Genomic DNA, 72,089 nt, shown 5'->3' on the forward strand with positions numbered 1-72,089 from the left:
TAAAGTCCAACTTTTCATTTAAATGGCAGACCAAGGGGATCTCTTACCTAGGGGTCATTATACCCTCCAACCTAGCTGATTTGTTTTCCCTGAATTATATTCCCCTGCTTAACTGTATACGGAAGGACCTTGAGGAGTGGGGGGGGGGGGGGGGTCTCCTTTGCCCTGGTTCGGAAGGATTAATATCCTAAAGATGGACACTCTGCCCAAGTTCCTGTATTTATTTCAAACGATCCCCATCCACGCTCCCAAATCATTTTTTATCTCCCTACGCTCGCTAGCTATCAGATTCATGTGGAACAGGGGCCTCCCCAGAGTTAAATTTAAACTGCTTACACTCCCGAAGACTATGGGAGGAACGGGCCTCCCTGACTTTAAGACCTACCATACAGCTGCTCATATGTCCCGCATCATAGAATGGTTCCCCCGTCCTCCTTGCAAGGCCTCGGTGTCCGTCGAACAGGACCTTTCTCCTGTAGATCTCCGAGCTCTTCTATGGGGATACAAACAAGACTACTCTCGTATGACCTCCTTATCCCCACTGACCTTGGCCTCCTTGAAGCTATGGTATATGACAGGGCTAAACACCACCCTTTCCTCTGATCCGGGACTCCTGACGTCCCTCTTCGACCAGCCTGCCTTACCACAAAGTATGGGGGCAGCCTCCCTAGGACCCTTTAAGCGTACGGAATGGCCGCAAGCTCGCACATTTGTGCATCCTTCTCAGGGGACCTCGGTCCCCGCGGCAGACTCCCGAGATTGGCTCACGGCCCTACATGTGTCCACGTTTACCAAACGCCTACACTCCTACTCTCAAATACATCGCAAGCTTACCAACTTTCGAGCAACTGTGCTCGCTCCCAGAAACTCCCAAACACCTACTATCCTCCTTATATAACCTACTGCAGACTTTAGCACATGATCAACTCCCACATTACACTAGGCTGTGGTCTGCGGATTTGGGCGAAGACATCTCTGTGCCGGAATGGCAAACCTCTTTTCATTTCACACATAAGTCTACCATCTCCTGCTACTCTCAAGAAAAGAACTACAAGCTATTGTCCAGATGGTACAGAGACCCTGCTACTTTACACAAAATCTTCCCGTCTACACCAGCCACCTGCTGGCGCTGTGAAGCTTCAGTCGAAACTTATATACATGTCTGGTGGGACTGTGAGAGGATCCGCCCCTTCTGGACGCAGGTTTTTGAATGTTATAATCTCTTAGCTGATGTTCCGGTTCATATCTCTCCGAAAATCACATTACTCTCCATACTGCCCGGGTCTATTAAATCGCAGAGACAGAGATTGCTCCGCTTTTTTATGTCCTCTGCTAGACAACTGATACCTGCTTATTGGAAGACGACGAATACTCCCCCATTGTCACGGTGGGTATCGATTATGAATGACACCATGAGAATGGAGGAGATGTTGGCACTGGACAACGACACTTACACCAAATTTATATCTCAATGGTCGATCTGGCTCCGCTTCTCCTCCTCTGACGCCTTAAAGAACCAAATCTTGAACGCATAAGGACATTATGGGCTCTCTCTTCCCTACCCCCCTTCCCCATACCCCTTGCCCCTCCCCCCCTTACCTCCCCTCTCCTCTCCTCTTGCTATCTAGCTTTCCCCTCTACCACTTTGTTCCTCTTTAATTTGCTCCTCTCCTCCCTTTTCTCCTCTCTCTCTCTTTCTATCTTCTTTATGTTATTGATTAAATATTGTCTCATGTAGTAACCCATGAGTATTTTTCACTACTGTGGCCTCATGGATCGGAGAGCAGGCCATCTTCCCTACTCTCCAAGCTTCCCATCAGGGACCGGTTGTGGCCGATAGTCATTAGCCGGCCTCCCGTAAATGTACTCCTGTTACTGTTCCTGCTTGCATTTGCCTCATGATGGTTACTGTTTTATTGTTTTTACTTGAAATGTTTCAATAAAAATATTTTTCAACACTAAAATTTACAAGCCAAGCTCAATGCACTCTCCAATTGGGCGACTATGTGGCAGATGAGGTTTAAATGTTGATAAATGTAAAGTTATGCACTTGGGGGCTAATAATATGAATGCATCATACATACTAGGGGGAGTACAACGGGGGTGATCCATAGTGTAGAAGGATCTGGGGGTTTTGGTAGATCATAAGCTCAATAATAGCATGCAATGGTAAGCTGCGGTTTCTAAAGCAAGCAAAATCCTTTCTTGTATTAAAAGAGGTATGGACTCCAGAGAGAGATATAATTTTTCCCCTGTTCAAATAATTAGTAAGACCTCATCTGAAATATGCAGTTCAGTTTTGGGCACCAGTTCTTAAAAAGGATATCAGGGAACTGGAGAAAGTGCAGAGAAGAGCAACCAAACTGATAAGAGGCATGGAGGAGCTCAGCTATGAGGAAAGATTAGAGGAACTGAATTTATTCACTTTTGATAAGAGGACATTAAGGGGGGATATGATCAACATGTACAAATATATAAGGGGTCCATATAGTGAACTTGGTGTTGAGTTATTCACTTTACAGTCAACAAAGAGGACAAGGGGGCACTCTTTACATCTAGAGGAAAAGAGATTTCATCTCCAAATATGGGAAGGTTTCTTCACAGTAAGAGCTGTGAAAATGTGGAATAGACTCCCTCCAGGCGTGGTTCTGGCAAGCTCAGTAGATTGCTTTAAGAAAGGCTTGGATTATTTCCTAAATGTACATAATATAACTGGGTACTGACATTTATAGGTAAAGTTGATCCGTGGAAAATCCGATTGCCTCTCAGGGGATCAGGAAGGAATTTTTTCCCCTGCTTTAGCAAATTGGATCATGCTCTGCTGGGGTTTTTCGCCTTCCTCTGGATCAACTGTGGGTATAGAATTTGGTATATGGGATTGTATTATTTTTTTTTTTTTTTGTGGTTGAACTGGATGGACTTGTGTCTTTTTTTAACCTGACTAACTATGTAACTATGGAGCGGTCAGCAAACTGGAAACACTGGCACTGGTTGTGGTCAGCAAACTGGAAACACTGGCTGTGGACAACAAACTGGAAACATTGGCACTGACTGTGGTCAGCAAACTGGAAACACTGGCACTGGAGGGTCAGCAAACTGGAAACACTGGCACTGGCTGTGGACAACAAACTGGAAACACTGGTACTGGCTGTGGACAACAAACTGGAAACATTGGCACTGGCTGTGGTCAGCAAACTGGAAACACTGGAACTGGCTGTGGTCAGCAAACTGGAAACACTGGTACTGGCTGTGGATAACAAACTGGAAACACTGGTACTGGCTGTGGACAACAAACTGGAAACATTGGCACTGGATGTGGTCAGCAAACTGGAAACACTGGCACTGGCTGTGGACATCAAACTGGAAACCCTGGCACTGACAGTAAAAGATATATAAAAATATTGTAACCATCCCAATTTATAACTGGCCATTGCAGCAAGGTGCACATGGCAGGTCTTTGCACTAGTGGCGGCTGGTGAGTTCTTCTTTAGGGGGGAGGCAAACAAACAACACCCCCACCCTGGCGGCGTGGCACAGAACACCCATATGCGCTCTGGCCAGGCACTTACCCGCTCGTGTGGCGGGGCTGTGGTGTCCTCTCCTGGAGTGCGGGCAGCGGCCGTGGCAGGCTCCGGTGTCTCCTCCTCCAGAGATGGCAACCACCTTAATTTAACACTAGCCATTGCAGTAAGGAAGGGCAATGCACATCACAAAAGGAAAATTTCCCAGCACGCTTATCAGCTACCCTGACAGTAAAACTGGCACTGGCTGTGATCAGGCATATTTAATAGCATTGTGATTTCAATACTGTAATTAGCAACACTAGAACACTGTCTGTGATCAGCCCCTAACTCTCCCCTCCATCTTAGAACAGCTCTGTGTATATGAAAGGTAAGAGATAGCTAGCTGCCGATCATAAGCAGTGATTGCTATGATTGGTCACAGGGATCACAAAGTACAGAGCAACTCTTGTTGATTCTGTACCCTTTGCCCGTGATCTATGCTGTCCAATGACAGGGCGATCAAAGGCACTGTGCATGCACAGGAAGAAGGCTATTTGAAAACATCCAGTTAGTTTCTCATCCGGCCATTTAAAGCGGGAGTCCGCCGGGACTCCGCGTTTTTTTTTTTTTTTAAAAGCTAGCAGCTACAAATACTGCAGCTGCTGACTTTTAAAATAGTGACACTTACCTGTCCAGCGCGCCCGCGATGTCGGCACCCGAAGCCGATCTCTAGATCATCTCTCGGGTCCTGCCGCCGCCATCTTGGGTATGGGAATCAGGAAATGGAGCCTTTCGGCTTCATTTCCCGGTTCCCTACTGCGCATGCGCGAGTTGCGCTGCGCAATAAGGACGGTCCCCGCTGCCTCTGGGATCTGTGTGTTTCCCAGCAGGCAGCAGGGCACTTGCGGAAAGGGGTAGGCACTTTCGGAAAGGGGCGTAATCTACGCCCCTTTCCACAGAGAGCTATCCCAGAAGTGGGTGCAGATACCTGTACTGTACAGGTATCTGCACCCCCCTCCCCCCTGAAAGGTGCCAATTGTGGCGCCGGAGGGGGGGAGGGTTCCGATGAGCGGAAGGTCCACTTTAGGGTGGACCTCCGCTTTAACAGATGGTTGTGGAGTGGTTAAACTGAAGCCAAGCCTGCAAAAGAAGCAGGCATGTATACTTAAAGTATACAGGAGCCTGCAGTGACTATATCTGGTCTCCCACAGTACACAAAACGTGGAAATGCAATTATTTTTGTAAATATGAACTGCTAAATACCTTTTCTTAGCAGTATATAACAGTCTTGTGACATCTATCAGTGTCTGGTTAAAGTTTTTAGGGGGAGTTTTCATTCTCCTCTGACTGTCCTATGAGGCCGCATGACCCCTGACCTTCTGTCTGGATAGTGCTGATTGGCCCTGTCCCAAGAAAAAAAAACTCTCTAGCAATACACAACAAACTGAGCATGTGCAGAGTGCCTCCAAGGCTCTGTACTATTAGCAGATGGATTGGGGACTGTGTAAGAAGGGGAGAAAATACAGGACCAAACAGTCTTTTTACACAATGCGCAGGATTGAGACCTTAGGTTCCACGGCGAGTATAAAAAACATGCTTTACTGCATATACAGACTGATTACTGTTGTGGGTTTAGTAACACTTTACATTTCTGGCCCATTGTTTAAAGTAGTGGTCTCGAAAACTGCGGCCTGGAGGCCGGATGTGGCCCTTTACTTGCTTTTATCCGACCCCGTGATTGCTTTTACCAGTAAGCCTTGGTTCACACTGACTTCAGAATGAAACAGTGCGAGTTCAGCTGAACTCACACCATTTCATTCCCACATGTCAGTCCTGATTTAAGGGGCGATTTCAGAGACATCGGTGCGGCGGCTCAAATGCAGCATCACACCAATTAGGATGGTGCGATTTGGCATGCGATTTGACAAATCGCACCAATGCAAACCAGGGCTCAAGGACACAATTCCTCCCAATGACCCCTACAGTGGGGCACAGTTCCTCCCAATGACACCAACAATACAGGCATCTCAAGTCTCCCGCACCTCGCAGACTCCCGCATTTCTGCGGCGGCCTCCGGCACACCGGCAAGCGCCTCCCGATCTCCCAGGAATGATCTGTGCAGTGGGGAACAGCTGTGAAGACCGACTCTGTCCCCACAGATGTCTCTGCAAACAGCTTCTGCTCCTAGCATCCCCATCAACACTAAACAATCTGTCCTTGTAATTAGGGCTCCAGCTGGCGGCCATTTTGTGGTGCACCAAATTGCATTTATTTTAAAGGGAGAATTCTCAAACATAGTTACATAGTTACATAGTTAGTCAGGTTGAAAAAAGACACAAGTCCATACAGTTCAACCAAAAAAAAATAAAAATTAAAAAAAATAAAATAAATATATATATATATATATATATATATATATATAATAAATATCATACCAGCCCATATACCCAATTCTATACCCACAGTTGATCCAGAGGAAGGAAAAAAAAAACAGCAGAGCATGATCCAATTTGCTAAAGGCTAGAGAACAAACGTTCCTCTTGTGTTGAGTCTCCTAAGAAAAATACCTCCTTACAGCATAGGACAACAAAAAAAAATTATATATATATATATATATATATATATATACGGTATATATATATATATATATACACACACACACACACACACACATACAGTTTATTTGTTGTTTTTTACTTTATTTCAGAGCAGATTTTATATATATATATATATATATATCTAAAATCTGCTTTTAATAAAAAAAAATTAACAAGTGTATATGCTGACATCTCACCAAAGCCCCCCCCCCCCCCCCCCCCAAAAAAAAAAAATATATATATTTTAGAAATATTAAAATGTGTAAAAAAATAAAATAAAAAACTACTGACACCACTCTCCCCTGCCGTACAAACACTGTCCACTGCACCAACCCCCTCCCCCCAAAAAGTGTGAAAAAAATAGGAAACAAATAAAATTGTAAAAAAATAATTTATTAAAAATAGAAAATATACTGACACCTTCCACTGCCACATACCACCCACCTCCCTTCCCCAGAAGCACTGTGGAAAGAAGCACCTCCCTGAAATTTGTTTTTGCAGGTTGGGATGTCTGACAATGAGTCCCAATGACACTAAGGCTGCTTTCACACTGAAGCGGTATTCAGGCGTTACAGCGCTAAAAATAGCGCCTGTGTAGCGCCTGAAAAAAAAACGGCCCCTTTCCCTCCAGTGTGAAAGCCGGAGGGCTTTCACACTGGAGCGATGCGCTGGCAGGACGGTGAAAAAAGTCCTGCTAGCCGCATCTTTGGAGCGGTGAAGGAGCGGTGTATTCACCGCTCCTACCCATTGAAATCAATGGGACACCGCGGCAATACCGCCGGCAAAGCGCCGCTGCAGCGGCGCTTTGCGGGCGGGTTTAACCCTTTTTCGGCCGCTAGCGGGGGTTAAAACCACCCCGCTAGCGCCTGCAGACCGCCGCTAAAACGACAGTAAAGCGCCGCTAAAAATAGCGGCGCTTTACCGCCGCCGCCGCTCCCGCCCCAGTGTGAAAGCAGCCTAATGAACGGGCACAATTCCTCTCAATGTAGTGGGGGATTGTTTACTCCCTCTGATGCTGGGACAATTTGTACTCCTGATGGTCACAGTTTGGCCCTCCTAAAGACTGAAGAGTAAACTGGCCATTTGTTTAGAAAGTAAGGATGAGCTCAGGCGTGTTTGCATGCTCCACATGCAGAGCCCGCCAGCGCTGCGCTAATCACAGGCAGTGAGACATTGCCCCGATGCACGGCTGCAGAGATTGGGCAATGTCTCACTGCCTGTGATTAGCGCAGCTCTGCGCCGACTTCCTGGCGGGCTCTGCATGTGGAGCATGCGAACACGCCTGAGTTCATCCCTATTAGAAAGTTTAGAGACCCCTGGCTTAAAGGGTCAGTTTGTAGATAAAAAGAAAATTGTGCAGTTTTGACTAAAGTTGAATAATACCCTTGCTACAGGTGTAAGACATTCACATACCTCTCTAAGGCTGACTGGAATACTCCCAGGATGTTGCTAAGCGAGGCCTAGTCATCACTGCTCACCTCCACCATCACAGGACTGAGCTCTTTCTCTGATTCAAACCCCCTCACATACTTTTTCTGTCTCCCCTGATGCAGTAGCTCTGATCTCAGCATTTGAGAGCTCACTCCTATGATGGTGGAAGTGAGCAGTAATGACTAGGCCATACATTGCAATGTCCTGGGAGTATTCCAGTCAGGCTTCAGGATGTAAATAAATGGCATTATTCAACTTTAGTCAGAGACGTTTTGATCTACAGATGCTTCCTATCACTGCATAGGCAGTGTTTTGGGAAAGGTGAACTAGCCCTTTAGGCTTGGTTTACACTGCCACGACTTCAAAGTTTGTTTTGATCTACAGATGCTTCCTATCACTGCATAAGCAGTGTTTTGGGAAAGGTGAACTAGCCCTTTAGGCTTGGTTTACACTGCCACGACTTCAAAGACTTTGAGGGGTAGTTCACATTGGAGGCTGGTTTGAAAGTTTGAAGTTCAGCTGAATTCGCACGATTTCAAACCTACATTTAATTGCGAGATCGGGTGAAATTTTCAAGACATCTGTGTGGGTTCATGCAAAAATGTCTGTTGAAATCGCCCCCGAAGTCATCAAAAGTAGTGCAGGAACTACTTGTGCCGCAGTCGACGTTGCACTGATTCGGATGGTGTAGTTTCCGGCAATAGGCTGTGGTTTAACACCTTAAATCGCCCTAATGTGAACGGGGGATGAAGCATGGGCATGCCAGCTAGGGTTACCACCTGTCCAGGATTCACCCGGACAGTTCGAGTTTTGAATCATGTTTCTTGGTTTCAGTCCACCTGAAACCCGGACACATTATTCAGACCAGGCTGTGGCTCCCCCACAATTATACACAAATCTGTTGCCGCTGTGGGCAGCTGTTTGGGGGCAGGTTTGGCATCACTGAAGGGTGGGGTGATGATGTCAGCAAGAGTGTAGCTGCTGACTTTTAATATTAGAACACTTACCCGGGGGACCAAATTTCCGAGTGTGACTTTTAGTGCGCTACATTACTACCCTCCTGGGGCACCCAAATGTGTCCCAGGTCTTTTATAATCCTAAAGTTCTTTATTAGAAGTCAATGCAAGTCGTGCCGAAGTCGCACCAAAAGTCACACTCGGAAGTTTGGCCTCCCTCCCCCCGCCCCCAGGTGATTCAGAAAGCGCAGCATGCTTCACGCATGTACAGTAGGGAACCGGCTGTGAAGCCACAAGGCTTCCCTGCTGGTTGCCCTCACAGGCAATGGCAGCGGCAGCACCCGAGAGCCGATGGGAACACTTACCTGGGGTGCCGACAGGTAAGTGTCCTAATATTAAAAGTCAGCGGCTACAGTATGTGCAGCTGCTGACTTTAAATTTTTTCCCTGGGTGGGTAGAACTCCGCTTTAAGTCAGACACAGCCAGCCAGGCAGCAAGCATTTTCTCCAGGAAGATAGCAATGGCTGCCACCATACTTCCACCATGACAGGGTCACAATGGGGTTCATTTACTAAAATCTGGTGCAGCTGTGCATGGTAACCAATTAGCTTCTAACTTCAGCTTGTTTAGTATGGCTCCTTTCACACAGGGTGGATCTGTTTGACGGACTCTGCTTGCTCAGCTGATCCCACTGAGCAGGCACATAACAGGTCCATCTCTGCTCGCTGTGCAGAGATGGACCTGTCAGAGTCCTGCTGTCCTCTATGGGAAGATCAGAGGAAAATGGACCGCCTGTATGTTTTCATCCGATCCGCCAGATGGATGGAAAATAGGGTTTCCAGCCGTCTGGATTTGGTGGACAAGATCGGATTGGATAGCAGCGGGTTTCAGCGGACGTGTCACCACTAACATCCGTCGCTCCATAGGGGAAACTAGAGGGTCCAATCGGGTCCACCTGAAAAACTGACAGGCAGACCTGATCAGAAAGCCTGTGTGAAAGAGCCCTTAGACTTTGACAATAAGGGCCGGTTCACACTATTGCGATTCGAGAACCCTGTGAATCAACTGCGGGTTCCTGCATCGCACCCAGCGCACACTGCCATATGCGAACTGCTGGGTGGTGTCATTATATGTTAACGACACCCCCATTTCATATCGCATTGTGAACTGACAGATCGGACATGAATCACACATGCGATCCGATTCTGGTCCGACCTGAAAAAGGGGTCCTCGGCGTGTTTGCACCGAATGCTGTGCGATATCAGCCATACTATCTGTATGGCTGACATCGCACCCGCACAGACATCGCATGTAATGTGAACAGCAGTGCGGTGCGCATTACATGCGATGTCTGGCATTGCAATAGTGTGAACCGGGGCTTAAACCCGGAAGCTGATTGGTTACTATGCACAGCTGCAACAGATTCAGTGTGTACCAGTCTTAGTAAGGCTACATTTCCACAAGTGCGACTTGTTATACGACTTTGGACACATAAAGTCACATTACAAGTCACAGCCCATTGATTTAGATGGTACCCGTTCCAAATCTAGATGACTTTGAAAATCAGCGACTTTGAAAAGGTGCCTGCACTACTTTGATGCGACTTTCACCCAGAGAGTGTAAAGTTGAATCAATGCTGCACTCAAAGTCGCACTCTAAACCGCGTGACTTTGGGGTCGCAATAATGGAAGCGTAGCCTAAATCTCCCCCCATTATTTATATTTCCCAGACTTTTCATCTATTTCTAAAGTCCTGATGAAGGGGGCACCTTTCAACTCCTGAAACGTGTTAGATATTTATATGGAATCAGTTTGAACATTTGTTTGAATTAAAGTTACATTGGATATCCAACACTCTGGTGTGGTGCTCCAGTCCTTAACCACAAGCCGACCAGCACATGACAATTCACAATGGCACGGCTGGGCAAATGGGCGTACAGATACGTCCCCTTTGAATCGCGGCATTGTGGGCAGGAAGGGGGTAAATCCTTCCGGGGCTGAAGTGGTTAAAGAGGAACTGCAGTCTGCTCACATAATTTGATAAAACATCTTTGCCATTCTGAAGCTTCCCTCCAACCACTTTGTGTATTATTTTCTATATACTGTAAATCTGTATTTGCCAAATATGCTGCAGAAATCCCCCTCTACTGAGTCTGGCCGCATCCATTTTAACTGGGCAGCTGAAGCTGCTGCCTGCTCACTTCCTGGATTTACACAGAAACACTTCCAGCTCTGCAACTCTCATTGGTCCTCTTGTGACTCATCCCCCCTCCCTTGCTGGCAAACTCTCAGCAGAGTGAGAGAGAAAGCTGTGCATGTTGTCATAAGCCTAGGCTTTTTTCCAGACAAGAAACAGGAAGTGGGCTGTCTAAGGTATTTACTGGCAGAAAAAAAAATGTTTTACTATCCAAAGTTAAAATAACAAATAATTAATGACAAAAAAAAGAATAGATGGAAAGATGAAAAAATGACTGACGATCCGCTTTAAAGAGATATTGAATTGTCAGTTTCCAAACACTTTCAGCAGCTGATATAATCATGTAGTGAGTATGCAGCATCTTTACTTTTTAATCTTTGTTTATGTTTTTTAGTTGGTGGCATAACCGCTGCCCAAGGTTGCTTATTTCAGGGTGGCACCTTTCTCTTGCAGCACTCTATGGAGTCACCCTTGCATGCAGGGACTAGAGTTGTGTCCCTTCACACTGTGTGCATCAATAGAAGCACACAGCCCCATAGCCTAGGATAGCGCGGTACTCCCCTGATCCTCCCTCCTCTTCCTCTCCCTTCCCCTCTCCAAACTAAGACTGAATGTAGACTGCACTGTCCACTGTTAATGTGGTTGTAAACCTCAGACATGAAATATGAACAAAGCAAATCCCTATATAGGGGGTATGTATCTCAATGCAGATTCATTCCTCTGCTATCAGCTCGAGTCCCTTATGACAGATTTTCCTCACACCAAAAGACAAAAGGTGACAGGGGAGGGAACTCCAGCATGCAGACTGTGATTGACAGGCTTAGCTTTGTTCCTGTGTGCTGTGTGAAAGGAGGGGGGGGGGGGGGATGACATGCTTGTTATACTCACTGTGGAACCTAAGGGGGTTAATCCTCTGCATTGTATAAAAAGGCTGTTTAATTCTGTCTTCTCTGATCCTCCCCTTCTTCCACTGTCCCCAATCCATGTCCTGACAGTACAGACCCTAAGGCTGGATTCACACCTATGGATTTTTAAGTGCTTTTTGCATTTTGCATATTTGCACTACAGAACAAGTTCCATAGGAAACAATGTTAAATGGGCTGTAGTACAAATCTGCAAAATGCAAAAAGCACAAAAAATGCATAGGTGTGAATCCAGCCTTAGGCCTGATTCACACCTATCCATTTTTAGTGCTTTTTGCATTTTTCAGATTTGCACTACCATCCATTTAACATGGTTTCCTATGGAAGACGTTCTGTAGTGCAAATCTGAAAAATGCAAAAAGCACTAAAAATGCATAGGTGTTAATCCAGCCTTAGGGGCACTCTGCACATGCTCAGTTAGGTGTGTGTTGCTAGCGTGTTTTTTTTTTCTTGTCCAGATAGAGGGTCAGAGGTCATACAGCCTCATAGGACAGTCAGAGGAGAATGAAAACTCCTCCTACAAGATTTAACCAGACACCAGACACTTACTGGGGTAAGAATTTGAAGAAATAGTTTACTGGCGAATGTTTCTTTTATTGTACTCGATGTGTTAAACTAAAAAACCCAGAGGGTTTAATACGTCTTTCTCCTTCATCCTAATGAGGGTCTGTTCAGATTCTTTCCTTGCTTACATTGTAGAATTGTACATGAGATATCCTCTACCTTCTGCATTTGTGTGTTAAAGTGTAAGCTCACCTTTTCAGGGAAAATTAACCCTTTCATGACTAAGCCTATTTTTGACATTTGGTGTTTACAAGTTAAAATCCATATTTTTTGCTAGAAAATTACGTAGAACCCCCAAACATTATATATATATATATATATATATATATATATTATATATATATATATATATATATATATATATATATATATTTAGCAGAGACTCTAGGGAATAAAATGGCGATTGTTGCAATATTTTATGTCACGCGGTATTTGCGCAGCGGTGTTTTAAACGCAACTTTTTGGGAAAAGGGACACTTTCATGAATTTTAAAAAAATGAAACAATAAAATTAGCCCAATTTTTTTACATAATGTCAAAGATAATGTTACGCCGAGTAAATAGATACCAAACATGTCACACTTTATAATTGCACGCTCTCGTGGAATGACGACAAACTACGGTACCTAAAAATCTCAATAGGCGACGCTTTAAAAAAAATTCCGGTTACCAGGTTAGAGTTACAGAGGAGGTCTAGTGATATAATTATTGCTCTCGCTCTGACGATCGCGGCGATACCTCACATGTGTGATTTGAACACCGTTTACATATGCGGGCGCGACTTCCGTATGCGTTTTCTTTGCTGCGCGAGCTCGCGGCGACGGGGGGCGCTTTAAAAAAATATTTTTTATTATTTATTTTATTAATTTTAAAATTAATAAATTGTTTTTTTAGAAAAAAAAAATGTGATCACTTTTATTGCTGTCAAAAGGAATGTAAACATCCCTTGTGACAGTAATAGGTGGTGAAAACGGCGATTTTGAATAGTGTATATTTATTTAAATCAGCCGCCATTGGCAGCCGAGTAAACGGGAAGTGACGTCATGACGTCGCCTCCGTGTTTACAATTAGGAGACTGGAATGAAGCCTCTTACAGCTTCATTCCAGTCCCTCCTTCCGCTCCTCCGGCATAACAACTAAGTGGCTTTTAGCCGCATCGGTTGTTATGGCTGGAAAGCCAATCGCTCGCTCAGAAAAACGGTACCGGGATGATGCCTGCAGGTGCGGGCATCATCCCGGTATAACCCCCGGAACCCGAGTACACACATCTGCGTACGCTTGGCGGGAAGGGGTTAAAGTGAACAAACCCTTTACACCTCCCTGCTGTACTTACCTCCCGGGGCGATGAGCTGTCAGTGCTCATTAGATATTTGCACTGAAATAATTTTAGTTTCATTCATTTTTTTTTTAATTCTAAAAATCGTCATTTTGAAAATTCGGAAATTCACAAATTTTAAAATTCAGAAATTCAAAAATCCGGAAATAAGGAATTTTGAAAACTCGAAATTCGGAAGTTCTAAAATTCGGTATTCTAAAATTCAAAAAACTGAAAGTTCGGAAATTTGAAAATAAGAAAGGAAAATCCGAAAATTCGAAAGAGCGAAAATCAGAAAATTCTAAAATTCTAAATCATAACTAATATAATAGTAACTTACCTATAATTTAATAGTTAGTAATAGTTATTGGAATTTCCTTTCAAATTTGACTATTAGTGAACGTAACGAACACAAATTTATCTGAAGTTACAAATAATCCGAAATAATGAATGCTGCATCTAAACAAATGAAAGGGAACAAAATAATAATAAATAATAATTACTTATTTTATTATTATAATATTATTATTATTTATTGTTATTAATTTGTTACATTCCATTAGTTGGGACATTCGTTATTACGGATAATTTGTAACTTCAGATAATTAGTTATGTTCATTAACAGCCAAATTTGATAGAAAAGTCCAATACCTGTAATTTAGTAGTTAGTAAAAGTTAAGTTATTATTTCAGATTTTGGAATTTTCGGGTTTCCAAATTATTTAAAATTTCAGTATTTTCAAATTTCCGAATTTTTGAATTTACAAAATTTAGAATTTTCAAATTTATGAAATTTAGGATTTTCAAATTTTAGGAAATTTAGAATTTTCAAATTTATGAAATTTAGAATTTTCAAATTTATGAAATTTTGAATTTTCAAATTTATGAAATTTTGAATTTTTTAATTTACAAATACTCAGAAATTCAGATATTTTCAAATTAACGAATTTGACCAAATTTTCTAAAAAACGAATTCGGAACTAAACTAATTGCACATGTCTAGTGCTCATGCAGTCAGTTAAGTGGTCCAGGGATTCAAACTCACCACTCCTCTCTCTGGGGGGCTTCATTGATGAATCGGGGCAATTCTCTGTGCTGCTGCTGACCAATCAGAATTGCTCTGATCCATCATGGAAGCCGTGCAGAGATAAAGGGGGAGAAGAGCGGGGATTTCAAATCCCTGGACCTGTGGCTGTGTCAGCATTGACAGTTCATCACCCACAGAGGTAAGCCAATCGGGCACTGGGGGGATGGGGATGGGGAGGATGTAGGGTGTTGGTTCACTTTTTCTAAAAACTGAACTAACACTTTACATCTGTTACTATGAAGAGACTTGAATCTACTGTATATTATCTTCTTCCTACTTTTTTTTCCTTGTCAACTTCCCTTTCAATTATAAATTGTTAGAAAAGTCCCTAATTGTGGACAATCATCCATTTATTAACTTACCCAAAAATCATAATGCTAATAGTGAGCTGTCCAGAAAAAAAATCAATGGTTAAACTTCAGACAATACTGAAAAATAAAGGAAACCCGTCCGTGACTTCACAAGTGTAGCACCCTCTAGCTAGTGTGCTAGATGTAAATAGGTTTGTTAGTGAAGGTAAACTGGTTTGGCTGAGGGCCAGGCCTAGGTTAAATCTGGGTCAGGGCTGAGTGACTTAGGGAGACTGAATGACTCAGCAAGCAGTTTTATTAGGGGCCTCCTCCTGTTTTCTAGAAAACTTGGCGAAAGTCACTTAAATCCCCTTTCTTCCCCATTCTGATGCTCGATTTGAACTTTAGCAAGTCATCTTCACCACGTCTAGATGCCTAAATGCATTGAGTTGCTGCCATGTGATTGGCTGATCAGAAATTTGTGTTACCAAGCAATTGAACAGGTGTACCTAATAAAGTAATAATTCTGGTGAGTGTATATATGACCCTGGCACATTGATCTTGCTGATGGCACAGGGAAAGAGAAGTGCATAAACACCTCTCTTATGGCAAAGCCGGTAAGAGGGAGATCTTTCCCATCTTCCTGCTGGCGTACAAATCGATACTAATTGCTAATGTGCATGGGGTGATTATGGTGTGCCTAAGCACCTCCGGCACACCCTGCACACATGCCTATGATACTAGCACATTATGATATTGCCTTGCCGGTGGAAACAGTTTTTTTTTTTGTTACTGCTTTAACCACTTGCTTACTGGGCACCTAAACCCCCCTCCTGCCCAGGCCAATTTTCAGCTTTTAACGCTGTCACTTTTTGAATGACAATTGCACGGTCATACAACACTGTACCCAAATGGAATTTTTATAATTTTTTTCCCACAAATAGAGCTTTCTTTTGGTGGTATTTTTTATTTTTTGTTAAATTTAAAAAAGACAGAATAAAAAAAAAATACAAAACCGTTTTAAATATTTGGTTAATAAATTTTGCAAACAGGTTGTTTTTCTCCTTCATTGATGTACACTGATGAGGCTGCACTGATGGGCACCGCTAGGCTGCATTGATAAGGCAACACTGATAAGGTGGCACTAATAGGTGGAAGTGATGGGTACTGATGGGTGGCACTGATAAGTGAACACTGATAGGCAACACTGCTAGGTGGCACTGCTTGGCACCACTAGTGGTCATTGATAGGTGGCACTTGTGGGCACTGATTGTCGGCCCCTTACTCGGATCTGTGATCACCCGACTCTCATTGACTCGGGTGACTACAGCACGCACCGCCTTTCAGGGGGGGAGTGTTGAGCCTGGGAATGGGAGGGCGTCAATAGATGTACTCTTGGCAAAGCAGATCCGCGCTGTAGCCGTCAGTCGGCTATAGCGTGGTTCTGAAGCAGTTAAAGCACATAATGGTGGCCAATGTGTTTGTAAAAGGGTTAACTGCTCAGTTGACTTTCCCTAATAAGCATCACTCTCAGTCTACCGCAGCTTAGAAACACAGACAACCGTACAAAGCGCCCCATACACCCCATACAGTTATGAATGAATACAGTGAGTGATCTGTACCGATCAATCATTGTGTTCATTCGGGAAAGGAAGGGGCTGGTAAATGTGACATATTTACCAGACCCTTCCCCCACTCTCAATCTTGAAGGATCATGTTGTGTGCTTGCAGCTGCCAGTGGGAAGGAGAGGAGGGAAGCCGGAAGCACTGTGGAGGTAGAGGGGCACACAGGGGAAAATGTATGCTGCACAGGGAGGGTAATTACTGGAACCTGATTCTTTGTACAGATCTCTCTGTAGCAGCTGAAAACCAATGTGAGGGAGAGGAGAAGAAGCCGGCTTTCAGCTGCTGCAGAGAGAAACATACAGGGGATTGGTTCCAGTAATTGCTCCCCTGCCCACATCCGAATCAGACCTGGGAGGTTAGGTGTGGCTGATGTGGGAAAGAAACAAGGCAGGCCTGGGAGGTTAGGTGTGACTGAAGTGGGAAGGAAACAAGGCAGACCTGGGAGGTTAGGTGTGACTGAAGTGGGAAGGAAACAAGGCAGGCCTGGGAGGTTAGGTGTGACTGAAGTGGGAAAGAAACAAGGCAGGCCTGGGAGGTTAGGTGTGACTGAAGTAAGAAGGAAACAAGGCAGGCATGGGAGGTTAGGTGTAGCTGAAGTGGGAAGGAAACAAGGCAGGCCTGGGAGGTTAGGTGTGACTGAAGTGAGAAGGAAACAAGGCAGGCCTGGGAGGTTAGGTGTGACTGAAGTGGGAAGGAAACAAGGCAGGCCTGGGAGGTTAGGTGTGGCTGATATGGGAAAGAAACAAGGCAGGCCTGGGAGGTTAGGTGTGACTGAAGTGGGAAGGAAACAAGGCAGGCCTGGGAGGTTAGGTGTGACTGAAGTAAGAAGGAAACAAGGCAGGCATGGGAGGTTAGGTGTAGCTGAAGTGGGAAGGAAACAAGGCAGGCCTGGGAGGTTAGGTGTGACTGAAGTGGGAAGGAAACAAGGCAGGCCTGGGAGGTTAGGTTGGGGGCATTAGGTGTGGATTAAGCAGAGCCGATACTAGGCAGGTCTGTGAGGTTAGGTTTGGGGTGTGTATTAAGTGGAGTAGATTCAAGGCAGTCCTGGGAAATTAAGTTGGGGAAGATCGGTGTGGCTGATGCAGAGTAGATATAAGGCAGCCCTGGGAGGTAAGGGTGGGAGCGTTGGGTGTGGCTGGTGTAGGAAGTAAACAAGGCAGGCCTGGGAGGTTAGCTTGGGGGCATTAGATAAATTGGAGTAGATATAAAGCAGCCCTGGGGGGTTAGGTTTAGGGAGTTCTGTGCGGCTGAAGAAGACCAGCTACAGGGCAGCCCTGGGAAAGGCTAGCTGAGAAATGTACTAAGTATAGAGCTGAGCCCACAGAATGTTCTCTTTTGTTTACAAAGCTGGATAACATGGCATCCCTGGGAGGTTAGGTTGTGGAGGTTTGATGTAGCTGATGTGGAGGAAATATAAGTCATCCCCAGGAGGTTAGGCTGGGAGAGAAAGGTGTTGCAGATGCCCAAAAGATACAGGTAAATCCCTACTGAAGAAGAAGGTCTCACCAATTTCTAATGACTGTTTTGCTCTCACCTAAATACCCCTCATCCCAACCCCCTAGTGCTCCAATTAAATTTTGTAGAGGACAGGAATGACACTTTACTGGCTTTCTACAAACTCCACTGACACTGAAAGTACAGATTTCTCCTCACAGTTACTTATAGGGGTGCCTTACAGCAAGCGAAGACACCATCTCTCTGCACAACACTATCGCCACCTGCTGCCAGGATGCCATATTGTACATAGAAAGGACAATATATAATTGAAGAGACCCTGTTAGGGCAGCAAGGTGCAGGCTCCAGAGATGTCATCATCTTCTTCTTGGCTCTATAGAGAGTCATTGGTCTGGAACAAGCTCCCAGCCAGCTAAGTTTGAACGCCACATGCTTCAGGTCAATGACTATCTACATACTGAAGCCAGGAGATTAAGAACACTACCCTAAATCTTGCAGCCAGTAGTGGTGGCTCCCATATTTTTTCTTTCACTTGAATTTTATTAGAAATGATAAGAAACATAGACACTTAGTGCAAGAAGAATGTACGATAACAAGCATAGGTTCAAAAGGAGTTTCTCTCTGCAAATATTGAACATTAAGCAATGATGTAATGATAAAGAAAATAACCAAATTACATTACATTGTAAGGTGGAGAAATATCAGAGCCATGCTTGAGATTGCAATACTCTTCATGTCCAAAGAAAGGGCCCTTCAGCTGGGAACAACAGAACTGAAGACAATACCAGGCATCGCCCATGAGACCAATAAGGGGTACCACTCTTGCCTGTGGGCAAAGGACCAATTCCAAGGCGGAGAGGATCAGAAGTAAGAGATGAAGGTGAGAGAGGAGAGAGAAGGAGAAAAAAAGGGGGGGGGGAGGCCTTCCTTGTCTTGGAGGATCGCTACAGAAATATTAATGCACTGTTATAGATTACAGTTCCAGGAGGCACGTTGGTGCTAAAGGGGAACCCAGCTGCCATTGCTGACCTCTCCTGAAAATGCTTGCGGTCTGGTTAATCCTCTGGTTTCAACACTTCGTGAGTCAAAAGCCCAAGATATGTAAGTTTTGACTTTATTTTTTTGCTTACTTGTTCTGGATCAGCAATGTAGAGAATACTGCAGCCGAACATAGCTAGGGTGGTGGTATTGCCAGGAGCAAGACAGGAGTTCTGGTTCTGTATTTCCCTCTGTACAGGTGGTGAGGAGTCTCTGATTGGCCATTGTCCTGGTTGTGCATCTGATCCGACTGGAAGGATGTGGATTGGCTGTAATAATGGAGCTGAGCTCCTGATGGAGATAAGATGTTCTATTGTGCCAGGTGACCCGGGACCCTCAGCCTTCTCACTTCTCGCCATACTGCCGGTCACGGCATTGTACACGAAAGACAGTAGCTGACCATCCAAATTAAAACAGAGAAACACAAATATTGCTCCATAAATTTGGACTTGTAGAGGTACAACATGAGGCAGACAAGAATTATAAAAACATAAAAAAGTTATACAAAGTTTATTATAGCCAATAAAATAACATATAAATAGGTAAAACCCCTGTAAAGGGTAAATACATAAATAACACCGTATAAAAAAATGAGACTAGATATCTGCCCTCTGTAATTGTCACAAAATCAAAATTTTTATCTGATGATGTATGACAAGGCATTGCTTTTGGATTGACTATCAACGCGTTTTGCAGAGAACAACACTTCTTCAGACTGAAACGGATATTTGATATTGCTATTTTTTCAGGTGGCGTAGTAGCTGTAAACTAAGGCCGCGTACACACGCGCGGACTGTTGGCCCAACTTTGTCCGTCCAACAGTTTGAGCGAACAGTCCGCTCAAACTTAGCATGGACGGACATGGCCACACACGACGGACGAACAGTTTGCTGAAACCGTGCGCGATGACGTGAACGGCACGTACGACGGGACGAAAAATACGACGTCCTATACACTGCAATGCAACCTTCCGACGTGGAAATCCTTTCTGAGCATGCGCGAGACTTAGTTGGCCGAACAAGCCTACACACGAGCGAACAGTCCGCTGAAACCTTGTTTCAGCGGACAGTTTTTCGGAATTTCCGTAAGACCTTGTTCGGCCAACTGTCCGCTGAAACTGTCCGCTGAAGCCCCACACACGAGCGGACTGTCCGCCCAAACACTGTTCAGCGGACAAGGTTGGGCGAACAGTCCGCGCGTGTGTACGCGGCCTAAGAGGTTTTTGGGGCTGGCATAGGGGCCTGTGGAAACTACAACAGGCATGTTGTCGGAGAGCTAGGCCAATCTACAACCAGAGAAACATCAAACAACCTTGCAAAGCATCCATAGAAAGATTATACAGGAGGACCCTATTAAGGAATTGTCATGAGTAAAAAAGGGTAATGGCCAAAATCCCACACAGATAAATCCTAAGAGAAGTAAAACGTAAGGCTTTGAAAAAAGTTTTATTTTTTTTGTCTGCCTCCAGTTTTACCTCTAAAAAATCCAACTTTATGGAGCAACACTTGTGTTTCTCTATTTTTCTTTGATATATGTAACCGGATATGGTGGAGTGGAAGTCTAAGTCAGATTATGGTGATGATTAGCTGACCATCTACTTCTTGGTGGAGTCAATGTCTGCATGTATGGCCTCGCCCCAAATGTCTGGATGTAAAAGCTCTCCCCCTTTATTCTAGATATATCAGACCATGTTCAGCATACATCATTGCTGGAAGCGGGGGGATACCACGCGTGGTGGGACGGCAGCCAACTTGTGGGTTGCTAGGGTACAGGTGGACTGGTGACTGCTCAAGGTGTATGTCAGACATTTGATCTCGTCACGTAGTCTGCGAATATCTCTGCGCAGCATTGCGTTTACTCGCTCCAGGTTCTCGCTCTCCTGCAGGAAGACAAAATGACAGATCAGATGACAAAATAAATGCGGTCTACTGTCTGCACAACAACGAGTGTGAGAAGCCTGAGATGGAAGGTGTCATCATGTGACATGCCCAACAGGGCACATCGGGGCTTCTTACACCAAGCAGGTTCAGCTTTCCAGACTAGAGCATAGCTCCCAACTGTCCCTGATTTGTAGCAATGTCCCTCTGTCCCCCTTTCCTCCTCATTTGTCCCTCATTTTGGTCTGGTCTATATAGTTGTATATAAAATGCACTTTTTATCTTTCAAAAAGTGTTTCCCAGTGCTAAACCTTTCATCTGATTTCAAAATTGCTGCATTTGTAAATGTTGAAAAACAATATAAAGGAATAGGAGTTGCCCAAAAAAAAGTCCTTGTGGATTTAATTAACCTTTTTTTGGGTTAATTCTCCTTTAAGGGGGTATGTCGGGGACGTGTCCTATGCCTACATACGTTTGCAAGTAGGTGTCCCTCATTCCCAACTCAAAATGTTGGGAGGTATGCTAGAGCAGATCAAAATATAGCAGCTTCTATCCAAGCCTTTGCACACAATTTTACTACTGTAGGAGGGGAGTACAAACATTGGAGTTAATTTACTAAAAGTGATGAGTGCAAAATTTGCTGCAGCTGTGTATGGTAGCCAATCAGATTCTTCAATAAGGCCCCTTTCACACTGATGGACCAGTCTTGCCTGTCAGTTTTTCAGGTGGACCCGATTGGACCATCCTTCTATGGAGCGGTGGATGTCAGCGAAACATGTATCTGCTGACACCCGCCGGCATCTGATCCAATCCTGTCTGCTAAAAACAGGCTGATGGGGATTCTTTTTTTAACTGTCCCCCACAGCTTTCGCAGCAATGCCCCCCTCCTAGCTCTCTCACCAATGCTTTCTCTCCTCTCTTACTAATGCCCCCCCCCAGCTCTCTCAATTCCCCCTCCTGTCTTACTAAGGCCCCCACCTCTCACCAATGCCCACCCTCAGCCTTCTCAGTAATGCCCCCCCAGCTCTGCGAGCAATGCCCCCCATCTATTTCACCAATGACCTCCAGCTCTCTTATCAATTTCCCCACCTCTATTACTAATGCCCCCCCCCCATCTCTCTCACCAATTCCCTCTCCTCTCTTATTAATACCCCCCAGCTCTCTCAACAATTCCCCCTCCTCTCTTACTAATACCCCCCCAGCTCTCTCACCAATTCCCCCCTCCTCTCTTACTAATGCCCCCCCAGATCTCTCACCAATTCCCTCTCCTCTCTTACTAATACCCCCCAGCTCTCTCAACAATTTCCCCTCCTCTCTTACTAATGCCCCCCAGCTCTCTCACCAATTCCCCCCTCCTCTATTACTAATGCCCCCCCCCCAGCTCTCTCACCAATTCCCTCTCCTCTCTTACTAATACCCCCCAGCTCTCTCAACAATTCCCCCTCCTCTCTTACTAATATCCCCCAGCTCTCTCACCAATTCCCCACTCCTCTCTTACTAATGCCCCCCCAGCTCGCTCACCAATTCCCCCCTCTTCTCTTACTAATGCCCCCAAACCCCCCCCCCCCCAGATCTCTCACCAATGCTGCCCCTGCTTTCTTTCTAATGCCCCCCCAGCTCTCTCACCAATGCAGAATGATAGGTAGGTGCTTTTTTTAAGCACAGTGCTGCTGACCGCTTCCAGTGTCAGAACTGTAGCATGGAGCCAAGTAGGTGTTTCACAGCACTTCACCTGCTACGTGCTACAGTTCTGACAGGCGGGGAAACAAGACACCTCTGGTACCTTCAATAAAAAAAAATGTTGGCGTTTGTGGCACGGGGACCCAGGGTACCCATCAGCAAATGTGGACCATGTCCCCCCTAGGGCTAACACACAGAAGCTAGTGGAGGGCTTCTGTGTGACAAGGAGTTCCCCTTATGTTTGTGAGCCAGGATTGGGAGCCGATAAGAGCCAGGGACTGGAGCCCTGGGCTCTGGGACTCCAGCCCAGATCCGCGGGACCCCGGAACGTACTTTCAATCGTGAAATGGTCCCGCAGAATCTGGGACGGTTGGGAGGTATGCATCCACACAGAGCGAGTGGATGGGGGAATCGAGAATTTCTTTTATTTGCATTTAACCCGCTGGTTGAACAAAAAAAAAAAAATGACCCATCTATGGGCTGCCCTGTTCCCTGCAAATAACATTGCCCAATCTGCCAACATTGTGTTCCCCAGATGCCTGCATGTAGATCCCTCCAAACTATACGCGTTGGGCACCAGGCAGCCTGACCCACAGCTGCAGCCAGCATATGAAGTCCTCACATGCAAGCTGCAGATCAGGGCTTCTGACTTCACTTGCCACATACTCGTTTTGGGTCAGTACCCAATTAACCACTTGCCTACAGGGCACTTTTACCCCCCTTTCTGCTCAGGCAAATTTTCAGCTTTCAGTGCTGTCACACTTTGAATGGCAATTGGCGGTCATACAACACTGTATCCAAATAAACTTTTTCTCATTTTTTGCACACAAATAGAACTTTCTTTTGGTGATATTTAATTACTACTGGGGATTTTATTTGTTTCTAAACAAACGAAAAAAGACAGGAATTAGTCAGTAAAAATCAGTTAGTTAAAAAAATTTTGCAAGCAGGTAATTTTTCTCCTTCACTGATGTGCGATGATTAGACCGAACTGATGGGCAATTACAGGCTTCACTGATGAGGCTGCACTGATAGGCGACACTGATGGGCACGGAGAGGTGGCACTGATGTGCACTGATTGGCAGCACTGGAGGGACTGCACTGCTAATCAGGGCACTGATTATCAGTGCCAATGTCCCTTTTAACATAAGCCAGCTATCGGCTTTCTTCTCTCATCGGGTGAGGGTAAAAAAGCTGATAACCAGCTTGTTGTTACATAGTGTGATTAGCTGTCATTGGCTGACAGCTGATCACGTGGTAAAGGGCTGCTGTGATTGGCCCTTTACCTTGATCTGTGATCAGCTGAGTCTGGTCGATCACAGAACTCCCTCTCATAGCTTCTTTAACATGGGGGAGGTGTTTTGTAGACCGGAGGAAGGGGGATATAGGTGCTGGGATTTTCTGCACTTAGCAAACAGATGTAACAAAACACTTTCAAAGGGATATTTAACAAACTAATAGTGAGCAATTAAAAGAAGTTAACTTGTTGGAGTTTACATACACCACATAGCAGCTACATGCACAAAGCTGTTATCTATAGATGTAAAAAAAGAGCAGCACTGATGTGATATCAGTAGGGTGAATAAAAAAATGGATATAACTACATACTCAGTACAATGACCTCATATGCATAAAACAAGTGCTAATAGCAAATAAATCTATGTTCTATAATGGAAAGGTTGTACAATCCCCATATAGTCTTATAGGCAGAAGTGAACAAACATTAACTTGCAATAGTGAAAAAACAATAATGTGAAGCAAAAAATTGAATGTATATGCATTTGTGAATAGATATCAGGGTCCATAAACTAATATATATGACAACAGGGTGACTTGAAGTAAATGCTTGGTGCAGACACTTGTCAGTAGATAATCCACCACCGATATAAATAAGCCTTACCGGAAAAGTTGAACCCAAATAGGCGTACGCCTAATGGGTCAGTAAAGCTTGTGGTGTAATACACCCAGGGGAATCTTTCATCGGCACATACAGCATCCAGTTGGGCGTAAAACTTGTATGGTCCTTGACAGCACTACTTCCAAGTGAATGCCCACCGGAGGGATGATGGCCAAAGGATAGATCAGAAAATTTCTCCCAAATGGTGTGTTTTATAGGAAGAAGAAGGAATAGGCCACAAAGTATGATTTCATTTCAGTATGAAAACATTTATTGTATATAAAAAGGGAACACTCACATTTGGTGAAGATAAAAAGTGCTTTGTAATAAAAAGTATAGAATGTGACGCAGTGGCATCAGCAGAGCCCGTCCCTACGTGTTTCGTCTAAGAAGACATCATCTGGGGTGTCTGTCCACTGCGGCCACTGCATATGTGTGTGTTTATTTATTATTTTATATATATATATTAGTATTATGTACCCCTTAATGAGCAACAGCTCTCTGGCAATTGAATACAATTTCACTAACTTCCCATCGTGGCCAACATGGCGCCGAGGTGTGCGCTGCGCACCTCACTCTGAGATATGTTAATATTGGTAGTATGGAGTCCACAGCTCGTTTTGAGATGAAATGTAAGGGTGCGCAGCCCGCATATAACCAAAAATACATTACCGCTGGAGGTAATATGTAAAGAGCGCCACTGCAATGTGACATGCAGAGGAAGCGGTCATAACTTGAGTATCATGCCGCTGCACGATAGTCACCCTCCTGCTAATGGACGGATCTACATATCCGGGCACCACCAAAATGTCGCAGGGACTAAGGCCATCAGCCTTTACTTCCGGTCACCACCAAAATGGCGCAGAACAATATGAACCAAAAGATGCAAAACAATGTGGTTCAAGCCTCAGTTTCAAGGCCGTGAATTACAAGGCATTGAGTGGAGCGTCACCGCATAAATAAACAATTACGTTGTTTAATCAAACCTTGAGTCTTTGGAATATTTTTTTCAGTTTTAAACACCAACGATTGAGGGATTTCCCCAACTTACAAATTTAGCTATACCACAATTTATTTTCTGGATCTGGAGATTGAGATCAGCTCACGCCAGTTTAAATTCCAGACCTATTTCAAACCAACGGACCGTAACGTTTTTTTCCCTACACATAGTTGTCATCATCCATCTTGACTCCGTTCAGTTCCAGTTCCACGCAGCCAATTTTTACGACTGCGTAGGAACTGTACTGATATTGAGACCTTTAAGAAACAGGCCTTGATTCTTACTAAGAAATTTATAGATAACGGCTATGACTCAGGAGAAGTTAATTTACAATTTAGAGACACCTTAAGGATAGATAGGAGTTCCTTGTTGGCAGATTGGCCTCAATGAGCATCCGATGATTCTTATAAAGGGTCAGTACTAACTTCCTACTCAATCCAACACAGGGATATTAAACTCATTCTAAATAAACATTGGGACATTCTTAGGACCAATAAGGTGTTGGGCCCCCTGGTGTTCCATCAAGCTAAGGTTACCTTTAGGTCCCTTCCTTACAAAGCAAAATCGCTACTAATATCATTAACTCACCTGTTCGCCCTTCGTTTTTCATAATCTAGTGGGGTACTACCCTTGCAAAAAAATGTGTTGTGTGCCTACATAATACACGTGGCAGATCCAAATCCTTGGAGTTTAAATCCACAACTACCAATCGTGTATATCCAATCAGGGGATTTTATACATGTGCCACTAGACACGTTGTCTATATGATATCATGCCCTTGTGGTAAACAATACGTAGGTCGCACTATCCATACCTTTACAACTAGAGTAGGTGAACATATTGCTAAAATAAAGAATGGTGATACCAAACATACTGTACCGAGACACTATAGGGAACATCACAATTGTGACCCTAATGGTACACAATTGCTTGTTATTGAGAAGTACATCCCCCTGGAGAGGGGGGTGCAATGACAAGGGAGGGGTCCCACGTCTTGAAACCTATTGGATATATAAGTTGCAATCCCATTACCCACTGGGAATGAACGTGGAGTGGGATATCAACTCTTTTTTTAAATAAAGCATAGATTATTGGGTTGGTTCTAACTCCATTTATTGAATGCATATGGAATTCTGTACGTGTATTTCATTTTATTTATTTTTATTTTTTTAATTGCTCTTTGGGATATTAAGTCTTAGGTCTTCACGCACTGGGTGTTTTTTATTCATACTTTTATATATGATATCTGGACGTGTATATATTATAGATCTTAACCGATTCTTCATTCTTTAGAGTCTGATGTGCTTTCAGATTATTCTCATATATATAATTTTACATACATGGTTATCAATTTATAATTTTTTGTATTTATTTGTTACATTCATTCCGATTTGTGTATTTGTTGTGGGCCTTTTTTTGAGAGTCATCTCTTTCGGCACATTGGATATATAAAATTTCTGTATACATTTTTCATCTATTAATGGCCATTTATCTTCATGATATAAGGCAGCCAATTTGTTATCCTCACCTGTTTGATACAGTATTGGGCGGTAATTATGCAGCCCAATATTCTAAATTGGGGGGTTTAACATTTACTTTTGCTTTAACTACCATTTTAGAGATGCAGTTTTAATATGATTTTAATGCATTTTTTGCCTAAAATAGATAAGAATATTTCTCTTTGTCTCTGGTTTTGATGAAACGTAATTGTTTATTTATGCGGTGATGCTCCAATGCCTTGTAATTCATGGCTTTGAAAGCGAGGCTTGAACCGCATTGTTTTGCATCCTTTGGTTTGTATTGTTCTGCGCCATTTTGGTGGTGACCGGAATTTTATAGATAATGCTGATTAAGGCTGATGGCCTTAGTCCCTGCACCATTTTGGTGGCGCCCGGATATGTACATCCGTCCATTAGCAGGAGGGTGCAGCGTGATATATCGTGCAGCGGCGTGATACACGAGTTATGACCGCTTCCTCTGCATGTCACATTGCAGTGACGCTCTTTACATGGTACTTCCAGCGGTAATGTATTTTTGGTCATATGCGGATTGCGCGCCCTTACATTTCATCTTAAAACGATTTGTGGATTCCATACTATCGATATTAACATATCTCAAAGTGAGGCGCGCAGAGCATGCCTCAGCGCCATGTTGGCCACGACTGGAAGTTAGTGAAATTGAATTCAATTGCTGTTGCTCATTAAGGGGTACACAATACTGTATATATACGCAGTGGACAGGCACCCCAGATGATGTCTTATTAGACGAAACGCGTCGGTACAGGCTCTTCTGATGCTACTGCGTCACATTCCATGCTTTTTATCTTCACCAAATGTAAGTGTTCCCTTTTTATATACAATACATTTTTTCATATTGAAATGGAATCACACTATGTGGCCTATTCCTTCTTCTTCCTATAAAACACACCATTTTGGAGAATTATCTACTGACAAGTGTCTGCACCAAGCATTTACTTCAAGTCACATGTTGTCATATATATTAGTTTATGGACTCTGATATCTATTCACAAATGCATATACATTCAATTTTTTGCTTCACATTATTGTTTTTTCACTATTGCAAGTTAATGTTTGTTCACTTTTGTCTATAAGCCCTTGTACATACGGTCAGAGATTCCGACGGAATGTGTCCGATCGGACCGCATTGTCGGATAATCCGACTCTGTGTGGTCTCCATCGGACTGTTTCCGTCGGAATATCCGACGGACCAAGTTTTCCAACTTGTCTATAAAATTTTCCGACAACATGTTCCGATCGGACATACTCCGATCATGTGTAGCCTACTCCGACAAACAAAGTGCCACGCATGCTCAGATCAAATTCCTAGACCAAAGCTATTGGCTACTAGCCTGAACGTAGTCCCGTCGTAACGAAATAACGTCATCACGTTATGTACAATCGAATTTTCCGACAACTTTGTCCGACCGTGTGTATGCAACAGTTTCGGACAAAATCCAATGGATTTGGTTGTCAGAATGCCCGACCGTGTGTACAAGGACTACGACTATATAGGGATTGTACGACCTTTCCATTATAGAACATAGATTTATTTGCTATTAGCACTTGTTTTATGCATATGAGGTCACTGTACTGAGTATGTAGTTATATCAGTTTTTGTTGTTCACCCTACTGATATCAGCGCTGCACTTTTTTACATATATACTTTTTTTATATTCTGCAAATTGATCCTTTGCTGTATCAGCTGCTATTATATTATTTAAAGAGACGGCGCGATCTATCTGCTCCATATTTTTGCAAAGCTGTTATCCGCCTCTCATCTTGTTTCCTCGCCATTTCCTGTTCTTGTCATTAACGCGCATCACACTCTACGCCACACAGAACCATCACTGCAATTCTAGCGATATCCGTTTCTACACAGAGGAGCCTACACTTCCCAGCACAAGTCACACACTATTATTAACCCCTTCACGCCTAAGGCTAAAACAAATGTTAATGCCTTAGCACAATTTTGCAACTTTGACATGCGTTAGGAAAAACGGTCATCACAACTACTTTGTGCATCAAAGTGGATTATACCGCAAATTTTTTTTTCAGGACAAATTGGGCTTTCGTTTGGTGGTAAATGATTATGGATATCTCCTGATTTTATTTTTATTATTATTTTCAAAGGAAAAATGACCCAAAATAGTAAAAAAAAATATTTTCTTTTAAATTTAGCTGTACATTTGTTGTTACTACCATAACCTACCACCAAAGAACAACCCAATACATATACTATAGTATCAAAAGTATTGGGACACCTTACTTTACACACACATGAACTTGAATGGCATCCCAGTTTAAGTCCGTAGGGTTCAATATTGAGTTGGCCCACCCTTTGCAGCTATAAAAGCTTCAACTCTTCTGGGAAGGCTGCCCACAAGGTTTAGGAGTGTGTCTATGGGAATGTTTGACCATTCTTCCAGAAGCGCATTTGTGAGGTCAGGCACTGATGTTGGATGAGAAGGCCTGGCTCGCAGTATCCGCTCGAATTTATCCCAAAGGTGTTTTATTGGGTTGAGGTCAGGACTCTGTACAGGCCACTCAAGTTCCCCCACCCCAAACTCACTCATCCATGTCTTTATGGACCTTGCTTTGTGCACTGGTGCGCAGTCATGTTGGAACAGGAAGGGGCCATCCCCAAACTGTTCCCACAAAGTTGGGAGCATGAAATTGTCCAAAATGTCTTGGTATGCTGACGCCTTAAGAATTCCCTTCACTGGAACTAAGGGGCCGAGCCCAACCCCTGAAAAACATCCCCACACCATAATTCCCCCTCCACCAAATGATTTGGACCAGTGCACAAATCAAGGTTCATAAAGACATGGATGAGCGAGTTTGGGGATGGAGGAACTTGACTGACCTACACAGAGTCCTGACCTCAACCTGATAGAACACCTTTGGGATGAAGTAGAACGGAAAGTGCGAGCCAGGCCTTCTCATCCAACATCAGTGGAAAGGAAGGGGATCACCTCTCCAGGTGCAAATGTGGATATTAAATTCTCCTCGGAACTGGAATACCAGGTACCAGCTAATCATATAGCAACATGAGCAAAAAGGAAGTTCTGGACAGCCGCACTCTGGAATATAGCCTTTATTTGTAAAAAGTCCAACAGATACAAGCCACAGCAAAACAAATGGGACAAACGGCCTGACGTGTTTCACACTTAACAGTGCTTAGTCATATGACTAAGCACTGTTAAGTGTGAAACGTGTCAGCTCTGACCTCACAAACTTCTGGAAGAATGATCAAACATTCCCATAGACACACTCCTAAACCTTGTGGACAGCCTTCCCAAAAGAGTTGAAGCTGTTAGGGTGGGCCAACTCCATATTGAACCCTACGGACTAAGACTGGGATGCCATTAAAGTTCAGGTGCGTGTAAAGGCAGGTGTCCCAAAACTTTTGGTAATATACTGTATGTTAGTTGTTGTTTGTATTTTGCTTTTTTTTTTGGTCTTTGTCCTACCTAAAACACACCGACACTGATACTAATTTAAAAAAAAAATCCTGCCCAAAATATACTAACCCTGATGATGATCTTTGCCTCTTACTTGACCCAAACGCTAACCCTGGTACTGACCCTAGTTATTCTTTTCTTTATTTTTTTATCTTTATTCATTTATTTTACACTTTTTTTTCCCTCTCTCTGCAAGGAGAGACAAAGATGCAATGGGCCTTATTTACTAAAGGCAAATCCACTTTACACTGCAAGTGCACTTGGAAGTGCAGTCGCTGTATATCTGGGAGGGGGCATGCAAGAAAAAGAAAAACAGAATTTTTGCTTGCTGATGATAAAATCAGCAGAGCTTCCCCTCATTTCAGATCTTCCCCTCAGATCTACAGCGACTGAACTTCCATGTGCACTTGTAGTGCAAAGTGGAGTTGCCTATACTAAATCAACCCCTTTGTATCTTTCCTCTCCATTCACAGAGAGAGAAACTCGGGGGGCGGGCTTCACAGTGACTGATCACTGTGGTAGCCAATCAGAGGAGTTCCAGGTCCTGATCATTAGTATGGGGCCCATGGCTCTCTGTGAGACCCCAGTCTCTGTGCTAGGAGAGCGCTGTGTGCCGCAAATATGTGGCCCCACAGCAAAACGCCCAGTGCAGTGGGGGCGCATATTTGTTACGTCGGCTTCAAGGGGTTCATATACTTTTCTATGGTGCTGTACAGAGAACAATCTGCCAGTCATATCATTCTCTGCACCAAAGGAGCTTACAATCCAAGGTCCCCATGACAGTCAATCACCCCACTATTATTATACATTCATATAGCTCTGACATACAGAGAACACTAAACCAATCACATCAGTCTTAGCACTAGAGAGGCTTACACTCTTATGTCCCCACTACAGTCATACACTATTATTAATTTACATTTATATAGCTCTGACATATACCATAGTGCTGTACAGGGAACACTGAGCCAATCACATCAGTCTCTGCACCAGAGGAGCTTACACTCTAATTTTCAGTGTGTCTATTTTCTGGATAAAGATTTCTCTGCTCCACCTTTGTATCATGGGTAGGGCACAGAGGGAGGAGAGGGGAGAACATACAGACTCCATGCAGACAGGATCTCAGCACTGCATAGCTGAGAGCTAATTGGTGGATTGGCTCTCTATGAATTACACTATAAATTCAGCACTCACCACATGGAGAGTGTCTGCCTTCTGGGTCTGACGCTGGCGACTCTTTTGTGCTGCAATTCGGTTTTTCTCTCTCCTCTGAACTTTCTTCGCATCATCTGAGGAGTCCTGAGGATGAGAATGGTGACACGAGAGAGAGAGAGAGAGAGAGAGAGATGACACCAAAGGACATACCATGACAGGCTCACAGCACACAAAACACACACACAGATGGTACCTGTCTATGGCTGGATGGAGAGCTGCTGTACCCGGCTTCATTGCTGTCTGAATCTGGCTGCATATTCTGGAGGGTAACTTTTCTTCTGTGTGGCCAGGGACAGGTCCTCTTCTACTGATGTTTCACTTGGTGCCTTCTCGTTGCTCTCAGTGTCCAGGAACAGGTTCTCTTTCCTGTAGGGTGTCAGTGTCTCTCCTCACTCTCAGTGTCGTGGACAGGTCTTCTTCCCCTGTAGGGTGTCAGTGCCTCTCCTCGCTCTCAGTGTCCGGAGACAGGTCTTCCACTGTATTGTGTCGGTTCCTCTCCTTGTTCTCAGCTTCTAGAGACAGGCCTTCTTCCTCTGTAGGGTGTCAGAGCCTCTTGTCACTCTCGGTGTCCAGGGACAGGCCTTCTTCCTCTGTAGGGTGTCAGTGTCTCTCCTTGCTCTCAGTGTCGTGGAAAGGTCTTCTTCCCCTGTAGGGTGTCAGTGCCTCTCGTCACTCTCTGTGTCTGGGGACAGGTGCTCTTCCCCTGTAGGGTGTCAGTGCCTCTCGTCACACTGTGTGTCTGGGGATAAGTGCTCTTCCCCTGTAGGGTGTCAGTGCCTCTCGTCACACTGTGTGTCTGGGGATAGGTGCTCTTCCCCTGTAGGGTGTCAGCGCCTTTCCCCACTCTCAGTTTCTGCGGACAGGTCTTCTTTCCCTTTAGGGTGTCAGTGTCTCTCCTCACTCTCAGTGTCAGGGACAGGTCTTCTTCCCCTGTAGGGTGTCAGCACCTCTCCTCGCTCCCAGTGTCCGGGGACAGGTCTTTCCCTGTAATGTGTCAGTTCCTCTCAACTTCTGGGGACAGGTCTACTTCCAATGTAGGGTGTCAGAGCCTTTTGTCAGTCTTGATGTTGTGGACAGGTCTTCTTCCCCTTTAGGGTGTCAGTGCCTCTCCTCGCTCTTAGTGTTGTGGACAGGTCTTCTTCCCCTTTAGGGTGTCAGTGCCTCTCCTCGCTCTTAGTGTTGTGGACAGGTCTTCTTCCCCTGTAGGGTGTCAGTGCCTCTCCTCGCTCTTAGTGTTGTGGACAGGTCTTCTTCCCCTTTAGGGTGTCAGTGCCTCTCCTGGCTCTCCGTTTCTGGGGACAGGTCTTCTTCCCTTGTAGGGTGTCAGTGCCTCTCCCCACTCTCAGTGTTGTGGACAGGTGCTCTTCTCCCTTAGGATATCAGTGGTTCTCCTCGCTCTCAGTATCCAGGGACAGACCTTCTTTCCCTGTAGGGTGTCAGTGCCTCTCCTCACTTTCAGTGTCGAGGACAGGTACTCTTCCCCTGTAGAGTGTTAGTTTGTCTTCTCACTCTCAGTGTTGGAGGACAGGTTCTATTCCCCTGTATGATGTCAATGTCTCTGGTAGGAGAGGTCCTATTCCCCTGCAGGATGTCAGTGCTCCCCGCCCCCGATTCTCAGTGTCTCAGTCCCATGACGTTGTTACCTCTCGGTGTGGTTTCGGGGTCTGTAGACCTGAGCTGGAAGTCACATGTGAAACATCAGATTCTGTAAAAGTGGAGGTGGCGGTAAAGAGGCCCAGGAAAACCCCCGGGGGGGAAGATGTGCTGCGTGCACTCAGTGCTGGGGGGGGGGGCAGGAAACAGTGTGACGCACTGACATCACTTTCCATCAGACACACGTGTGTGCAACTTCTCACCACAATTTCCACCAATGTCTCCACCTGACAAAAACAACTAATTATTGAGAACAAAAATGAGCAAAGCTGCCCTGTGAGCCCTCCAAGTGTCCCATCACACACCAGGGACTGTCCTGCTACCTTCCCCTGTGCAGTTCAGCCACAAAACCTTCCAATTTCCTCCATGTGTGATATTTTTACATAATAGACTAACAAAACTTGTGTTGACTGTCACTTCAGTTTTAGTATATTCAATATCCTGCAAAAAAAAAAAAGTGTTTTTTATGAGACGTACAGTATCTCACAAAAGTGAGTACACCCCTCACATTTTTGTAAATATTTTATTCTATCTTTTCATGTGACAACACTGAAGAAATTACACTTTGCTACAATGTAAAGTAGTGAGTGTACAACTTATATAACAGTGTAAATTTGCTGTCCCTCAAAATAACTCAACACACTCAAGCCATTATTGTCTAAACTGCTGGCAACAAAACTGAGTACACCCCTAAGTGAAAATGTCCAAATTGGGCCCAAAGTGTCAATATTTTGTGTGGCCACCATTATTTTCCAGCACTGCCTTAACCCTCTTGGGCATGAAGTTCACCAGAGCTTCACAGGTTGCCACCGGAGTCCTCTTCCACTCCTCCATGACCACATCACGGAGCTGGTGGATGTTAGAGACCTTGCGGTCCTCCACCTTCCGTTTGAGGATGCCCCACAGATGCTCAATAGGGTTTAGGTCTGGAGACATGCTTGGCCAGTCCATTACTTTTACCCTCAGCTGCTTTAACAGGGCAGTAGACATGTGCGATTCGTTTCGTACGAATCTCAAATTCGTACGAATTTCCCAAAATTCGTACGTTCGGGAGGATCTGAAATACGAATTGCCGTGTGTGCGAATTCTGTACGCAATACGAATTTTTCTTTACGAATTTCGGATCAGTTGTCGTCGCATCGACGACTCAGTCATTATGCTTATTATGAGGGGCTCCCACGATCCCTGTGCTATGCTGACTTCCTCCTGGGGCTGTACCTCTGCTGTGCTCATTATGAGGGTCTCCCACCATCCCTGTGCTATGCTGACTTCCTCCTGGGGCTGCTTATTATGAGGGGCTCCCACCATCCCTGTGCTATGCTGACTTCCTCCTGAGGCTGCTTATTATGAGGGGCTCCCACCATCCCTGTGCTATGCTGACTTCCTCCTGGGGCTGTACCTCTGCTGTGCATATTATGAGGGGCTCCCACCATCTCTGTGCTGTGCTGACTTCCTCCTGGGGCTGTACCTCTGCTGTGCTCATTATGAGGGGCTCCCACCATCCCTGTGCTATGCTGACTTCCTCCTGGGGCTGCTTATTATGAGGGGCTCCCACTATCCTTGTGCTATGCTGACTTCCTCCTGGGGCTGCTTATTATGAGGGGCTCCCACCATCCCTTTGCTATGCTGACTTCCTCCTGGGGCTGTACCTCTGCTGTTGCATATTATGAGGGGCTCCCACCATCCCTGTGCTGTGCTGACTTCCTCCTGGGGCTGCTTATTATGAGGGGCTCCCACCATCCCTGTGCTGTGCTGACTTCCTCCTGGGGCTGCTTATTATGAGGGGCTCCCACCATCCCTTTGCTATGCTGACTTCCTCCTGGGGCTGTACCTCTGCTGTGCATATTATGAGGGGCTCCCACCATCCCTGTGCTGTGCTGACTTCCTCCTGGGGCTGCTTATTATGAGGGGCTCCCACCATCCCTGTGCTGTGCTGACTTCCTCCTGGGGCTGCTTATTATGAGGGGCTCCCACCATCCCTGTGCTATGCTGACTTCCTCCTGGGGCTGCTTATTATGAGGGGCTCCCACCATCCCTGTGCTGTGCTGACTTCCTCCTGGGGATGCTTATTATGAGGGGCTCCCACCATCCCTGTGCTGTGCTGACTTCCTTCTGGGGCTGTACCTCTGCTGTGCTCATTATGATGGGTTTCCACCATTCCTGTGAGAGCATACCAGGCCCTTAGGTCTGGTATGAATTTTAAGGGGAACCCCCATGCCGAAAAAATGGCGTGGGGATCCCCCCAGATCCATACCAGACCCTTATCCGAGCACGCTACTCGGCCGGCCAGGAAACGGGGTGGGGACGAGCGAGCGCGCCCCCCCCTCCTGAGCTGTACCCCCACCCCAAAGCACCTTGTCCCCATGTTGATGAGGCCAAGGGCCTCTTCCCGACAACCCTGGCCGTTGGTTGTTGGGGTCTGCGGGCGGGGGGGTTAATCGGAATATGGGAGCTCCGTTTAATAAGGAGGCCCCCGGATCCCGGCCCCCCACGCTATGTGAATGAGTATGGGGTACAATGTACCCCTACCCATTCACTTGTGGAAAAAAATGTAAAAAAACACAACACACAAGGGTTAAAATAGTTTATTGCACAGCTCCGGGGGGTCTTCTTCCATCTCCGTGGGTCTTCTCGCCGGACTCCTCCGCTATCTTCTGCTAGCTCTTTTACTAGCGGAGGAGCCCAGCTTTATTCTTCGCCGCCGCCCTCTTCTTACGACCTCGGGGGTCTTGTTTCCCTCTTCGGGGGTCTTGTCCCCCCTCTTCGGTTCTTCTTGCCGGTGTTCTGTCACCGTCTTCTGTTCTTCTCTTCTGGAGATGTTGCCTCGTCGCTGTCTCCGATCACAATGGCAGGAACGCGGCGTGCGGCGACTTATATAGGGACATCACCGGATGATGTCCCCGCCCATTATGATGTCACAGTTCCAGAGGATGCTGGGACTGTGACATCATAATGGGTGGGGGCATCATCCGGACCCCTTAAAATCCATACCAGACCTAAGGGCCTGGTATGCTCTCAGAGGGGGAACCCACGCCAATTTTTTTTTTTATAAATTTGGCGTGGAGTTCCCCCTTGAGAGCTCATTCTCTGATTGGCCGCGACAAAAGTCGCCTGGCCTGGGGCGACTTAAAGTCGTGTTGTAAGTTGCCCCAAGTCGTGTCCAAGTCGCCTCCGAAAGTTGTGTTGAAAGTTGTGTTGAAAGTCGTGTTGCCCCTGTGTGAACCGAGCCTAAGGAGTCACATGACACCAGGGAGGGAAAATGGCTAATTGGGCCCAATTTGGAAATTTTTACTTCGGGGTGTACTCACTTTTGTTGCCAGCGGTTTAGACATTAATGGCTGTGTGTTGAGTTATTTTGAGGGGACAGCAAATTTACACTGTTATACAAGCTGTACACTCACTATTTCTTCAGTGTTGTCACATGAAAAGATATAATAAAATATTTACATTAATGTGAGGGTGTACTGACTTTTGTGAGATACTGTAAGTGTTCACCCCCCATTTAGATTTTTCTGCATCTCGCAGTGTTACAGTCTATCATTCTTGAAATAGTTTAATTTTTTTCCCACTCTGAACTACACACAAGACACCCCCAATGTAACATCAGAAATTATGTTACAAAGAAAAATATGAAGATGAAGTCATCAATGCAGGAATCCAAAAGAGTCTCTCTCTCCCCCCTCTCTCTCTCTCCCCCCTCTCTCTCTCTCTCTCCCCTCTCTCTCTCTCCCCCCTCTCTCTCTCTCCCCTCTCTCTCTCTCTCCCCTCTCTCTCTCTCCCCCCTCTCTCTCTCTCCCCCTTCTCTCTCTCTCCCCTCTCTCTCTCTCTCCCCCCTCTCTCTCTCTCTCCCCCCTCTCTCTCTCTCTCCCCCCTCTCTCTCCCCCCTCTCTCTCCCCCCCTCTCCCTCTCCCCCTCTCTCTCTCCCCCTCTCTCTCCCCCCCTCTCCCCTCTCCCCTCTCCCCTCTCCCCTCTTCCCTCTCCCCCTCTATACGGGTAACGAGCTGAGATTCGGAGCATTCTCTAATGCCGGCCATACACGGTTCGAATTTCGAAAGAATTTTCTTTCGAAAATCGTATCTAAGAATTTTCGTATGAATTTTGCACCATTAGTGGGCTGCAGCAACAGCAGATTTTTGTGTGGAAATAAGATTTGAGGAATTGGACATGTTGGAAATTTTTTGAAAAACAAACGATTTTCTAATCAATGCTGGGAGAATCATGCGAGAAATGTAATAAGAAAAGAAAATGTACGGAGATAAAAAAAAAATTACGGAGAGAAAAGAAGATTCCCGGCCAAGAAAATTCTTTTCTGTAGCAACATGAGGTGAAATTGAAGGCTAGGTCGGCCGAATTTCGAAAATCAATGGTGGCATCATCGGATCACAAAAAAAAACGAATTTTCTGATTTTGAAAAGAAAATTTGTTCAAAATTCGACCGTGTATGGCCTGCATTAAAGGGAGTGCTCCTAACCTCAGTTTACCTGTATAAAAGACACCTGTCCACAGAAACAATCAATCCGATTCCAATCTCTCCACCATGGCCAAGACCAAAGAGCTGTCCAAGGATGTCAGGGACAAGTTTCTAGACCTACACAAGGCTGGAATAGGCTACAAGACTATCGCCAAGCAGCTTAGTGAGAGGGTGACACCAGTTGGTGTGAATTATTCACATATGGAAGAAACAAAAAATAACTGTCAATCCCTCTCAGTCTGGGGCCCCATGCAAGATCTCACCTTGTGGAGTTTCAATGATCATGAGAACGGTGAGGAATCAGCCCAGAACTACATGGGAGAATCTTGCCAATGATCTCAAGGCAGCTGGGACCATAGTCACCAAGAAAACAATTGGTAACACACTACGCCGTGAAGGACTGAAGTCCTGCAGCACCTGCAAGGTCCCCCTGTTCAAGGAAGTACATGTACAGGCCCGTTTAAAGTTTGCTAATAAACATCTGAATAATTCAGAGGAGAACTGGGTGAAAGTGTTGTGGTCAAATGATACTAAAAAAATTATCTCTTTGGAACCAACTCAACTCGCCGTGTTTGGAGGAGGAGGAATGCTGCCTATGACCCCAAGAACACCATCCCGACCGTCAAACATGGAGGTGAAAACATCATGCTTTGAGGGTGTTTTTCTGCTAAGGGGAGAGGACAACTTCACCGCATCAAAGGGACGATGGACGGGGCCATGTACTGTCAAATCTTGGGTGAGAACCTCCTTCCCTCAGCCAGGGCATTGAAAATGGGTCGGTATGGATGGCTATTCCAGCATGACAATGACCCAAAACACACGACAAAGGAAACAAAGGAGTGGCTCAAGAGGAAGCAGATTAAGGTGCTGGAGTGGCCTAGCCAGTCTCCAGACCTTAATCCTATAGAAAATATGTGGAAGGAGCTGAAGGTTCGAGTTACCAAACGCCAGCCATGAATCCTTAATGATTTGGAGAGGATCTGCAAAGAAGAGTGGGATAAAATCCCTCCTGAGATGTGTGCAAACCTGGTGGCCAACTACAAGAAACATCGGACCTCTGTGATTGCCAACACGGGTTTTGCCACCAATTTCTAAATCATGTTTTGCAAAGGGGTCAAATACTTATTTCACTCATTAAAATGTAAATCAATTTATAACCTCTTTTTTGTTGATATATTTGTTGTTATTCTGTCTCTCGCTGTTAAAATTATAAACTGATCATTTCTTTGTCAGTGGGCAAATGTACAAAATCAGCAGGGGATCAAATACCATCCCCCCCGGTCAGAGATTGCCGTTCCAGGCTGCCTCTCGCGAAAGATCACTCTAATCTTACTCTGGATTATTAGGTTTCAACTCACAGGGAAGAGAACACCTGTAGATCAATTCTGATTTAGAATTTTTTCTTGTGTACATATACATGTGTTATTTTCCTTCCCCCCAACCCAGTCCGTCTCACAGATGTTGGTTTTCAAGGTCAGTGTGATAGGACCCAGGACAAAGCTGCTGAACACTCTGCTATATCATTAGTGGCTTACACAGTACAGGCTCCAGTGTGTAGGAAGGTCAGTTAGCCCAACGCTACAGCAGACCTTGCTATTGACTCCTGAGTTCCGCCGCTCCGTCACGTCACTGCACACCCCTCCCCTTGTCCAAGCCCTTGTTAAGCCTGCCCAACTCCCGAGAGTCCTGCCCGATGAGCCTGCCCGAGCCAAGCCTGCAGCTTCAAAGTTGGCGTGCGGCCATATTTTTTTTTAAGGGCGGTCGCTGCGCCACCTGCAGATACCAGACCACCATATGTGTTATAGCAAAAAGTAAGAAGTATTGGTCTTTTTTTCCAAAATTTTCATTTTTTCCATTTATATATATTAAAAAAAAAACAGAGGTGATCAAATACCACCAAAAGAAAGCTCTATTTGTGTGAAAAAAATGATATAAACGTTGTTTGGTTACAGCATTGCATGACCGCGCAATTGCCCGTTAAAGGAGCGCAGTGCCGAATAGCAAAAAAATTGGCCTGGTCATGAAGAGGGGAAAACCCTTCCGGAGCTGAGGTGGTTAAAGCAAACAATGGCAATGTCCTTGCATGCAGTCCTGATCTGCATTATACAGAGAATCTGAGCCAGACTTTACTCACCATCTCCATACAGAGCCCATTTATAAAGAGAAATGAAGGGACATACAGTGTCTAGATGAGTCACCTACACACACTCCAGCTTGGAATTGTTTCCAAAAATGCATCTACTAAATACTGATTTCAAAGTGTTACTAAACCCTCAACAGTAAAATCAGTCTGTATATACAGTAAAGCATGCTTGTTATACTCACTGTGGAACCTAAGGGGTTAATCCTCTGCATTGTGTAAAAAGGCTGTTTGATCCTGTCTCCTCAGATCCTCCCCTTCTTCCACTGTCCCCAATCGATCTCCTAATAGCGGAGCCCTAGGAGGCACTATGCACATGCTCAGTTTGGTATGTATTGCTAGAAAGTTTTTTTTTTTTTTGTGGGAGGGTGCATGTGATCAGCACAGGGCCAATCAGCACTGCCCAGACAGAGGGTCGGGGATCATGCAGCCTCCTAGGACAGTCTGAGGAAAATGAAAACTCCTCCTACAAGTTTTAACCAGACACTGATAGAACTCACAAGACTGATACAGTGTATCCCGAAAGTATTCACAGCGCTTCACTTTTTACACATTTTGTTATGTTACAGCCTTTTTCCAAAATGGATTAAATTCCAAAATTCTACAAACAATCCTCCATAATGACAACGTGAAAGAAGATTGAAATTTTGGCAAATTTATTAAAACTAGAAAAGGAAAAAATCTTATGTACATAAAGTGGATATAAAAAGTCCACACACCCCAGTTAAAATGTCAGGTTTCTGTGGTGTAAAAAAAAAAAAAACGAGACAAAGATAAATCATCATCAAACTGAAATCTTTTTTGGGGGCGGATGGGAGGTAAAAAAAAATAAAATAAAAAAAATGATGTGGTTGCATAAGTGTGCACACCCTCTTATAACTGGGGATGTAGCTACACACCTTCCATCTGATTAAAGCCAAATAAAAGTTCAGCTGTTCTAGTAGGTCTTTCCTGACATTTTCTTAGTCGCATCCTACAGCAAAAGCCATGGTCCACAGAGAGCTTCCAAAACATCAGAGGGATCTCAATGGTAAAAGGTATCAGTCAGGAGAAGGGTACAAAAGAATTTCCAAGTCATTAGATATACCATGGAACACAGTGAAGACAGTCCTCATCAAGCAGAGAAAATATGGCTCAGTGACATTACCAAGACCTGGACGTCCCTCCAAAATTGATAAGACGAGAAAACTGGTCAGCTTCCAAGAAGCCTACAGCAACAAAGCAGTTGTATACCTGAACATCAAAAAAATAAATAAACCCTGCAAGGCAAAGGCATAATGAACTAGTATGCACCACATACTAGCTTATTATAAAATACTTACCTTAGATCGAAGCCCCCATATCTAATCCCGGTCCACGCAGAGGGAGCGGACATCTTGCACTCTGTGTTTCTTCCAGGATCGCAGCCGGAGCCGTGATGCATGCACGCAGGAATCTTCTTCCCGGCAAGGTCTGGCAGATTTCACAGTCCTGGCGCCGTTGCATACAAAGTGAATATCTCCTAAACGATATAAAATTTTACCTACAGGTAATTATTATAGGCTTACCTGTAGGTAAAAATTACAAATTAGGGTATACAACCACTTTAACCACCTGACATCCGCGCTATGGCCGAATGACGGCCACAGCGCGGATGTGAATTCCCGGGAGGCCGTCATATGACAGCCACCCCTGGGCACACTCTCTGTGATCACCGATCTGAGTAAGGGGCCGGTCCCTATCAATGCCCACAAGTGCCACCTATAAATGCCCACCAGTGGTGGCAATCAGTGCCACATAGAAGTGCTGCCTATCACTGTAACCTAGGGGTCTCAAACTGACGGCCTTCCAGCTGTTGCGAAACTACAAGTCACATGAGGCATTGCAAGGCTGACAGTTACAAGCATGACACAGGCAGAGGCATGATGGGACTTGTAGTTTTACAACAGCTGGAGGGCCATCAGTTTTAGACCCCTGGTGTAACCGATCAGTACCCATCACTGCCGCCTCATCAGCGTACATCAATTTTCAAATTTTATAACAAAAAATGAAAAAATAATTTTCAATTATTTTCAAACTATCTGATAGTTACTATCTTTCTAGTCAGACCACCGGCTCATCAGTACCTAAACATGTGAGTGCAATAGTCTTTTAAGCTTGTTTGAAAATAAAATCAATTTAGATATACTACACTATGATGGCCATTTATTTTCCATGAGGACTAGTTAAGCAGGAGATCAGACCAAAATTCAACAGCACACTGCCTGAAGAAGGTGCAGACTGATCCATTGTGCGGAGTGGTTATCCAACTAATGAACCAAAGGCGATTATTCACCTGTTTCTGGTGAGTGGCCACTTTATAAGGTGGTGGTGGAATCACATAAAGGTGGAATTCAACTGCACGATTAAGATATGAAGCAATAGGAACTGGTGATCACTAACCGAGGCTATTCACTTGAGACTAAATTTTTATTGGAATTGTCTAATTATAGGATTTTTCACTGGAGAAATTGATTTATATTATTATCACAGTCACACTCATATCATCTTTTAATCACTATTATGATTTTTCTTTTTTTTTTGTAGCAATTATAATGGTTTGCTTTCTATCTGTTTTCATTTTTGGCATTTTATGGGCGGTTTGAACTTTAGACTCACCAACATACATATTTTTATTATATATATTACTGTTTGCACTTGGTTTATCCACACATATATATACGTATACATTTTTCTGATACATAATATTGAACATTTTTTGGGTTTGATAGACACAGATAACAGCGATTGAGGGTACATTCAATTATTGAGGATTTTTTTGATAAGCACGCTGGGACTAATATCATTAAGGTTTATGGTTATAAACACGAGTGGTGATAAATACATTTAATAGTTGGCGCAGTCCATATACATATATATCATTTCTGTGGGAGACCAGATATAGTGACTGCAGGCTCCTGGGTTACACTTTAACCACTTGCAGACCGGACCAATTTGCTGGTCAAAGACCAGACCCCTTTTTGCGATTCGGCACTGCGTCGTTTTAACTGACAATTGCGCGGGCGTGCGACGTGGCTCCCAAACAAAATTGACGTCCTTTTTTTCCCACAAATAGAGCTTTCCTTTGGTGGTATTTGATCACCCCTGCGGTTTTTATTTTTTGCGCTATAACCAAAAATAGAGCGACAATTTTGAAAAAAACGCATTATTTTTTACTTTTTGTTATAATAAATATCCCCCAAAAATATAAAAAAAAAACATTTTTTCCCTCAGTTTAGGCCGATACGTATTCTTCTACATATTTTTGGTAAAAAAAAATCGCAATAAGCGATTATTGATTGGTTTGCGCAAAAGTTATAGTGTTTACAAAATAGGGATAGTTTTATAGCATTTTTATTAATAATTTTTTATTATTTATTTTTTTACTAGTAATGGCGGCGATCAGCGATTTTTATTGTGACTGCGACATTGTGGGGGACCCATCAGACATTTTTGACACATTTTTGGGACCATTGTCATTTATACAGTAATCACTGCTATATAAATGCAGTGATTCCTGTGTAAATGACACTGGCAGTGAAAGGGTTAACCAGTGGGTGGCAGTGTAGGGGTTAAGTGTTCCTAGGGGTGTGTTACTAACTGTGGGGGGGGGTTGGGCTTTCATTTAGTGAACACTGATCTCTGCTCCAATCACATGGAGCAGAGATCAGCGTCACTAGTTGCTAGGCAGAATGGAGAAATGTTGTTTACACAGCATTTCCTCCATTCGGCCGCTCCGTGAGACGATCGCAGGGATGCCCGCGGCGATCGAGTCCGCGGGTCCCACGACCGGACTCACGGAGGTCCCGACCAGCACGGGAGCGCGCCGCCGGCGGCGCGCTCCCAGTGGCAGGGCGGCATTGAATATTGGACGTACCTGTACGCCAATATGCCTGCCCGTGCCATTCTGTCGACGTACATCGTCATGCGCTGGTCGGGAAGTGGTTAAGGGAGTGGGCCACCAATGTACAACCAATGGTGGGAAGGAGGGAGTGGAGACAACTTGGGGCTTTACACGGGTTCTCTAATCTTTTCTTGGGAGTGCACCACAGACAGTATTCAATCTGGGAAACCTGTCACCAATGGCCATCCCAGGGGTATCTGGCAGATGCAGTTAAGAGTTACAGTAAAACCTTGGACTGAGCATAATTAGTTCCGGAAGCATGCTTGTAATCCAAAGAACTTGTATAGCAAAGCAAATTTCCCCATAAGAAATAATGGAAACTCAGATGATTTGTTCCACAACCATTTGTTCAGAGGTCCTTCAGCTTATAGTCCATATAAAAAGATTATAGTAATGTGATGGGTTGTGTAACCATAACATGTCCATCCACAAAATGGAAGCCTCCACAAGGGGATTAGAAGAAAAATCCAGCAGGAGCTATAAAAGAGGAGAGGCACCTCTAAGTGTAGCAATATGGGTACATTTAATGGAGGTACAACATTTAGCAACTCATATGGTTGATGATTAAAAGAGGCACATCTAAGTATGCAGGCATCTGGGGTAAAGCTGTCCACATAAACCATCCTCACCATTGTCAGTCTGCAATCGTGATTGGGAAGACTACCCTGCAGTGGAGCGATCTGAAAGCAAGGCTTGAACTGCTCATGGAGCGCAGCGTGAAAGGGATGACGTCAATGGCGGTGAAGAGGACGGTCTATTTGGACACCTTTACCCCGGATGCCTGCATGCTTAGATGTGCCTCTTTTAATCATCGACCATGTGCGTTTCTAAATGTTGTATCTTCATTAAATGTACCCATATTGCTACACTTAGAGGCGCCTCTCTTCTCTTTTATACTCAGTTGTGACATGAAGCTACTTGTATATCAAGACATTGCTTATCAAGTCAAAATTTATTAAAAAATGTTGCGTGTCTTGCAAAACGCTCTCAAACCAAGGTTTTACTGTACATCTGCTCACTGATCAGATACATCACCCCTCTCTCCACCTCATCTCCACCATAGTACTCAGTTATACCAGCACAATATCAGGTGAAATGGTATTGGCTAATAGGGATGAGCTTTGTGTTCGAGTCGAACATACGTTCGACTCGAACATCGGCTGTTCGCCCGTTCGGCGAACTCCGAACATTATGGGCCATTCGCGTCAAATTCGTGTGGCGCTCACGGCCCACAATGCACTGCGTCATCGCAGTGCTTTGCTGGCTCATGATTGGCCAAGCATGCACTGTGACCCCGCATGCTTGGCCAATCACAGCGCCAGCAGCGAGGAGAGCCATGATTGGCCACAGGCAGGATGCCTGTGGCCAATCATAGCTCAGGCTGTGTAGTACACGCCCCACACTATATAAGGCCGCCAGCGCGGCGGCCTTGTGTAGTGTGTTGGCGTCTGAAGCAGTTAGTGGGTGTTCTGTGTACCTTCAACACAGTATACACCGATCGTTATCGGCCGATTTTCGATCTTGCTCTTCTGTAGTGGTTGTTGTCTGTGTGCCCTGACCGCAGTATACACCGCTATATTCACCTCACCTATATAGCTAGTGATCTATCTTTTATAATAGAGCTTGCAGTCAGTAGTGTTAGGAGCTTGTGCGTGCTGTCTGCGTGCTCTGTACCCAGTACACACCGCTATATCCACCTACATAGCTCTTCTCTATTTGAGCCATCTGCCATCTGCAGGAGTTATTGGAAGTTGTGTGTGCCTCCAGCACAGTATACATCTGTATATACCCCTTTGTCTCTGGTGTTCTATAATAAAGGCATCTGCGGGAGTTAGTGGGTGTTTTGTGCCTCCAGCACAATATACACCTGTATCTACCCTTTATTGCTGTTCTCTAATAGAGCCATCTGCAGGGCTTAGTGGGTGTTGTGTGACTCCATTACAGTATACCCCTTTATCTCTGGTGTTCTATAATAAAGGCATCTGCAGGAGTTAGTGGGTGTTGTGTGCCTCAAGCACAATATACACCTGTATCTACCCTTTATTGCTGTTCTCTAATAGAGCCATCTGCAGGGCTTAGTGGGTGTTGTGTGACTCCATTACAGTATACCCCTTTATCTCTGGTGTTCTATAATAAAGGCATCTGCAGGAGTTAGTGGGTGTTGTGTGCCTCCAGCCCAATATACACTACCCAACTGCTGTTTTACCCAACTCCCTTCACGCCATTACCATGTCTGGAAGGCCAGCAAGGAGAGGCAGACAGGCGCGAGCCGATAAAAGAGGGCAAGCAGGCTCTGTGTCTAGAGACAACAGTGCTGGTCGTGGACGCGGTGCATTGTCATCAGCACGTGGCCATGGGACACGCTTGTCCTTCTTTTCGGCAGCTGGACATGTTGAACCACAACATGCCAACGACTTGGTAGAGTGGATGACCAAGCCCTCTTCATCCTCCTCATCCTCTCTCACCCAGTCTCAGGGTACTAGCAAAGCAGCTGCCAACGCACCGTCTTCCCTCGTCTCAATGTCATCATCAGTGACTCCTTCCCTAGACCCACCACGTCCTCCTGAGGAGTCTCCTGAACTCTTTGAGCACAGTGTTGGGTACATGCTCCAGGAGGATGCCCAGTGTTTTGTAGGCTCTGATGATGACACTCAGCTAGAGGAAGGCAGTAGCGTGAATGCAGAGAGAGGGGATGCTCAAAAAGGACAGCAATCTGGCAGTCATGTTCCACAAGCTGCAGCATATTGCCAGGTTTGCTACAGCGATGAAGAGGGAGGGGATGATGAGGGCACTGACTCCACGTGGGTGCCTGGTAGGAGGAGGAGGAGGCACATGTCCAAAGAGGCAGGATGCCCTGCGGGGGCCAGCTTAGGGGCAGCACACTGACTGAATCACACCACAGAGCTCCGCCTGTGCAGGGCGCTGCCTCTGCGCGTTATTCTAAAAGTTCTTTGGAGTGGGCCTTTTTTGAGACGAGTGCATCAGATCGCACCGCTGCTATTTGCAACATATGTCTCAAGCGTATCTCGCGTGGCCAAAACATCAGCCGCTTGGGCACCACATGCTTGACCAGACATATGTTGACCTGCCATGCAGCTCGTTGGCAAGCGTACCTCAAAGACCCACACCAAAGAACAAACCGGACCTCGCCTTGCTCCTCAGCTGGCATCTCCAACCCCACTAGACCTTCAGTCCTCTCTGAAACCTGCTCTGAGAGGAATGAAGGTGTAGAATTAGGTGTGTCACAGCCAAGTGCTACCGGGCACTCTGCTAGCAGTACACCCACGTCCGATTATAGCAGGCAAATGTCCCTGCCCCAGCTGCTGGACCGGCAAAAGAAGTTCACTCCCAGCCATCCACATGCCCAGCGGTTGAATGCTAGCTTGGCTAAATTGCTAGCACTTCAACTGCTGCCTTTTCAGTTGGAAGACTCGGTCCCCTTCCGTAAGTTTGTACAATGTGCGGTTCCTCAGTGGCAGGTCCCCAAACGCCACTTTTTCTCACGGAAGGCGATTCCGGCTCTCTACCGGCATGTGGAAGGCAATGTCCTTGCCTCGCTGGACAGGGCGGTCAGCGGTAAGGTGCATATTACCGCTGACTCATGGTCCAGCAGGCATGGACAGGGACGTTACCTGTCTTTCACGGCCCATTGGGTCACTCTTCTGGCAGCTGGGAAGGATGCAGGACAAGGTGCAGTAGTGTTGGAGGTTGTTCCGCCACCACGCCTCCAAAATGCTACTATTGGTTGTGACACACCTCTCTCCTCCACCCCCTCCTCTTCTTCTTCCTCCATGGCCTCTTCCAGTGCTCTGTCTTTAGAACCAACGGTGCTCCGTAGGCGTTCCAGGGGCTACGCAAGTACGCAGGCAAAACCATGCCTGGTTTGTTTGGGGGACAGGAGCCACACTGGGGCGGATGTTTTGTCAGCGCTGCAGGGGCAGGCCGAGAGGTGGTTGACGCCACGCCAGATTAAGCCAGGAATGGTGGTTTGCGACAATGGCACCAACCTCCTCTCCGCCCTCCGACAGGGACAACTGACCCATGTGCCCTGTGTAGCTCACGTCCTTAACCTGGTGGTGCAGCGGTTCTTGGGCAGGTACCCAGGCTTACAGGATGTCCTGAAGCAGGCCAGGAAAGTCTGTGTGCATTTCCGCCGATCATTTAATGCCTGTGCTCGGCTGGCTGAGCTCCAAAAGGAGTTGAACCTGCCCAAAAACCGCCTTATATGTGACATGCCCACCAGGTGGAACTCAACGTTGGCCATGCTGCAGCGGCTGCACACGCAGCAGAGGGCCATCAATGAGTACCTGTGCGACTACGGCACCAGGACAGGGTCAGGGGAGCTCGGTTTTTTCTCACCACGCCAGTGGGGCATGATCAGGGATGCATGCACTGTCCTGTCACCGTTTGAGGAGGCCACAAGGATGGTGAGCAGTGACAGTGCATGCATCAGTGACACTGTACCTCTTGTCCACCTCTTGGAGCATACGCTGCATGGAATAATGGACAGGGCACTTGAGGCAGAACAGAGGCAGGAAGAGGAGGACTTCCTTGCCTCTCAAGGCCTCCTTTATCCAGACAGTGTTCCTGCTGTGCCACCCATCACACAGGAAGAGGAGGAGGAGGATGATTGTGTCAGCATGGAGGTGGAGGCTGGCACTCAGCATCAGCAGTCTTGTAGGGATGATTTACAGTCCCAAGAAACACGTGGACTTGTACGTGGCTGGGAGGAGGTAGCTGCGGATCATGTTGTCCTTAGTGACCCAGAGGACTCCAGACCGAATGCCTCAGCTAACCTACGCTGCATGGCCTCCCTAATCCTGCAAAGCCTGCGTAAGGATCCTCGTACTCTTCGGATCAAGGAGAGGGACCATTACTGACTGGCCACTCTCCTTGATCCACGGTACAAGGGTAAGGTTGCCGACCTTATATTGCCATCGCAGAGGGAGCAGAGGATGAGACATCTCCGGGAGGCCTTGCAGAAAGGTCTGTGCAACGCGTTCCCAGAGATTGGGAGGTTACAAACTCCTGGTCCTGGACAACGTGTTGCTGAGGCATCGTTCAGAAGGAGTGATGGAGAAGGTGGCCGTCTGACTGATGCTTTCAGACAATTTTTTAGTCCGCAGCCCCAAGGTATGATCGGTTCCAGCAACCATCGCCAGCGTCTGATTTACATGGTGCAGGAATACCTAGGGGCAAGGTCAGACTTGGACACCTTTCCCACCGAAAATCCTCTGGCCTACTGGGTCTTGAAGATGGATCACTGGCCAGAGCTTGCACAGTATGCAATTGAGCTACTGGCCTGTCCTGCATCCAGCGTTCTTTCGGAACGCACCTTCAGTGCTGCTGGTGGCTTTGTTACCGATCACAGGGTGCGCCTGTCCACCGAATCAGTTGATCGACTGACCTTCATCAAGATGAATCAGTCTTGGATCACCCACAGCTACCAAGCACCTGAAGCTGATGTAACCGAATAATTTTTTTTTAAATATCACATCCCTTCAAGACTGCCTATGCTGATGCGGAGTGACTGTCCTGTTATGTTGATTGTCTATCCTCTTCCTCCTCCGCTGATATGTTGGAAGAACATTTCTGGTTCTGGGTGATGCCATCAGCCCAATTTTTCTGCCCCTGTTTAACAGGGGCGTTTAATTACAATTTTTGCTGCAATGCTTTGCAGCAGGGCTAATTCCTGCAATAAAACAAGAGTATATGGGAGAGGTTGCAGTGTGGTGGCACCAGCGCCAGTGCCTAAGGCCCAATTTTTCTGCCCCTGTTTAACAGGGGCGTTTAATTACAATTTTTGATGCAATGCTTTGCAGCAGGGCTAATTCCTGCAATAAAACAAGAGTATATGGGAGAGGTTGCAGTGTGGTGGCACCAGCACCAGTGCCTAAGGCCCAATTTTTCTGCCCCTGTTTAACAGGGACATGTAATTACAATTCTTGATATAATATTTCACAGGAGGGCCCATTCCTGTGCCCACCCAGAGTAACTGTGAGGACTTATAGTGTTGTGGCCCCAGCACCACAACCACCAAAGGTACATTTTTCTATTACTGTTCAACAATGGCATGTAATTACAATTCTTGATATAATCGTTCACAGCAGGGCGCTCCAGCGCCCACCAAGAGTCACTTTGAGGGCTTACAATGTTGTGGCAAAACCAACACCTTGTTGCGCCATTTCTGCAGAGCATATAGGGCAGGCCCCTACTTTCAAACATCCAACTTACAAACATCTCCTACTTGCAAACGGAAGGAGACAACAGCAAGTGAGATGAAAAAAGATGGACGACAAAACAAATTATACAGGGGTGATAACCCTTCCCTATGTTTTCCAAAAAGCTTAAAAATAGTTTTCTTGACTGGAGCTACACTTTAACCACTTTCAGACCAGACCATTTTGCTGGTCAATGACCAGAGGTCTTTTTACAATTTGGCACTGCGCTGCTTTAACTGGTAATTGCGCGGTCATGCAATGTTGTACCCAAACAAAATTTGTGTCCTTTACTTCCCACAAATAGAGCTTTCTTTTGATGGTATTTGATTGCCTCTGCGATTTTTATTTTTTGCGATATAAATGTAAAAAGACCGCAAATTTTGAAAAAAAATGATATTTTCTACTTTTTGTTATTAGAAAAATCCAATAAACTCAATTTTAGTCATACATTTAGGCCAAAATGTATTCAGCCACATGTCTTTGGTAAAAAAAAAGTCAATAACTGTATATTTATTGGTTTGCGCAAAAGTTGTCACATCTACAAACTAAGGTACGTTTTCTGGAATTTACGCAGCTTTTAGTTTACGACTGCCTATCTCATTTCTTGAGGTGCTAAAATGGCAGGGCAGTACAAACCCCCCCAAATGACCCCATTTTGGAAAGTAGACCCCCTAAGGAAATTGATAAGTGGCATGTTGAGCCCATTGAATATTTAATTTTTTTGCCTCAAGCGATTGAATAATGACAAACAAAAAATTTTTTTTTTTTTTTACACAAAGTTGTCACTAAATGATATATTGCTCACACATGCTATGGGCATATGTGAAATGACACCCCAAAATAAATTCTGCTGCTTCTCCTGAGTACGGGGATACCACATATGTGGGACTTTTTGGGAGCCTAGCCGCGTACGGGGCCCCGAAATCCAAGCACCGCCTTCAGGCTTTCTAAGGGCGTAAATTTTTGATTTCACTTCTCACTACCTATTACAGTTTTGAAGGCCATAAAATGCCAAGATGGCACAAAACCCCCACAAATGACCCCATTTTAGAAAGTAGACACCCTAAGCTATTTGCTGAGAGGCATGTTGAGTCCATGGAATATTTTATATTTTGCCACAAGTTGCGGGAAAATTACAAACTTTAATTTTTTTTTATTTTTTTTTTCACAAAGTTGTCACTAAATGATTTATTGCTCACACATGCCATGGGCATATGTGAAATGACACCCCAAAATAAATTCTGCTGCTTCTCCTGAGTACGGGGATACCACATGTATGGGATTTTTTGGGAGCCTAGCCGCGTACGGGGCCCCGAAAGCCAAGAACTGCCTTCAGGTTTTCTAAGGGCGTAAATATTTGACTTCACTCCTCACTACCGATTACAGTTTTGAAGGCCATAAAATGCCAAGATGGCACAAAACCCCCACAAATGACCCCATTTTAGAAAGTAGACACCCCAAGCTATTTGCTGAGAGGCATGTTGAGTCCATGGAATATTTTATATTTTGCCACAAGTTGCGGGAAAATTACAAACTTTTTTATTTTATTTATTTTTTTCACAAAGTTGTCACTAAATGATATATTGCTCACGCATGCCATGGGCATATGTGAAATGACACCCCAAAATAAATTCTGCTGCTTCTCCTGAGTACGGGGATACCACATATGTGGGACTTTTTGGGAGCCTAGCCGCGTACGGGGCCCCGAAACCAAGCACCGCCTTCAGGCTTTCTAAGGGCGTTACAGTTTTGAAGGCCATAAAATGCCAAGATGGCACAAACCCCCCCAAATGACCCCATTTTGGAAAGTAGACACCCCTAAATTTAGGGGTACACTAGTGAGACTAGGTAATAAATGGCGGGTGCCCTGAAACTATAAAAAAATAACTAACTAACCAGCGTCACCTGTAACAGTTATATGGTGATCACTGGTGAAAGGGTTAACTAGGGGGCAATCAGGGGGCTTTATGCGGTAGTATATGGGGGTCCCTGGCGCTATAAAAAGTTGCGGCGAACCTAAATACCTACCTGCCTAACTAGCGTCACCTGTGACACTAATACAGCGATCAGAAAAATGATCGCTTATTAGGCTGGGTTCACACTGGAGCGATGCGGGAACGCCACGAATCCGCGGCGGGTTCCCGCATCGCATGCCTCCCGGCGGCAGTTCACACTGCCCTATGCGAACTGCTGGGAGTGTCAGTGAAATGTTAATGACACCCCCATATCAGTTCGCATATCGCAGTGCGATCTGCAAACTCGGATCGCATGGTGTGAACACCCATGCGATCCGATTCTGCTGCGGACCAAAAAAAGGGTCCCGTGCGAATTTGCGGCGGGTGCGGCGCGAATTCAGCCATACTATCTGTATGGCTGAACTCGAATCGCACAGAGATCGGATGTGATTTGCACTGCAGTACGGTGCGAATCACATTCGTTCTCATAAACCGCTGCAATGTGAACCCAGCCTTAGTGACACTGGCGACGGGGGGTGATCACGGGGTTAAACCTTTATTGGGGGGGTTAGGGGGGTACATTAGAACTAAAGGGGGCTAACCCTAACTGCCCTAACAGTTATTACAGTCACAAATGACACCAATGCAAAAAAAAAAAAAATGCAATTGGTGTCACTGTGACTGGGGGGGCAGGGGTAATTGGGGGGGGGGTGATCGGGGGGTGAAGGGGGGGGTGTGAGTGTGCCTGGCATGTTCTACTGTGTAGTGTCGTGTTGGTGCAACTCACCGATCCTCTCTCCTCGGTGCCGGAACGAAAACTACCGACACGGAGGAGAGATTACATCACTTCCTCTCCTGTGTTTACATTACAGGAGAGGAAGTGATGTCACGGAGCATTTCTATTCGTCGGGAGCGATCGCGAGGGGGTGGCCATGAATGAATGGCCGCCCCCTCATCCCGGATCGCTCCCGAACGAATACCGACCGCCGCAGGCACCGGGGGGGGCCCCCCTCCCGCGGGAAGGCAGGGACGTATATATACGCCCATATGCCTGCCCGTGCCATTCTGTCGACGTATATCGTCGTGCGGCGGTCGGCAAGTGGTTAAAAATGTACCACTTGAAAATGCATTTCCTTTTTTTAATATGGGTACTGGGTTCCCCTTAATATGCGTATAAGACCCAAAGGGGCTGGTAATGGGCAGGGAGGGCTACCCATGCCATTTTTCTCAATGATTTTCAAAGATATTGCAGGAACCAGATATAACATTAAAACCGCAAGCAGTTTTAAATGATGTTATTTCCGTTTAATGTCATTTTGTGCAGGGACTGTTCTAAACACGGGAAACACGTGGCACTTCACAGGCATACTACAGACACCCCCCAGGCACCATATTTAAAGGAATATTTCACTTTTTTTTTTCACTTTAATTGTCATTAAATCAGTGCTCCCACCAAAACGGCCATTTTTAAAAACATTTTAGGCATTGACCCATGTCCCCTGGGGCAGGAGCCAGGTCCCCAAACCCTTTTTAGGGCAGTATCTTGCATATTAGCCGTTAAAATTAGCACTTTTAATTTCGAACGTTCGAGTCCCATAGACTTCAATGGGGTTCTAAAGTTCGTACGAATTTGGGGTCCGTTTGAAAGTTCTGGTGCGAACCGAACCGGGGGGTGTTCGGATCATCCCTATTGGCTATCAGTGTGAGCAGCAGAGGTCCTCAAATTACCCCCAACTGGTCAGTGGCAATGAACTTGGTCGTGTAACATAAATGGTGAGGAGTCCACAAGCAGCAGAGCAGAATAATCCTGACTGTCCCAGGCTCTGACGTCCGATGTGGATTGCTAGCTTTTCTGTCAACGAAATCATCAAGCTATTCTGAAGCGATATTGAACACTAGTGGGGCTAGAACAGGCGCTGGGTTGATTGATGAATACTTTATGTCATTTGGTGAACAGACAACTTTCTAAAGAGGATAATGCATGAGAAGATATATAAGAATGGAAGAGGATACCATGTGCAACACAGACAGTTCTCCCTTCAGACACTGACAGATAAGGCTCGTTCCCTGCCTTCACAGAGCTTAGCAATAAAGGTATTGGTCTTAAGCCTGCTGGGTCTTGTAGTACCACAGATCAGAGCCAGTTAGACCCCTTTCACACTGGTGCGTTTTTCAGGTGCTTTAGCGTTAAAAAAAGCGCCTGTAAAGCGCTTGACAGAAGCCTCATCTGCAATCCCAATGTGAAGGCCCGAGTGCTTTCACACTAAGATCCCTTTCACACTGGGGCGTTTTTCAGGCGCTTTAGCTTTAAAAAAAAGCTCCTGTAAAGCGCCTGAAAGCAGCTGCAACTGCAATCCCAATGTAAAAGCCTGAGTGCTTTCACACTGAGGCGCTGCGCTGGCAGGGCGTCAAAAAAAGTCCTGCAAGCAGCTTCTTTGCAGTGCTTTTGGAGTGGTGAATACACCGTTCCTAAAGCACCCCTTCCGTTTGAAATCAATGGGAAGCGCCTGCAAAACGCCCCAATAGCGCTGGAAAAGCCTGCTAGTTTAAGCGGCGCTTTACGAGCGTTTTTTCGGGCGCTGGCATTGTGAAAGGGCTCTTAAAGCACTTAGGCTTTCACATTGGGATTGCAGATGAGGCTTCTTTCAAGCGCTTCACAGGCGTTTTTTTTTTAACGCTAAAGCGCCTGAAAAACGCTTGAAAAACACCCCAGTGTGAAAGGGGTCTTAACCCTTTATTTGGCCACTAGCAGGGGTTAAAAACGCCCCAATAGTGCTGGTAAAGCGCTGCTAGTTTAAGCTGCGCTTTACGAGCATTTTTCAGGCACTGACATTGTGAAAGGGCTCTTAAAGCACTCAGGCTTTCACATTGGAATTGCAGATGAGGCTTCTTTCAAGCGCTTGACAAAACGCTTTTTTTTTTTTTAACGCTAAAGCGCCTGAAAAACACCCCAGTGTGAAACACTCTGGTAGATGGACAAAAGAATCAGGATTGGTTGCACTGGTGGTTGGAAAAATTGCCACAAAATTCTCAGCATATCACAAGCTGGTCAGACCTGCTGCAGAGCTGGTTATACTGCTTCCATCTGTCAGATCAAAAAAACTTCCCAACCACTGACTGGCGGTGACAGACAGATTGGGCAGGGAGGTCCTCATCCTACATTGCTGTTGGGCAGTTGCCAAATTACAAGTGACGTGTGTCACGCACCATCATTATCTCACCCTTCTATTTTTGCCAACCCTGGTTTCAGCATGTTCAATGAATAACACATGGAAGAACGTGAAACAGGGCCACACAGTCACATCTACAGTGCCTTGAAAAAGTATTCATCCCCTTTAAAACTAACCAAAAACCTAAATGTATTGGGATTTTATGTGATAGACCAACACAAAGTGACACATAATTGTGAAGTGGAAACAAAATAAATGTATTTTACATTTTTTTTTACAAATACATATCTGAAAAGTGTGGCGTGTATTTGTATTCAGCCCCCTTTTGTTTGATACCCCTAAGATCTAGCGGAACCAATTGCTATTGGAAGTCCACCTCTGTGTCATTTAATCTCAGTATAAATAAAGCTGTTTTGTGAAACCCTCAGAGGTTTGTTAGAGAACCTTAGTGAACAAACAGCATCACGAAGGCCAAGGAACACACCAGACAAGTCAAGGATAAAGTTTAAAACAGGGTTAGGTTATAAAAAAAAAAAAATCCCAGGTTTAGAGCACTGTTTAGAGTACAGAGCACTGTTCAATCCATCTAAAATTGGAAAGAGTATGGCATAACTGCAAACCTACGAAGACATGGCCGTCCACCTAAACTGACAGGCCGGGGCAAGGAGAACATTCATCAGAGAAAAAGCCAAGAGGCCCATGGTAACTCTGGAGGAGCTGCAGAGATCCACAGCTCAGGTGGGAGAATCTGTCCACAGGACAACTATTAGTCGTACACTCCACAAATCTGCCCTTTATGGAAGAGTGGCAAGAAGAAAGCAATTGTTGAAAGAAAGCCATGAGAAGTCCAGTTTAGATTGCAAGGAGCCATGTGGGGGACACAGCAAACATGTGGAAGAAGGTGCTCTGGTCAGATGAGAACAAAATGTAACTTTTTGAACTAAAAGAAAAACACTATGTGTGGCGGAAAACTAACACTGCACATCATCCTGAACACACCATCCCCACTGTGAAACATGGTGGTGGCAGCAGCATGTTGTGGGGATTCTTTTCTTCAGCAGAGACAAGGAAGCTGGTCAGAGTTGATAGGAAGACAGATGGAGCCAAATACAAGGCAATCTTAGATGAAAAACCTGTAAGCCCTTGTACACACCGACAACAAAATCTGGTGTTGCATACACATGGTCGGAGAAAGTTGTCGGAAAATCCGATCGTTTGGAACGTGATTGCGTTATTTCGTTATGACAGGACAACGTTCAGGCTAGTAGCCAATAGCTTGGGTCTAGGAATTTGATCTGAGCATGCGTTGCACTTTGATCGGAATTCTCTACAACATCGGATCATGTTGTGGGAAAATTTTATAGCCCACCTCTAAAACGTTGTCAGTCGTATATTCCGACGGAAACAGTCCGATGGAGCCCACACGCTCGGATTATCCAACAACATGGTCCGATCGGACATGTTCCGTCGGAATGTCCGACCATGTGTACAAGGGCTTACAGTCTAGAAAAGACTACAGCCAGAGCTACAATGGAATGGTTTAGATCAAAGCATATTCATGTGTTAGAATCCAGACCTAAATCCAATTGAGAATCTGTGGCAAGACTTAAAAATTGCTGTTCACAGACACTCTCCATCCAATCTGACAGAGCTTGAGCTATTTTGCAAAGAATGGGCAAAAATGTCCCTCTCTAGATGTGCAAAGCTGGTAGAGACATCCCCAAAAAGACTTGTAGCTGTAGATGCAGTGAAAGGCGGTTCTACAAAGTATTGACTCAGGGGGGCGCCATACAAATGTACCCCACACTTTTCACATATTTATTTGTAAAAAAAATAATTGAAAACCATTTATCATTTTCCTTTCCCTTCACAATTATGTGCCACTTTGTGTTGGTCTATCACATAAAATCACAATAAAATACGTTTATGTTTTTGGTTGTAACATGACAAAATGTGGAAAATGTCAAGGGGTATGAAAATGTTTTCAAGGCATTTTATAGAGAGATCACCAAACCAAAACACACAATTCTCTAGCAACCACATGCTGTCAGGAAACAGGAAGTGCCATTTGGGTAGTGTTGTAGGACTGCGCAATTGTCATTCAAAGCGTGACAGTGCTGAAAGCTGAAAATTGGCCTGGGCAGGAAGGGGGTGAAAATGTCCTGTATTGAAGTGGTTAAGGGGCATTTAAATCAGAACTAAACCCATCAATTGACCTTTCCCAAAAGAGCTACAACAAAGGCATGCTGTGAATGGTAACTGTCGCACTGGATGTGCTCTCAACCAAACTGTCAAGGCAACAAATGGCTGGTGTCATAACTGATCACATGAGCAGCACCATGGCAACCTAGAATCAAAGAGAGGCCAAGATGGCAGCTTCCATGGTGGTAGTTTAATCACTTGCCGACTGCTGCACACCGATATGTCTCGGCACAACGGCAGTGGTGGACAAATGGGCATACCTGTACGTCCCCTTTAATTTGCAGGGGCTAGTGGGCGCCCGCCGCGTACAGCGTGACTGTGGGTTCCGCGATCATGTCACGGAGCATAAGAACGGGGAGATGTAAACAAGACAGTTCCCCTGTTCTGCCTAGGGACATGAGATCCCTGCTGTCATCGGAAGCAGCGATCGCTGTCATGTCAGTAGTAGCCCATCCCCCCCCCACAGTTAGAATGACTCCCTAGGACACACTTAACCCCTCGATCGCCCCTAGTGTTTAACCCCTTCCCTGCCAGTTCCGTTTACACAGTAATCAGTACATTTTTATAGCACTGATCCCTGTATAAATGACAATGGTCTCAAAATAGTGTCAAAAGTGACCGAAGTGTCCGCCATAATGTCGCAATCACGATAAAAATCACAGATCGCCGGGTTTGCGCGCACACACACCTCTTCTGATCACAGGGCGGGCGCACACACACACACCTCTTCTGATCACAGGGCGGGCGCACGCACACACCTCTTCTGATCACAGGGCGGGCGCACACACACACCTCTTCTGATCACAGGGCGGGCGCACGCACACACCTCTTCTGATCACAGGGCGGGCGCACACACACACACACACACACACACCTTCTGATCACAGGGTGGGCACACACACACCCCTCTTCTGATCACAGGGTGGGCACACACACACCCCTCTTCTGATCACAGGGTGGGCACACACACACACCACTTCTGATCACAGGGTGGGCACACACACACACCCCTCTTCTGATCACAGGGTGGGCACACACACACCCCTCTTCTGATCACAGGGTGGGCACACACACACCCCTCTTCTGATCACAGGGTGGGCACACACACACCCCTCTTCTGATCACAGGGTGGGCACACACACACCCCTCTTCTGATCACAGGGTGGGCACACACACACCCCTCTTCTGATCACAGGGTGGGCACACACACACCCCTCTTCTGATCACAGGGTGGGCACACACACACCCCTCTTCTGATCACAGGGCGGGCGCACGCGCACACACACACCTCTTCTGATCACAGGGCGGGCGCACACACACACACACACCTTCTGATCACAGGGTGGGCACACACACACCCCTCTTCTGATCACAGGGTGGGCACACACACACCCCTCTTCTGATCACAGGGTGGGCACACACACCACTTCTGATCACAGGGTGGGCACACACACACACCCCTCTTCTGATCACAGGGTGGGCACACACACACCCCTCTTCTGATCACAGGGTGGGCACACACACACCCCTCTTCTGATCACAGGGTGGGCACACACACACACCCCTCTTCTGATCACAGGGTGGGCAAACACACACCCCTCTTCTGATCACAGGGTGGGCACACACACACCCCTCTTCTGATCACAGGGTGGGCACACACACACCCCTCTTCTGATCACAGGGTGGGCACACACACACCCCTCTTCTGATCACAGGGTGGGCACACACACACCCCTCTTCTGATCACAGGGCGGGCGCACGCGCACACACACACCTCTTCTGATCACAGGGCGGGCGCACGCACACACCTCTTCTGATCACAGGGCGGGCGCACACACACACACACACACACACCTTCTGATCACAGGGTGGGCACACACACACCCCTCTTCTGATCACAGGGTGGGCACACACACACCCCTCTTCTGATCACAGGGTGGGCACACACACACACCACTTCTGATCACAGGGTGGGCACACACACACACACCCCTCTTCTGATCACAGGGTGGGCACACACACACCCCTCTTCTGATCACAGGGTGGGCACACACACACCCCTCTTCTGATCACAGGGTGGGCACACACACACCCCTCTTCTGATCACAGGGTGGGCAAACACACACCCCTCTTCTGATCACAGGGTGGGCACACACACACCCCTCTTCTGATCACAGGGTGGGCACACACACACCCCTCTTCTGATCACAGGGTGGGCACACACACACCCCTCTTCTGATCACAGGGTGGGCACACACACACCCCTCTTCTGATCACAGGGTGGGCACACACACACCCCTCTTCTGATCACAGGGTGGGCACACACACCTCTTCTAAACACAGGGTGGGCGCACACACACCTCTTCTGATCACAGGGTGGGCGCACACACACCTCTTCTGATCACAGGGCGGGCGCACACACACACACGCACACACACACACACACACACACACACACACACACACACACACCTTCTGATCACAGGGTGGGCACACACACACCCCTCTTCTGATCACAGGGTGGGCACACACACACCCCTCTTCTGATCACAGGGTGGGCACACACACACACCACTTCTGATCACAGGGTGGGCACACACACACACCCCTCTTCTGATCACAGGGTGGGCACACACACACCCCTCTTCTGATCACAGGGTGGGCACACACACACCCCTCTTCTGATCACAGGGTGGGCACACACACACCCCTCTTCTGATCACAGGGTGGGCAAACACACACCCCTCTTCTGATCACAGGGTGGGCACACACACACCCCTCTTCTGATCACAGGGTGGGCACACACACACCCCTCTTCTGATCACAGGGTGGGCACACACACACCCCTCTTCTGATCACAGGGTGGGCACACACACACCCCTCTTCTGATCACAGGGTGGGCACACACACACCCCTCTTCTGATCACAGGGCGGGCGCACGCGCACACACACACCTCTTCTGATCACAGGGCGGGCGCACACACACACACACACACACCTTCTGATCACAGGGTGGGCACACACACACCCCTCTTCTGATCACAGGGTGGGCACACACACACCCCTCTTCTGATCACAGGGTGGGCACACACACCACTTCTGATCACAGGGTGGGCACACACACACACCCCTCTTCTGATCACAGGGTGGGCACACACACACCCCTCTTCTGATCACAGGGTGGGCACACACACACCCCTCTTCTGATCACAGGGTGGGCACACACACACCCCTCTTCTGATCACAGGGTGGGCAAACACACACCCCTCTTCTGATCACAGGGTGGGCACACACACACCCCTCTTCTGATCACAGGGTGGGCACACACACACCCCTCTTCTGATCACAGGGTGGGCACACACACACCCCTCTTCTGATCACAGGGTGGGCACACACACACCCCTCTTCTGATCACAGGGTGGGCACACACACACCCCTCTTCTGATCACAGGGTGGGCACACACACACCCCTCTTCTGATCACAGGGCGGGCGCACGCGCACACACACACCTCTTCTGATCACAGGGCGGGCGCACGCACACACCTCTTCTGATCACAGGGCGGGCGCACGCACACACCTCTTCTGATCACAGGGCGGGCGCACACACACACACACACACACACCTTCTGATCACAGGGTGGGCACACACACACCCCTCTTCTGATCACAGGGTGGGCACACACACACCCCTCTTCTGATCACAGGGTGGGCACACACACACACCACTTCTGATCACAGGGTGGGCACACACACACACCCCTCTTCTGATCACAGGGTGGGCACACACACACCCCTCTTCTGATCACAGGGTGGGCACACACACACCCCTCTTCTGATCACAGGGTGGGCACACACACACCCCTCTTCTGATCACAGGGTGGGCAAACACACACCCCTCTTCTGATCACAGGGTGGGCACACACACACCCCTCTTCTGATCACAGGGTGGGCACACACACACCCCTCTTCTGATCACAGGGTGGGCACACACACACCCCTCTTCTGATCACAGGGTGGGCACACACATACCCCTCTTCTGATCACAGGGTGGGCACACACACACCCCTCTTCTGATCACAGGGTGGGCACACACACCTCTTCTAAACACAGGGTGGGCGCACACACACCTCTTCTGATCACAGGGTGGGCGCACACACACCTCTTCTGATCACAGGGTGGGCGCGCACACACACCTCTTCTGATCACAGGGTGGGCACACACACACCTCTTCTGATCACAGGGTGGGCACACACACACCTCTTCTGATCACAGGGTGGGCACACACACACACCTCTTCTGATCACAGGGTGGGCACACACACACCTCTTCTGATCACAGGGTGGGCACACATCTTCTGATCACAGGGTGGGCACACATCTTCTGATCACAGGGTGGGCACACATCTTCTGATCACAGGGTGGGCACACACACCCCTCTTCTGATCACAGGGTGGGCACACACCCACCTCTTCTGATCACAGGGTGGGCACACACCCACCTCTTCTGATCACAGGGTGGGCACACACCCACACCTCTTCTGATCACAGGGTGGGCACACACACCCCTCTTCTGATCACAGGGTGGGCACACACACACCTCTTCTGATCACAGGGTGGGCACACACACACCTTATGATCACAGGGTGGGCACACACACACCTTATGATCACAGGGTGGGCACACACACACCTTCTGATCACAGGGTGGGCACACACACACACCTCCTGATCACAGGGTGGGCACACACACACACCTCTTCTGATCACAGGGTGGGCACACACACACACCTCTTCTGATCACAGGGTGGGCGCACACACACACACCTCTTCTGATCACAGGGTGGGCGCACACACACACACCTCTTCTGATCACAGGGTGGGCGCACACACACACACCTCTTCTGATCACAGGGTGGGCGCACACACACACACACCTCTTCTGATCACAGGGTGGGCGCACACACACACACCTCTTCTGATCACAGGGTGGGCGCACACACACACACACCTTCTGATCACAGGGTGGGCACACACACCTTCTGATCACAGGGTGGGCACACACCTTCTGATCACAGGGTGGGCACACACACCTTCTGATCACAGGGTGGGCACACACACCTTCTGATCACAGGGTGGGCACACACACCTTCTGATCACAGGGTGGGCACACACACCTTCTGATCACAGGGTGGGCACACACACCTTCTGATCACAGGGTGGGCACACACACACCTTCTGATCACAGGGTGGGCACACACACACCTTCTGATCACAGGGTGGGCACACACACACCTTCTGATCACAGGGTGGGCACACACACACCTTCTGATCACAGGGTGGGCACACACACACCTTCTGATCACAGGGTGGGCACACACACACCTTCTGATCACAGGGTGGGCACACACACACCTTCTGATCACAGGGTGGGCACACACACACCTTCTGATCACAGGGTGGGCACACACACACCTTCTGATCACAGGGTGGGCACACACACACCTTCTGATCACAGGGTGGGCACACACACACCTTCTGATCACAGGGTGGGCACACACACACCTTCTGATCACAGGGTGGGGGCACACACACACCTTCTGATCACAGGGTGGGGGCACACACACACACACCTTCTGATCACAGGGTGGGGGCACACACACCCAAGGCCACAGATAAGGTGATACCCTTCTGGGCCTCCTGTAGGGGGCTCGGCCACACCGCAGCTTCAACAATGTAGAGTATACGCATAATGTAATACATAATCTTTCCCCCCCAAGGCTCCCGAATGGTAAATAAATGACATTTCCTGGCCTAGGTGGGCCCCGTCAGTTCATCCATGGGGGGTCCGGCACCACATTTGCCAATAGTAAAATTAAAGTCCCGGCTCACAGTCCCTGCTGATGCTGGCAGTGTGATATCATGGGCCTCCTCACTGCACTCCACACACACACACCTTCTGATCACAGGGTGGGCATACACACACGCGCCTTCTGATCACAGGGTGGGCACACGCGCCTTCTGATCACAGGGTGGACACACGCGCCTTCTGATCACAGGGTGGACACACGCGCCTTCTGATCACAGGGTGGGCACACGCGCCTTCTGATCACAGGGTGGGCACACGCGCCTTCTGATCACAGGGTGGGCACACGCGCCTTCTGATCACAGGGTGGGCACACGCGCCTTCTGATCACAGGGTGGGCACACGCGCCTTCTGATCACAGGGTGGGCACACGCGCCTTCTGATCACAGGGTGGGCACACGCGCCTTCTGATCACAGGGTGGGCACACGCGCCTTCTGATCACAGGGTGGGCACACGCGCCTTCTGATCACAGGGTGGGCACACGCGCCTTCTGATCACAGGGTGGGCACACGCGCCTCCTGATCACAGGGTGGGCACACGCGCCTCCTGATCACAGGGTGGGCACACGCGCCTCCTGATCACAGGGTGGGCACACGCGCCTCCTGATCACAGGGTGGGCACACGCGCCTCCTGATCACAGGGTGGGCACACGCGCCTCCTGATCACAGGGTGGGCACACGCGCCTCCTGATCACAGGGTGGGCACACGCGCCTCCTGATCACAGGGTGGGCACACACGCCTCCTGATCACAGGGTGGGCACACACGCCTCCTGATCACAGGGTGGGCACACACACACACACCTTCTGATCACAGGGTGGGCACACACACACACACCTTCTGATCACAGGGTGGGCACACACCTTCTGATCACAGGGTGGGCACACACCTTCTGATCACAGGGTGGGCACACACCTTCTGATCACAGGGTGGGCACACACACACACCTGATCACAGGGTGGGCACACACACACACCTGATCACAGGGTGGGCACACACACACACCTGATCACAGGGTGGGCACACACACACACCTGATCACAGGGTGGGCACACACACACACACCTGATCACAGGGTGGGCACACACACACACACCTGATCACAGGGTGGGCACACACACACACACCTGATCACAGGGTGGGCACACACACACACACCTGATCACAGGGTGGGCACACACACACACACCTGATCACAGGGTGGGCACACACACACACACCTGATCACAGGGTGGGCACACACACACACACCTGATCACAGGGTGGGCACACACACACACACCTGATCACAGGGTGGGCACACACACACACACCTGATCACAGGGTGGGCACACACACACACACCTGATCACAGGGTGGGCACACACACACACCTGATCACAGGGTGGGCACACACACACACCTGATCACAGGGTGGGCACACACACACACCTGATCACAGGGTGGGCACACACACACACCTGATCACAGGGTGGGCACACACACACACCTGATCACAGGGTGGGCACACACACACACACCTGATCACAGGGTGGGCACACACACCTTCTGATCACAGGGTGGGCACACACACACACACCTTCTGATCACAGGGTGGGCACACACACACACACCTTCTGATCACAGGGTGGGCACACACACACACACCTTCTGATCACAGGGTGGGCACACACACACACACCTAATCACAGGGTGGGCACACACACCTTCTGATCACAGGGTGGGCACACACCTTCTGATCACAGGGTGGGCACACACACACACACCTTCTGATCACAGGGTGGGCACACACACACACCTTCTGATCACAGGGTGGGCACACACACACACACCTTCTGATCACAGGGTGGGCACACACACACACCTTCTGATCACAGGGTGGGCACACACACACACCTTCTGATCACAGGGTGGGCACACACACACACCTTCTGATCACAGGGTGGGCACACACACACACCTTCTGATCACAGGGTGGGCGCACACACACACACCTTCTGATCACAGGGTGGGCACACACACACACCTTCTGATCACAGGGTGGGCACACACACACACCCCTTCTGATCACAGGGTGGGCACACACACACACCCCTTCTGATCACAGGGTGGGCACACACACACACCTTCTGATCACAGGGTGGGCACACACACACACCTTCTGATCACAGGGTGGGCACACACACACACCTTCTGATCACAGGGTGGGCACACACACACACCTTCTGATCACAGGGTGGGCACACACACACCTTCTGATCACAGGGTGGGCGCACACACACACCTTCTAATCACAGGGTAGGCGCACACACACACACCTTCTGATCACAGGGTGGGCGCACACACACACACCTTCTGATCACAGGGTGGGCGCACACACACACCTTCTGATCACAGGGTGGGCGCACACACACACCTTCTGATCACAGGGTGGGCGCACACACACACCTTCTGATCACAGGGTGGGCGCACACACACACCTTCTGATCACAGGGTGGGCGCACACACACACCTTCTGATCACAGGGTGGGCGCACACACACACCTTCTGATCACAGGGTGGGCGCACACACCTTCTGATCACAGGGTGGGCGCACACACACACCTTCTGATCACAGGGTGGGCGCACACACACACCTTCTGATCACAGGGTGGGCACACACACACACCTTCTGATCACAGGGTGGGCACACACACCTTCTGATCACAGGGTGGGCACACACACCTTCTGATCACAGGGTGGGCACACACACACACCTTCTGATCACAGGGTGGGCACACACACACACCTTCTGATCACAGGGTGGGCACACACACACACCTTCTGATCACAGGGTGGGCACACACACACACCTTCTGATCACAGGGTGGGCACACACACACCTTCTGATCACAGGGTGGGCACACACACACCTTCTGATCACAGGGTGGGCACACACACACACACCTGATCACAGGGTGGGCACACACACACACCTTCTGATCACAGGGTGGGCACACACACACACCTTCTGATCACAGGGTGGGCACACACACACACCTTCTGATCACAGGGTGGGCACACACACACACCTTCTGATCACAGGGTGGGCACACACACACACCTTCTGATCACAGGGTGGGCACACACACACACCTTCTGATCACAGGGTGGGCACACACACACACCTTCTGATCACAGGGTGGGCACACACACACACCTTCTGATCACAGGGTGGGCACACACACACACACCTTCTGATCACAGGGTGGGCACACACACACACCTTCTGATCACAGGGTGGGCACACACACACACACCTTCTGATCACAGGGTGGGCACACACACACACACCTTCTGATCACAGGGTGGGCACACACACACACACCTTCTGATCACAGGGTGGGCACACACACACACACCTTCTGATCACAGGGTGGGCACACACACACACACCTTCTGATCACAGGGTGGGCACACACACACACCTTCTGATCACAGGGTGGGCACACACCTTCTGATCACAGGGTGGGCACACACCTTCTGATCACAGGGTGGGCACACACCTTCTGATCACAGGGTGGGCACACACACACACCTTCTGATCACAGGGTGGGCACACACACACACCTTCTGATCACAGGGTGGGCACACACACACACCTTCTGATCACAGGGTGGGCACACACACACACCTTCTGATCACAGGGTGGGCACACACACACACCTTCTGATCACAGGGTGGGCACACACACACACCTTCTGATCACAGGGTGGGCACACACACACACCTTCTGATCACAGGGTGGGCACACACACACACCTTCTGATCACAGGGTGGGCACACACACACACACCTTCTGATCACAGGGTGGGCACACACACACCTTCTGATCACAGGGTGGGCACACACACACACACCTTCTGATCACAGGGTGGGCACACACACACCTTCTGATCACAGGGTGGGCACACACACACCTTCTGATCACAGGGTGGGCACACACACACCTTCTGATCACAGGGTGGGCACACACACACCTTCTGATCACAGGGTGGGCACACACACACCTTCTGATCACAGGGTGGGCACACACACACCTTCTGATCACAGGGTGGGCACACACACCTTCTGATCACAGGGTGGGCACACACACACCTTCTGATCACAGGGTGGGCACACACACACCTTCTGATCACAGGGTGGGCACACACACACACCTTCTGATCACAGGGTGGGCACACACACCTGATCACAGTGTGGGCACACACACACCTTCTGATCACAGGGTGGGCACACACACACCTTCTGATCACAGGGTGGGCACACACACACCTTCTGATCACAGGGTGGGCACACACACACCTTCTGATCACAGGGTGGGCACACACACACCTTCTGATCACAGGGTGGGCACACACACACCTTCTGATCACAGGGTGGGCACACACACACCTTCTGATCACAGGGTGGGCACACACACACCTTCTGATCACAGGGTGGGCACACACACACCTTCTGATCACAGGGTGGGCACACACACACCTTCTGATCACAGGGTGGGCACACACACACACACACACACACCTTCTGATCACAGGGTGGGGGCACACACACCCAAGGCCACAGATAAGGTGATACCCTTCTGGGCCTCCTGTAGGGGGCTCGGCCACACCGCAGCTTCAACAATGTAGAGTATACGCATAATGTAATACATAATCTTTCCCCCCCAAGGCTCCCGAATGGTAAATAAATGACATTTCCTGGCCTAGGTGGGCCCCGTCAGTTCATCCATGGGGGGTCCGGCACCACATTTGCCAATAGTAAAATTAAAGTCCCGGCTCACAGTCCCTGCTGATGCTGGCAGTGTGATATCATGGGCCTCCTCACTGCCTTCCTCCTTCAACAAGTAATTGCCAAGGATGGTGTAGCTCGGTCTGAGGGAATCAGCGGAATAACAGTGGCAGGCTCAGGCTGGCAGCCATAATAATCGATGCAGCCAGCAGTCACAGAGCAGAGGTTAATCTCACCTCTTCATCACACAGTCAGCACAAAGAGGAATCTGCTGCTGAGAAGTCTCAGAAAAAGTACAGGGAGATCAAAGTGCGCGTGCACACACATACACACTTTCCCCATTCGATGCCCTGCTGTTGCCCATATAAATTATACAGCAAGGATCATCATGATAGTCACACAGTAGGTGCTTTGAGCCACAGCACCTGTACTGTGTGAGTATCATGATGATAATTGCTGGATCCAGGGGGGTGTTGGGGTAGGCAATCCCCCCCACCCCCAGAGTTCAGTTGTGCCGCCTCCAAAGACATCAGCCTGCCTCCACCTCGGGACTCTGGGGTGCATTAGGGGCTTCAGCAGCTCCCTTCTCTCTCTTCTTCTAAAAGAAGACAAATGCACAAAATAAAGTGTTGAATTGAAGTAAACCTTGTCACCTCATCTCAGAACTGTCACTGCAAACAGTCAAACAGTCTTATTTACTACCAGGCTGACTGTCAGCCTGTGCAGCGATCATTCATGTCCACATGCCAGACCTGTCAGCATAGAGGGGAGAGGCAATAAATAAGTTATGTCATCAGATGAGACAGTTTACTTTGATTTAACCCTTTACTGCTGTGCATTTGTTTGCTAGATGGATTGACTTTTGGCTAGTTCAGCAAGGACCGTCCGAGATTCGATCCATTAATGGGCAAGGTTGGTTGTACCCAAGTCAATCAACGTGGGTACAATTAGCCTGTCGGATTTTTTTTTTTTTTTACATGCAATTACTTCCAGCAGCTATCATTGTGTTCTTTCCAGCAGGGAGAGATCCCCTTCCAGCAGAACACAATAGAGGGAGGGATTCTCACATCAATCTAGCAATCATCTATCGTGCACGCACACACACACTCCTCTGACCACAGGCAGGGCATGCGCGCGCACACACTCCTCTGATCACAGGTCAGGCACACCTCTTGTGATAACAGTCCGGGCTCATGCACACTCCTCTGATTACAGGCCTGGAGTGCGTGCAAACATAAGCACACTCCTGATTACAGGCCGGGCACGTGCAGACACTCCTCTAATCACAGGCCGGGCGCGCACACCTGCACACATCCCCCTCTGATCACAGGCTGGGTGTGCGCACAAACTCCTGATCACATCCCAGGGGTGCACACACTTCTCTGATCACATGCCCGGAGTGCGTGCACACATACGCACAATGCTCTGATCACAGGCCTAGCACCCATATCCCTCTGATGACAGGCCGGGTGCACACCTCTGTTGATCACTTCAAAACAAACTGAAGAACACACATTTCACCCACAAGTCCTCTTTAATGTGAAAAAAACACAAATCCCAAATATACAGCTGAAAGAGCGCAAAGCCCGCAAACGGCGGTGCACTGAAGACGGGGGCTGGGCGTACAGTCTGTTGGTGCTGTAGCAGGTGGTACAGGGTGGCGGGAAGGAGATGTCACCAGGGAACTTCGACAGACAAATATTTCCTGTGGCTGTAGCTGCTGGAAGATCGCCACACAGTCCGGCAATGATTTGCTGGCAGATCAACTCCCGAGGGGAGGACAAAAAGGGGGTGGGAAGGATTTAAAGGACTGATTTGCCCCCCTCACTCAATGAGTTTCTTTGCTTTAAAAAAGCGACGCAGGTAGAAAACTTGCCACGTTGCCAATCCCATCAGACAACACATGGAGAAGATACTGAAATAGAGAACTCGCACGTTGGTGGACTCTGCAAGAGGAAAGAAAGTTCATCAATTTGGGGCAAGAGGATGAGGGGAAAGTAGAATTTGGGGAGGATAATGGGCAGACAGGTGATAAAAAAAAAAAAAAAAAAAAAAAAAACACAGGGAACAGAGGAAATGGAGGAGAGTAGGGTGAGCAGGAAATGCAGGAGAGAGAAAGAACAGAATAAAAAGTGGCTCACCATTTGTGTCCCTCATTTCCTCTTCCCTCTTCTTCATGTAGGCAAAGTCATTAACAATGGATTCAGAAAGATCCTCCAGACGGCGCAGCTCCACCTCAAGTGGTTTCAGCTTCTCCACCTTTGCAATCTAAACAAGGACAGCAATATCTACCATTATCATCATTAATTCCTTGGTCATGTTCAGTGACAAGGCTGGACACAGCTTCCTCATCACCCCCACTATGAACCTACACAAGGATGGACACAAGCTCCCTCCTCACATCCTCCATGACAGGCTAGACACAAGTCCCTTATCACCCCCCCACCATGACTACACAATGCTGCAGCTCCCCCCTTGCCTCTGCCATGGCCCAACACAAGGCTGTCCATAGCAGCCTCCTCACCTTACCCGGAGTCTACACAAAGCTGGATGCAGCTTCCCCATCATAACTGGGTACAAGGCTGGACACTGCTCGCTCCTCAAATCCTCCATAACCCAAGGAAAGGTTTGACTTAGTTCCCCATTACCCCCACACAAGACTGGACACAGTGCCCTCCTCAAATCTTCCATAATCCAACAAAAGCCTGGACCCAGATCCCTCATTCCCCCCACTATGACCCTACACAAGGCTGGATACAGCTCCCTCATTAACCCCACTATGACCCAACAAAAGGTCGGACACAGATCCCTCATTACTAACACTATGACCCTACAAGGCCAGACACAGAGCTCTCATTACCCCCACAACAACCCTACACAAGATTGGACCCAGATCCCTCATCAGCCCCACTATGACCCTACACAAGGCTGGCCACAGCCCCCTTCTCAAATCCCCCCCATGACCCAACAAAAGGTTGGACTTAGATCCCTCATTACCTCTACCATAAACCTGCACAAGGCTGGATGCAGCTTCCTCTTCACCCTCACCAGGACCCTACACACGCCAAGACACACGAAACTGCTTACCCCCCACCAGCTCCCTCCTACAGAGCTTACATTCACCGATATCACAGCTCACCTCCTCATAGTTCTTGGCCTCCACGCCGTGCTTCATATTGAGAACAATCATCTGATCGGGGACACGTCCAGAGCCTGAGAAGATGGAACAGGTCAGAATCTGACATTCAGGAACAGCCCAAATAAAGCGTATCATACAGGATGGCACTAACCTGCAGGGTGTTTGCTCTCAAAGCAGACTTCGAACATGTCATACTCCTCTGTAGTGAAGGCAAATTTCCCCTTGGATGCATCTTCCTTGGAGTAGAGGATGTGCTGAGCAGAGTCCGTGATCTAAAATGAGATGTTCCGGTTGGTCAGCACACAATCAGGTCTTGCCACACACACACACCGCAGCTAAGGGATACAACTGGTCAGTTGGGGGGGGCGGCAAAGAATGGACAATTTCATTATACTAAACCCCCCCTCCGCCCCCCCAGCATCTGGTGACAATATGCTTTACCCTGGAAGAAAAGGACAGCTGTGGAATTGTCAGTGGATGGGGGAGGGCTGATTAGGGACAGCACTGCTCTCAGGTACAAATATCTTGCCTGTCCAAAACAAATGACAGATTCCCAGGTGTCACCCCTCCCCCACCTGGAATAACTTGTCTGTCACCTTCTCATGTGGCGGCACATAACCTGTGATCAGACATGTTGGATATAAAGCACATGCAAAGTTTCCTTTATTTAGAGTGTGCCATATTACAAATACCCTCGGGGGGGATGGAGGGACCTATACACGCCACTTCCACCATACAGCAGCCACAAGTGTTCAGACTAACATATGGGGAAGTGGCAGAGTAATGTGGCCGGGAAGATACCAAGCTGCTGAATGCTGTGCATGGGTGGGGAGAGCCTACTCTTAGCCCTCCTTCACACTGAGGCGCCTTTCAGGCATATTAGCACTAAAAATAGCGCCTGAAAAACACCTCTCGTGCCACCCCAGTGTGAAAACCTGAGTAGTTTCACAGTGG

General features: G+C 47.3%; 2 protein-coding genes across 2 annotated transcripts in view; both read right to left on the bottom strand.

The window, feature by feature from the left end:
• Positions 1-18,571: 18,571 nt before the first annotated feature.
• Positions 18,572-33,795, bottom strand: BATF (basic leucine zipper ATF-like transcription factor). The gene is made up of 3 exons (XM_077463637.1): positions 31,823-33,795; positions 31,609-31,713; positions 18,572-20,858 (listed from the first exon to the last, which is right to left on the bottom strand). Exons 1-3 carry the CDS (start codon positions 31,883-31,885, stop codon positions 20,682-20,684), a joined length of 345 nt encoding a protein of 114 aa, XP_077319763.1. The 5' UTR covers positions 31,886-33,795; the 3' UTR covers positions 18,572-20,681.
• Positions 33,796-69,511: 35,716 nt separating this feature from the next.
• TMED10 (transmembrane p24 trafficking protein 10) overlaps positions 69,512-72,089 on the bottom strand; it is a 6,142-nt gene continuing 3,564 nt past the window's right edge. Inside the window, exons 2-5 of the mRNA XM_077463638.1 lie at positions 71,287-71,407; positions 71,136-71,209; positions 70,138-70,264; positions 69,512-69,942 (exon numbers count right to left, since the gene is read on the bottom strand). Coding sequence (XP_077319764.1) covers positions 69,821-69,942; positions 70,138-70,264; positions 71,136-71,209; positions 71,287-71,407 — 444 coding nt within the window. The 3' untranslated portion in view covers positions 69,512-69,820. The remainder of the gene's footprint in view (positions 69,943-70,137; positions 70,265-71,135; positions 71,210-71,286; positions 71,408-72,089) is intronic.

This window comes from Lithobates pipiens, unplaced genomic scaffold (genome assembly GCF_037356315.1).
Source record: "Lithobates pipiens isolate NorthernLeopardFrog02 unplaced genomic scaffold, aLitPip1_a1.2 Scaffold_30, whole genome shotgun sequence".
NCBI classification, from domain to species: Eukaryota; Metazoa; Chordata; class Amphibia; order Anura; family Ranidae; genus Lithobates; species Lithobates pipiens.

Excerpts from the sequence above, each read along its gene's own strand:
- BATF (XM_077463637.1), bottom strand. The coding sequence starts at position 31,885 with ATGCAGCCAGATTCAGACAGCAATGAAGCCGGGTACAGCAGCTCTCCA. Across the intron at positions 31,714-31,822 it reads CTCCATCCAGCCATAGACAG|GACTCCTCAGATGATGCGAA; the intron begins GTACCATCTGTG and ends TCTCATCCTCAG. Across the intron at positions 20,859-31,608 it reads AGGCAGACACTCTCCATGTG|GAGAGCGAGAACCTGGAGCG; the intron begins GTGAGTGCTGAA and ends GTCTTCCTGCAG.